This window comes from Patiria miniata, unplaced genomic scaffold (assembly GCF_015706575.1).
Source record: "Patiria miniata isolate m_02_andy unplaced genomic scaffold, ASM1570657v1 HiC_scaffold_24, whole genome shotgun sequence".
Taxonomy (NCBI): Eukaryota; Metazoa; Echinodermata; class Asteroidea; order Valvatida; family Asterinidae; genus Patiria; species Patiria miniata.
The window spans coordinates 11,818,303-11,890,391 of NW_024037063.1; the positions used below are offsets into that span (position 1 = coordinate 11,818,303).

Sequence of the window (72,089 nt, forward strand, 5' to 3'; positions counted from 1 at the left end):
TATTTGAAGACTAAGCGAAAGGCTTTTTTTTAAAGAACGACCAGTCTGTTAATGGTTTAATGAAATGTGTTTCCCCAGACTATATTGCAATAATTTAGGTATAGGAGAGTGACAGAGCAATAGAGTGTACGGAGAATTTTAGTTGGAAAATGTGTTTGAGTCTACGAATAATACCAATGGATTTTTAAATCTTACTAGCAATATCATTGATGTGATGGGTCCAAGTCAACTTACTGCCAAGTATCACACCAAGGAACGTAGCTTTTTTTAACACATCGAATGGGTACGTTTAACAACCGATTAGTAAAGATTGAAAATATTGCAGAGTTTTCTTTTTCTGTGGAAAATTTAACTTACATTTCTGAATATTCAGATAGAGTCCGTTGGCTTTTAGCCACTTACAAACATAAACGAAATTCTAATCGACATTAAAATAATAAATAGCTTAAGTAAAATTTTAGTAAAAAAAGAGCTTAGCCGTCGGCTTAGCTTGGCATGGTTTTGGCGGTTACAGCCCGATAGTCCGAAGGTTCGATAATCCGAAGGTTATTTAGTCTGAAGTGTCATTAGTCCGAAGGTTCAATAGTCCGAAGGTTCGATAATCCAAAGGTTCGATAGTCCGAATGGGCGATACGGTTCGTCAGCATGACACCTCGGACTATTGGACCTTATTGTCGATTCGGACTTTCGGACCTTATTGTCGTTTCAGTCTATCGAACCTTATTGTCAATTCGGATTAATGAACCTTCGGACTATTGCATCAAATGTTTGGGTTAACGAACCTTATTTCATTTTCGGACTAACGAGCCCCCTCTTATGGAAATTGTGTGCATTCTGACTATTGAACCTTCGGACTATTCACCTTCGGACTATAGGACCTTCGGACTATCGGGCGGCCCCGGGTTTTAGCTATGCCCATTGCAAGCGGTATTTGAAAGATTTTTGAAATTCGATTGCTAGTTTGGGATTGAAAAAATCGTTGGATGGATTAATTATCTGTGCACAACATGATGTGCCATGCTAATTAACCAACATCTCTAACATACCCCCTTTAACGGACTTGCCACAGTGACAGCACATTCCTCGTCGTACAGTTTAACTTATCCAACAAACTTGGAAAAAGAGGTTTTGACCTTTGTCTTGAATCCAACATTGCTTGGTCACCCGTAAATGAAGAGATGCAACATGATACGAGGAGCCACTTTGACGTTTTTTCAAGTTTCGTAAATTGTTACATATCAAGTTTGGATTACTTTTTTGATATACCTTGTATATTACCCTTCTTGTTGTTGTAAGTTTTGCACTTTCTGTCATTCATTGTAAGTACATGTACATTGCAATTAGTTTGTGTGACATTGGGAAACCTAAGCACCCAGAATAATATTTAAAAGTTGTTATAACTCTTTTGTTTTGTACATCCTTCTAATATTTTAAGACAAACTGGTAAGTTCCTTTCCAAAGGTCACTGTATTAGAAAAGAAGAATTTTTGTATGTAAGCTACGCTATCATTTGCTCTCAGTGACTTTAAGTATATAACAATATGAGAATCGCTGTGAACACGCGTTTCATTTTCGCTACTAGAGCATTCGATTCCATTTCAATTCAGTTTTAAGTGATTGAGCAGCACCTTTCGTTTATGTTCATTTAGAGTCGTTTACAAGACTTCTGTTTCGTATTTAGAGGGCGTTTTCAAACACTCGACTTTCTATTTCACTTTAAGTTTAACGCCATCGGCACCAGACACAATTAGAGGTTTCTCTTTCATTAACCGTCAATCAAATTAGATGTACCTGAAATCAATTTAGAAAAGATATTCTTGCGTAAATGAATGCACAGGTAACGTTATTGGCCGTCTATTTCTCAAAACCGAATGCACGGACAATGAAAACGATTGAACTTTCTTTAAATTGAAATGGGATTAAAGACGTGGATTCAAATTCAGACGCAAACGAATGACCGATATTCAGAAGTTAATAAACGTTAACGTTTATAAACGTTCCAGGAAATCGGCCTGGAAAACCTATAATACCGTGTTAGACAAGTCAGCTTGTATATACACGCTAACAATTCTCTGAATAATCAAACTGCAACTCAAAACTGTTATTGAAGTCTCATGATCGCCTTAGTTTTAAGACACAGTTTCAAACAAACACAAACGATTAATCCATTAGTCCTTCTCCTCATGAAATAAAATATACTCATCTTGCATAGGCGTAGCCAGCAGCGGGGGGGGGGGGGGGGGGGGGGGGGTAAGGGGGGTATTTCCCCCGCACTCAATAATTTGTAAAGACTGGCCTTTTCCATTCAAGTACCCCTTTTCACCAGCTTTTCCCCACCAATATTTGTTCACCAGGGCTCGTACAACTTTAACTCAAAAAACTGTTAAACATGAAGGCCCCAAGCTGTGGAATTCTCTCCATCCGTCTCTTAAAAAGGTGTCAAATGTGTCATTATTCAAACGCAAATACAAAACCCAATTAATTAACAAATATGTGGTAGAATAATCCCATTTTGTAAGACCAAATAACTCTAGTTTTATTTCGTGTTACTAGCTCTGTACCATTATGTTTTTGTCATTTAACTCCTATCGTTGTACTTGTACTTGTAATTAATTGTAACTATGATTGTAATTGTGATTGTTATTGTTCTTTATTAAAGTGGCGGTCTCCACTCGACAAGCTCATGCTTTTTGGAGACCTCCATCCATCCATACACAATAATTCAAATGTTAAGTAATATTATTATGTACTTGTATGCGTTGGGAAAAAATTAAAGATTTGATTTAAGGGCTTTATTGTGTGTTTGGGGATGAATTGTCGGTCCCCCTAGCAATCGACATGCAGTGAACTGGTTGGGGCTGATTGGGGGAGTTCCAGCTGGTCAGCGTCCAGATGTGGGATGGGGTAAAACCGAGAGTGCAATCTTTATACAGACCATGTGCGTGTGGGCATCTTATGAGGCGTCTTTTGTTATTCCAATTCAGTACCATTACAATGTTCAAAAGGTTCACTTAAAGGCATTTCACAGCAAAACAAAAGCAGCTGCTATACGCGTAAGGTCTATTCCCGATCCTAAAATGACACTAAAGCTATTGTGCTAGACTTGGGTCACAATGCGACATCAAGTCTTGACATAAAATACACTTGGGATGGTGCAACCGCAGAAGACATCAAACAAGAAACAAATCTTTTCAGCATGAAAATGAATCAAAGCGAATAGCAAATTTTGTAAGCGATCAGTCTTTTGTTCATGAAGGACCGTGTGAGGGATGGGTCTTTTTAATTCTACAAAAGAGTGCAACTTTTACTAAAAAGTGTACTATGAGTGCCGGAACTACTAGACCTACGTCTAAGCCATTGGTTTGACAATGGGCTTGTTAAGTTACTTGAAAATTGTGTTTCATATTAAGATGGAGTGGGACTCTTCGGTCAGGTCGACCCGTCCCAGGCTAGGGTGGTTCATGTTCAGGCGGTAGATTGGCCTAATCCTCTGGGCACGTCTCCTTTGTGCAGGTACCCTCTTGAGCGCCTTCATCCGCCGTCTCAGTCGTCGGTGACTCCTCCCCAGAGGCCTCTTTGCACTTTTTGGCTTCTTCTAAGATAAAATGAAAAAACAACAGAGTTTGAAAAACGCTGTCTGAAAAACTAGTGACATGGGTTCGACACAATAACTGCACATTAAGGACACAAAAGTTTTTCGCCCAAATTTAGATGATACAGGGTGAGTTTTAAAAAAAGCGGAACCCAAACCCCCAAAATTCTTTTTCATATTTAAAAAAATATGTAGCACCATTCCAATCCCGAAAGACAAAAAAAATAGCCAAGAGGGGCACAAGAGTCACTTGCCTCTTTTACCACAAAAAAAACACACTTTAATTAGCAGTGCTGATACAGTCATGAAAGTATGTAACAGATCGTGTTCAATGAATAACCACTTGGCCAGGAGTTGATCAGCACATATTTTGCAATTATGCTTTAACTATCCTATAACAAAAATGATACCTGAAGTTCTATTTCGGAGATTGGACCAAGAGGATAGTCTACACGTCTACGCCCAGTAGCATTTATACAGGACACAAGTGACTAACAATATTCTTTAGATAACAAGGCTGAAATTTTGAAAGTGGATGATGCACTCCGGAAGCAATACACTTACCTGCAGTTTGAACGAGTTTTGTTAGGAACTCATTCCACATGAGACACTCCTTAGCCTTGATGCCACGCCCATTCCGCATGGAGACTGACAGGTCTTTATAGCTCAGTTCTTCGAGGGTAAACAGCGGCCATTCCGGCAGCTTCTCCTCCTCCCTCTGCTCAGCATCCATGGAGGACAGGTTGGGATTGCTGGAGAGAAAACCAAGTGCATGTAACTGGTAACTGGCAACGTGCTTGTTGTGGATTCTGCTGCAAATTGGCAGACAAAGCTTCTTCAAGCTACTGTGCTTGCCCGCCAGAAAACAAATCTAGATGGTGATCACCACGGAAAGCAATCTATTCCGGTAGTTCACAATAAAGATAGCCCACACTTAAAAACTTAATCCATTCGTTTAAAATCTACTGAAAAATCGCGACTCTACCTACTTTCTATGCAGCATATCGTAGAATATAACATTAAATACATGTCAAAAAAGCGAATTAAGGTTAACACGATAATGCATGTATACAAATCGCTTTTTTTTCAAAGAAATTAATCTTGCTGTTTTGCAACATGCTGTAAATGATACTCACCCGGTCTTTGCAAGGTTGGCCCAGTAGTTGATAATCTGCCTGGACATACGAGCTTCATCTTCAGTGAAGGACCAATTGGCAGAAGGTACAAAAGGCAGACCAAAGACAAACGCAAGATCGTCACCATGTGTCGCCTTGGTCCACTTCTTGCCGATTACAGTAAAGGATGGGACATGAGTCATGTGATAGCGGTACACGTTACGCCCTGCTTTGGCGGTCGCCTTTGCAGTTTTCTCCCCTGAGCAGATAAACATGATGTCACCGATAGCTTGCGAGAGGCTTTCGAGATAGTCACAGTCTGGTAAACCATAGCACGAGGCATTGCCATACATCATCTTGACTGCTTCTGCCACGATCGGCTCCTGGCTAACTAACCACGATAAATAGACTTGCAAGTTTTGATCGTAAGCTTCGCTGTCGACAAACGGAGCCTCATCCGTGTTGTTGGGAAAAGCCTGCAACAACATGGCCATACCCTCATCAGCGAGCGCCCCTATGATTGTAACAGCGTCGTTGATGGCGCCCTTCGCGTAGAGCTCATCGGGTTGGGCAGGGATGACGTCATCGTCCACAATTGGTGTAAAGGTCATCATTTCGCCAATGTCCACTTCCGCCATTAACTGGATATTTTTTTAAAAGATACACATTGTAATATTGTGCTAAATGATTTGTTTTTGTATTTCATGACATCGTATAGCTCATACATTTTACACAAACGCACTCGTGCAACAAACACGAACCAATCAACGCTAACGTATATATTAACTTCAACAGAAAGTATATACGATATTTTTCATTGCATTTGTGACAAAATATAAACCGAGTAAATACCTGTTCCATTTGGACCTCAACGAACACATTGAAGTCTTCTACTTTCTGTAGACACTCCAGTAACTCCTGTGATGTTTCTCGTTCACAGCCCACGAGTTTGCCGATACCGAATGCTCGCTTAGGTGCTACAGAAGCCGGAATAGCAGCAAATGGTGCTTGGGCATCCCCACTCTGTGTATATTAAAATGTAAACAGTTTTTTTTTACCTTAAAGCACGATAATGCACACTGTCCATTTGTATGAATGTTATGTTTCTATGTTTACGGCAGTTATATGAACGCAAAGAGTGTATATGTACGTACATGTACAACCCCTGTCACCCAAATCCTATAGATAAAATGGGTTAGATGATTTTCTCATCTGCTTAATTAATGTGACTTTCCCGAATGTTTGTCAGGAGTTCAACGTTTAGAGCTGGAGGTCAATGTACGTTGTATCCAGTGGTCTAAATATGGCGGAGGCCGTGAAATTTGGTCTCAACACAGCCGCCGAAATCATCGTGTTTTCATATTTTAAGTTGGAGCCGGAGTATCTAAAGCTAAAAACCATATACACCTTTATACGGCGTTTTCTTCATACCTTAAACTGAACACTCCCGAGCATTTATTTCTTACCGATGGTTTATCAGGATAATAATGAACGATCGACACAGTGTCATATTTTGCACTTTTGAGCCTCGCTTTTAGCACAAGAACAAGAAACAATGCATCAAATGATAAACATGTATATTACAATAAATGTCCCACTGACATCTTATTGGTGTGCAAATTTCCCCAAGAACCGTTCTCAAGACCTGTTTACAATTACATCTGATAGTCGGACTTGATTGCCTCGAAAATATGGACATCGATCATTTATGATGTAGCCTGAACACTTCCTATTGTGAATTTGACCAACTTAATATAGAGTGGTGTGGCATCGTGGTCTGGTACTATGGAACTCAAGATCTTGTGGTTATTTCTGCAGATTGTGTGTTGGAGTCAAAGTAGGCTCGAGGCGCGTGTGTTCTTGGGCAAGACAGTTTGCCATTATTGAATTGTTTCTTCTGTCACTCACTAATTGCGCACTTCTATAAAATGAGTACCTTTTGGGGCGAAGAGTTTGAATCAGCCATTTGAGTTCAAATGGCTGATTCAAACATTTTGCCCCAAAAGTCTATAAACACATGCTAGATACTCGCCTTGGAGCTCAGATTGTCGAAGAAGTGTTTGGTGGGCGAGATGAGCTGGGGTAATTATGTTTGTAATTCTTACCTGCATAATGGCACCACGGAAGAGCCCTGCACTGCCTGGTGACACCATTTGCAAACCCACACTGCTAGCTCCAGCACTCTCACCGAAGATGGCAACTCGTTCAGGATCACCGCCGAAGGCTGATGTTGGAAAAGAATTACCGGTACGTAATTTCAGTTGAATGCCATAAACTGTGTTCAATGCAAAGTACACTTATTCTGAACTGCATAATTTCTCGATAATTTCGAGATTGACTCTTGTTGATCAGTAATGAGCAAGAACGTGTTAAGTGAATTGTTTTGGCTTTTGCGTGTGACCGATTTTAATTTTATCTTTACAGAGCATTTTGAGAAAATTAATAAAAAGCTGACGTAGAATACCCGCCACTTAGCCTAGGGCTACATCGGAAAGCTCACTGCTTTACAAAATGAATTTAAACGGATATTGATCCCACTCAAACATATTATCAACGTTTCTCGAATACCTTTGATGTTGTCTCGAACCCATTCCATAGCAAGGCGTTGATCCAACAGCCCCATGTTGCCCGGAAGTACCTCATCATCTACAAAAAAAGTTCGGCGTTTCCGAAATAAATTTCTGTTATTATTTGCAGTTTTTAGGTCGGAGTTAAATATTATTTCTTAAAATGTGGCGTGAAGCTTTTTCTGTTTTTAAAATTGTTGAAATTGGGAAGGGGTACACATTATACAATTGTTGCCTGCTGACAGGATCCTTGGTGTTCTGTACACCCGAGGTATATAAAACCAATATACCCCGTCACAGCAGGCAACAACTGTTTTGTTATACCACGCTTATAATTATATTTCTTCTGTCTGAAGCTGTGGGGTCTCTTCCTGTCATGCCTGTTGTGGGACAGTGTTAATTGGCGAACTTTTCGCACATAATTTTCTGGGTTTTTTTTCTTCATGCTGATATTGTCTGGCTGTTCAAACTTCTAATTTCTGATCTCGTCTTCAAGAGAGAGCAACCTCTTCTTTAATTGGAGGCGAACTGTTGTCATATGCCGACATTATTATGGTGAAATTGCGGCAATACTAGGAGACGAACAGTGACGAACGATATAAACAAAACTGGCAGCCATAGCGAAACTATTGCTTCATTGTTCGCTGTCTCCCAGGCACATATCTCGTAAAAACATACATCGATTTACATATATAGTTCCAGCGTGGCTACAACATCGTACCCAAGGTCACACAAATGTAAACAACGCGGTGGAAACGACATTTTCAGCAGAGGGAAAGAAAAAGGAAATATGTTCCCCGTGGGATACATCTCTCATCATTATGTATCACGCGCGAGCGGCGAACATCGCAGTACAGTGTATAAGCGTGTTTGCGGCATGACACGTGATAGATGAGGGACCAATCAAAGTTCACAATCTATTACCGTGGTATGACAAGACTAATTATTGGTGCTTGGTGCAATCGCTTCATGAAGTAAAATATAACAGTGTCCTGTCATCGAGTTAGTATTGCCTTTCAGTGAATTCATTCCCCACACTTCAGCACATCAACATGTACTTCCAATTATCTATAGGCTTACTTGTAGAAAGGAATCCAAGAGCCCCGAGCCGGTAATTCATGGCTACCACTATGACGTCCCACTATTGCTTCGAGTAAATATCAAGCATACTCCCAGCTCCTATCATGTAGCCGCCACCATGGATGAATACAAGCACTGCTGCATTTGGTGGCTAAAACAAAACAGGGAAGGAATTGACACAGTGGGAAAGTTAGCAGATTGTTTCAATTGAACAGGAACCATGACCTAAATTTTAAAACAATATTCTGATTTAAAAAAAAAATACAGCTCAGTCTCAGGCATACTCATAGCCTCAACACAATGAAGAGGAGAACTCTTAACCAAAAGAACATTGTAAAGTAAATTGTTTTCCGCATGCATCTTCGGTGCGCATTCCAACATCGTGAAAAAACGTACCCATGTAAATGTTACGGACCAATCACGAAACCAGGATTTTTCTAAGAATGCTACCGAGGCCCATGTCTATATAAAACTATTGCGAAAGCCAGCAGATTAATTATGCAAGACAACCGCATCTCGACCTCTAGATTTTGATTAATCATTGGGCGCTTTCTATATCGGGTCTTCGGTCATTCACCCGTTGTCACGTCATAGACATGGATACAAAAAAACTGTGTCACACGCTATGCATTATGTTGCGCGATATGCGCCCGGCTAGGCTGCGAATTTTGTCCCAAACGATCGAGATCAGACAATATCAAAAGAGGGCGCTCTGACGGTTCATGCATATTCATGATGTCCGGGTCTTTAGAGAATAAGTTATAATCACCGACGATTGGCAGCTGATGCGTGGACTGGTTGGAAGTAGTCCTGACTTTGAATCAGGTGACCCGAGTTGGAATCTCAGTGAGCGTTTTTCACTTCTAGTTTTATCTTTTAAATAACTAACGTGATCGAGGAAGGAAAAGTACAAGACATAAACCATGTCTTTAATAGCTTTGTGATGTGGACAACAAGGCATTAGATATGCATCAAATTGACCAATCAGAAGATGGGAAACAGATGTCGTTTGGGAACAAAGATTCGCCGCCCGGCTGTTGTTGTATACTTTACAAATCAAACCATAAGTCCCGATTTGCGGGGAATGAAATGACGTCACGATTTAGTAAAGTCGACTCCGATTGGCCGAGGCACGAGATCGCATAAATCTGATTGCATTAATCTGCATGCTTTGATATATTAGACGTTATATAAGAGACTGAATTGGCTCCGTGGATAATGGGTAATATTCAGACTAGCTGAGGCCTTATAGAGCAGTATTTTTCACAGTGTGGGGAGGGGGTAGTGGGGGAGAGGCGTATTCATGTATTTCGAGGTTGCTAAAATTAACTTATAAAATAGACCAAAGTCTTTGGGCAATATAAACTAAGATCATGTGACCCAATGGATGAATATGGAAGAATGAAGCCGCTACATTTCATGCCGTTGGTTCGTTTACAGGGGCGTGGGTTCGTATACAGGGTAATTGTAATTATAGTCCCACTAACTGGGGCGCTAGAACTCCTTTTTTTGACATTTGGGATGTTGGTCTGTTCTACCTCCATGGTCTGTCGTACTAGCGTCCCACAACGGAAATATTGTCAAAGTGACAATTTCCAAATTCACCACAAAAATCACGCAAAATACTTGACAAAAATACCTTTGAAAGCAGCTACTGGCATTTCCACATATCAAAGACGAAGTAATGGGGCTTCGATGATACTCACAAATATTTTTTGGGTTGAAAATCCGTGAAATTCAACCAATATTGAACAGACATCACACAGCGATCGTTCAAAAACGCTTATGGCTTTTATCTACCAACACATTGTATATGGTAGTCTGGACGTACATCATGTACACATACAAACACGTACGCGAAGCAGGGGCCGGGACACGACCGCGCGCGATCTACATATCATGCGGAGTAAACAAACTCCGCATGAGTATCATTGAATGTCGGACACTTCGCCCCATTTCCACGTCGCCCCATGTCACTTCGCCCCTAACCACTTCGCCCCATCCCCATATCGCCCCATCCCATTGATCTCCATATACACATATGGAGATCAATGCCCCATCCCCACTTCGCCCCATTCCCACTTCGCCCCATCCCCACTTCGCCCCATCCCCACTTCGCCCCATCCCCACTTCGCCCCAGCCGTTACATGTAAAAAGTATTAAAAAAAATTAAAAAATTAAAAAAAATAAAATCTCATCTATTTTATTGGCTTAAAAACAATTCCAACAGATTCACTAATTGCTAACCAACGGAAAGAATTTTTTTTTTTTTTTTTTTAACTTTGTTCCCAACCCGGCTATACCCGGCTATTGAAGCCCCATTACTTCGTCTTTGATAATTATGTGGAAATGCCAGTGGGTGCTTTCAAAGGTATTTTTGTCAAGTATTTCGCGTGATTTTTGGGGTGAACTTTGCAATGGTCACTTTGACAATATTTCCGTTGTGGGACGCTAGTACGACAGACCAACATCCCAAATGTCAAAAAAGGAGTTCTAGCGCCCAAGTTTGTGGGACTATTGTAATTATTACCCCTCTGCTGGCTAAGCCAATTGTAAAGGAAATATAATACTTACAACTGGCTGAGGAACGAACACATCCAAAAAGAGGCAATCTTCGTCGAAGGGACCTGACATAATGAAACTACCCATTGGAAGTACCGGCTGTGGGCAGCGATTGCCGAGCTTGGTAGCTTGCAACTCCCCGCTCCATGACTTGGCTACGGGAGGTTTGAAGCGCAGCGCACCCACGGGAGCTTCAGCGTACGGTACACCGAGGTAGGCGTCTACGCTACGGCGAAGCTCAGGGTCCGTGGGGCTGAACTCGAGCCTCGTACCGATGATGCGACCCTGGCTCGTTGTAACCACTGGTTGGTCCGTATCACTCATGGACGCTCGTGCAATAAAAACAAGAAACAAAACGAACAATACCGCCTGCATGTTGTATATCTGCTCAATTTTTAACTTCTTAAAACTGTACCTGCGGATGGCACGATGCAGACATCACGTACCATGAAAATTAACTAGTAAGCGAGCAAGCTTATTCTGGTATTTTATTGCTCTAGGCCTAATCCATAGACTAACATTAGCTGTAGCGCGCGTACAAGCAGGTATCGAAGTCCAAATAAGGGATTAATTGTCTTATACATCAGGTGGTTGAGCTTTACGAATATGAGTCAACTGGGCACATAGCTAATGCTTGTTCCGTGTGCTAATGCTTGTTCCGTGTGCAACTGCCACCTGCCGGTACCCAGCTACACTTCCAAATAAGGGAATGCATCGCCCGTAGTCCGCGTGCATAGTTAATAGAGATGACCCCATGCAGTTCAAGGTAATCGCTACCTGCCCATTGTGCACTCAGATTTCCGATCCACAGTGTCAATACAATACAGCTAAATACGCGTTCATACACGATGATGTAACATCGCTACACAATTGTATTAGAAAGCAAACAAAATAAATTAAATCCTACATGTACTTCACAAACATTGCTGGTGACGATTCCTTAAGTTATTTGTGATATTTTTTTAAATGGAGGCAAAGTATGTGCAGTAATGTTATAGTCACTTGGCATTTTGTGTATAGTGATGTGTACGCAAATTAATGGACGGAAATGTTACGAGAACACCATTTAAGAGAAAGTAAAGTACATTTTTTGTGCAATACGTATATATAGGCCTATATATGTTTTGCTGAAATAAATATATAGGCTATATACGCACTGGAATAATTTATTGATTTTTGTTCTGGGGGCCAGAATATGACCCCCCCCCCCCCCCTTTCCTCCATGATCCTAGCTCCCCGTTGCCCCTCGAGACCCCCTCCCATTCCCGGGGTGTCCGATATCTGTCCATAGAAAAATCGATTTTTGTTTCACATGTATATTCATTATAATTACATAATTTAAACGCAGCCCAGGCATGTTGGTCACACAGGTCCAACTAAACGACGTCTGACAGCTACAGAAATATTATAATATTGATTCCACAGTCCACAAAACGAAATAAGCAAAATGAATTCCAAATATGACATTTCTGTTGGTTTTGACTGAGAATAACGGATGACAAATCGTGGCAAAGTGGTTTGGCCCCACACACCGACGTCCCCCCATGGGTGTCGCCAGGATTTTTTTCTAGAGGGGGCGAAAAAAATGTTAGCCAAAAAATGCCTGTATTTCTCAACACATTCTTGATTTATCAGTTTTAGAGGGGGCAGGGACATTTTGCCCCCCCCCCCCCAACCCATTAAATTTACACCACTATGTCTTCGCGCCTCTCTTTCTTTTCTTTTTTTCGCTTTTTTAATTTTTCCTTTTTTTGTTTTTTGTTTTGTTTGCTTTTCCAGGGGGGGGGGGGGGACAAGTCCCTCTTGCCCCCTCCCCCTCGCGACGCCCATGCCTCGCCCTACGGCGGATTTGGGGGGGGGGGGCGAACGGTGGCCATGCCCCTCCCTTTTTTTTTAGTAACGACGCAAAAAAAGGCAGCCATTGCGTACACAACCCACACAACTCGATCATAGCAATACTCTTAATTGCTCTTGGCCTAATCCATAGACTAAAGCCCCTGTCACACTTTTGCGTATCCCAATTCCTTATGAGTTCCTTATCAAAATTTTTCAATACGCAGCCGTACGCTCAATTAACGTCAAAATGTTTTGATCACTTTGACTTATGTGCGACGCACATCTAGCGTACAAGTAACGAATTCAGCGCATCCATTGCGTATGAGATGCGTATGAGTTGCGTATGCAGTGCACAACATTATTTTTCGGGCTGCGAATAGGTCAGTATGCAGTGTGCATGCCGAGCGTATTCCGGACGCACCCGACTTATGCCGACCGCATGCTTGATGCACTTCTGAGCGTATTCCCGCCGCATTTCCGCCGCTTGCCGTCCAGCGTGCGTTGCATCTGCGCTGCAAGTACGCTATGTATACGTCCAATACAGGCGGCCAATATGCTGACGGGGTGCGTCACGAACACATAGCGTACTCGTAACGCACTCGACCGATGCGGGACCGATGCGCTGCGCATTTATAACTTATGACCTGCGTAACAGCGTACGCAGCGTAGTTTTTGCGCATGCCCAAAACAATTCTGCGTACTGGGCAATATCTGCGTACATATAACCTACACAAAACGATAGAGATGCATATGAGGTGCGTATTGTGCGCACAACTGCGTATGAAAAAAATGTCAATGCGCAACTCATGGAATTAGGATACGCAGAAGTGTGACAGGGCCCTAACATTAGCTGTAGCGAGCGTACAAGCAGGTATATCGAAGTCCAAATAAGGGATTGTATTATACATCAGGTGGTTGAGTCAACTGGGCACATAATAGCTAATGCTAGTTCCGTGCGGAAACTGCCGCCTGCCGGTGCCCAGCTACACTTCCAAATAAGGGAATGCATGCATCGCCCGTAGTCCGTATGCATAGTTAATAGAGATGACCCGAATCAGATGACCCCAGTTCAATGTAACCCTTATCGCGCGCTACCTGTCCATTGTGCACTCAACAATACAGATTTCCAATCCACAGATCAGGTCGGTTTCGGTATTGCGTTTGCATTCTTCGAATTGGGTTGAGTCAGTTAAGCCATTTGTGGATAAACCCGAAATAAACCCAAACAGTTTGGAAATTCACACGGAAAATAATGTTGCAACCTGACGCCACTTTTTTTTCATAAATTTCCAAATTTGTTAGGAAATACTTAGAAACACTCTACATAGACTTTGTACAATATTATCGTCAAGAAAATGGGAGACATTATGGCCAAAATAATGGTTTATTACATGAATCTTAAATCATAGCGGTCTAGAAATAGGATTGTCATACCTCTGTCTTTATACTGTTTTTTCATTGGCCCAGGACGATCACCTGACCGGGCGATACATATGCATGGCACACTCCCGTTGTATATCACATTGTGATATCACATGCATGTAGACTAGTCCCCGCCCCACAGTCCAAACCATTATGCGCGGACCGCGTTTAAACCAGACTATACTTGTACTCACTGTACCCCGCAGTACTTTCACGTTCCACAATATAATGTATAGCAGTGAGGGAGCAGTGCATTTGCAGACGATATTTACTTTAATTTGGCGGCCAGCGACGAGCGGCATTAAGATTATGTTTACGTTTTGACTGACTCTAGTAACGGTGCCTAGGCCTTCAGAACTTCGGAAATGCAGAGCTGACACAGTTAGTTTTTTCGTATACGATCCTCATCAGCCTCAACATGTCAGCTGAGCCCAGAGGCACAGATTCTCCGCCCCAAAAAAGGTTTTTGAGCCGCTCCAAACAACAAATAAAAGATTTAGCTTTTGAACAAGACTCATCGAACACCAAACGTTGTACCGACTACGCAGTCCGCGTTGTACGAGAATTCTGCGAAGAAACGGGCAGGGACACTCGTTTCGAGACACTTCCTATGAAAGAACTGGACAGTCTTCTTGAAGACTTTTTTGGAAACGTTAACAAGTTTGTTAAATTCTTTTTTTTTTCATTAAATGTGTGATAAACAAGTAAAACACATCACTGACAAAACAGTTAATTGTTGACTGATGTGATGTGGGATATGACGTTTTGAACACCCTCGGGGACGCATAGCACCCTCGGCTTCGCCTCGGGTGCCCACATCACATCAGTCAACAACTGTTAAATAGCATTGACAGTAATTTAATTATTTCTTTTTCTTGCACACCAAGTCGTTGAAACTGTATCGTTTTGAGAGAGGACACATCGCCAGTTTATTTTCTATAGTTTAGTCTGGTTCCCAGACCAAAAGATTCCGACTATTCCTGATGAATATTAGGTCCGGTAGCCTCCGGTAATACAATGTATTACAATTTACGTCACGTGACTAAAACGGGAGGAATTCCTCCTTTTTCCGAAAATTTCCGAAGTTTGCCGAAGTTGTTTCGTCAACAATCGGATAGCGCCCGAGTATTTCCGAGTATATAATATAGGTTTAATTAACTGTTAATTGCTTATTAATTTTAATATAAATGAGTTTATAATTAATATTCATTGTTTTCGTTTAGAAAACTTGAAATTCAACGACGATTTTGTGCATCAAATATACTCGGATCGTACGGGCGAACTTTTTGCTGCGTCATGTACAATTTTGAATTTGACGACCGTTACCGAGATTTTCCAAAACTCGGTCTTCATTCGGCTCCGCCTGCTAACACTGCTATTTGGTTCCGTAATTTTGAAGATTCCAGATCAACATTACTCAATGTTATCTTACAAAAACATCAAACTGTATTATCATAACTGTATGATATTACAAAGCAAGTGATTTATTTAAAGATTTGATCAAAACAATAAAAGCAGTGCAGTACGTGAAGGCCTATGTTTTGCTGAAATAAATATATAGGCTATAATTATACGCACTGGGATAATTTATTGATTTTTGTTCTGGGGGCCAGAATATGACACCCCCCCCCCCCCTTTCCTCCATGATCCTCCCCGTTGCCCCTCAAGACCCCCTCCCATTCCCGGGGTGTCCCGCTGTCCATAGAAAAATCGATTTTTGTTTCACATGTATATTCTTTAATTACATAAATTAAATGCAGCCCGGGCATGTTGGTCACACAGGTCCAACTAAACGACGTCTGACAGCTTCAGAAACTATATTGCTTCCACAGTCCACCAAACAAAATAAGCAAACTAAATAAAACCAATGAATTCGAAATATGACATTTCTGTTGGTTTTGAGAATAACGGATGACAAATCGTGGAAAAAGTGGTTAGCCCCCACACACTGACCTCCCCCTACGGCGGATTGGGGGGGGGGGGGGGGCGAACGGGAGCCATGCCCCTCTCTTTTTTAGTACTACGTCGCAAAAAAAGGCAGCCATTGCGTACACAACCCACAAAACTCGATCAGAACAATATTGGCACCCCCATCCCTTTGCTCGTTTATATTTAATTTGGGGCGGAAAAGTTTGGGCCCACTTGAACTAATCCCCCCCCCCCCCCCACAAAAAAACCAACTGTGTTCTTTATCCGGCCTTGACCTCCCCCTCCAAGAAAATGAGGTATAATTTCGGAGAAGTCAGCAAATTAAAAATGTGGGATCAGAAGAACAACACCCCCAGGTAGAGGGCACAGATGAAGCGGGTATACATAACAATAATTATAACATCTGCAGTGTCAGTTTTTAGTATTGCAAAACTTCTGATTATGGTAACAGAAAATCTACAGAAAAAAATACTAATAATAATTCACTCAGACCATTGTACTTCCCACCCTATTTGAATGTTTGCTGATACCATTTGTGCAAAATGCTTGGTTTCAGTCTCCCTTCTTGCGACTTTTCCCAAGTTAGTAATCTTTTCCACGTCTCAGGCACGGAAGCCCCCTTTCCCCAGCTCTGTCAATTGGGGTTTTTTTTTAGAGAACTATTTTTTGTTGTTTTTTTTATAGAATTTTTATTTTTTTATTAAATAATCCGACCCTCCCCCTGCTCCGACACCCCCAAAAATTATCCTGGTAATAAGGTCCGCCTGTGCACAAAATACGGACAGAGCCAGCTTGGTTAGGCCTATGGGTTTTTTTTTTACATTTATTCTGTAATAGTTATAATAATCGTCGGATTTGAACAGCGCCCCCACTGAAAGTATGGCACGATGTAGACAGCACGTACCATGAAAAACTAGTAAGCGAGCAAGCTTATTCTGGTCTTTTATTGCTCTAGGCCTCATCCATAGATATTAGCTGTAGCGCGCGTACAAGCAGGTATCGAAGTCCAAATAAGGGATTGTCTTATACATCAGGTGGTTGAGCTTTACGAATATGAGTCAACTGGGCACATAATAGCTACTGCAACTGCCGCCTGCCGGTACCCAGCTACACTTCCAAATAAGGGAATGCATCGCCCGTAGTCCACATACATAGTTAATATAGAGATGACCCCAGTTCGAGGTAACCCTTATCGCTAGTAACCTGCCCATTGTGCACTCGACAACAATACAGATTTCAATCCACAGTGTCAATACAGCTAAATACGCGTTCATACACCGATGATGTAATATCGCTACACAATGATTGTATTACATGTAGGCCTATACTTCACAAACGTTGCTGGTGACGATTCCTTAAGTTATGTATGATATGGAGGCAAAGTATGTGCAGTAATGTTATAGTCACTTGGCATTTTGTGTAGTGATGTGTACGCAAATGGGCGGAAATGTTACGAGAACACCATTTAAGGGAAAGTAAAGTACATTTTTTTTGTGCAGTACGTGTAGGCCTATGTTTTGTTGAAATAAAGGCTATTGAAATATAGGCTATATACGCACTGGGATAATTTATTGATTTTTGTTCTGGGGGCCAGAATATGACCCCCCCCCCCCCCCTCCATGATCCTCCCTGTTGCCCCACAAGACCCCCTCCCATTCCCGGGGTGTCCGATCTGTCCATAGACAAATCGATTTTTGTTTCACATGTATATTCTTATGATAATTTAAATGCAGCCCGGGCATGTTGGTCACACAGGTCCAACTAAACGACGTCTGACAGCTACAGAAATATTTTAAAATAATTGATTCCACAGTCCACAACACAAAATAAGCAAAATAAATAAAACCAATGAATTCGAAATATGAAATTTCTGTTGGTTTTGAGAATAACGGATGACAAATCGTGGCAAAGTGGTTAGCCCCCACACACTGACCTCCCCCTACGGCGGATGGGGGGGGGGGGGGCGAACGGGGGCCATGCCCCTCCCTTTTTTTTTAGTAACGTCGCAAAAAAAGGCAGCCATTGCGTACACAACCCACAAAACTCGATTAGAACAATACTGGCACCCCCATCCCCTTGCTCTTTTATATTTAATTTGGGGCGGACAAGTTTGGACCCACTTGAAATAATTTGTTCCCCCCCCCCAAAAAAAAAAAAACTGCGTCTTGATCCGGCCTTGACCTCCCCCTCCAAGAAAATGAGGTATAATAAACCTTTTCGGAGTTCCAACTGCGCATTCGTAACCTGTGACAACGCGCATTGTTTGTCTCAAATGGCCTTCGACAACATCGTGCCACTGACTTTACAAAAAGGCTGTTTGTGCTTTGTGGGTACTGTCAAAGGGCATTTGAGACAAACAATGTTCGTTGTCACAGGTTACGAATGCGCGCAGTTGGAACTCCGAAAAGGCTTTTTTTCGGAGAAGTCAACAAATTAAAAAGGTGGGATCAGAAGAACAACACCCCCAGGTAGAGGGCACAGATGAAGCGGGTACATAACAATAATTATAACATCTGCAGTGTCAGTTTTTAGTATTGCAAAACTTCTGATTATGGCAACAGAAAATCTACAGAAAAAAATACTTATAATAATTCACTCAGACCAATTTATGTACATTGTACTTCCCACCCTATTTGAATGTTCGCTGATACAATTTGTGCAAAATGCTTGCGTTTCAATCTCCCTTTTTGCGACTTTTCCCAAGTTAGTAATCTTTTCCACGTCTCGGGCGCGGAAACCCCCTTCCCCAGCTCTGTCAATTGTTTTTTTTTTAGAGAACTATTTTTTGTTGTTTTTTATAGTTTTTTCTTTTCCCCAGCTCTGTCAATTGTTTTGTTTTTTTTTAGAATAAAAAAAATATATATATATTATCCGACCCACCCCCTGCTCTGACACCCCAAAAAAATTATACTGGGCATGTGCACAAAATACGGACAGAGCCAGCTTGGTTAGGCTTATGTGTTTGTTTTTACATTTATTCTGTATAGTTATAATAATCGTCGGATTTGAACAGCGCCCCCACTGAAAGTATGGTTCGACCCCCCCCCCCCCCCCCCCCTTCAGCATTTTTGAAATGCAATTATGTTACCAGATTCGCTGGAACAAAACTTACTGCATGTATGATACTTTTGTAAACTTTAACCTAAAGGAAGCTGAATATAGGCATGCGGGCGCAATGGCGACTTCTTATTAACTTTTAACGTATTAAAGGAGCATTCCTCTTGCGTGTGCACTACTCGTGTTAGTGGATTCAATGCACGCACATCTTTGCAGGAGAACATGTACATACATAATGTTTAAATATACGTGTATAAACACTCAAAAACAATCGGGGTCCGCTCGTAAGTCCGACGTCTCATATGTCCGACATTTCGGACCTATGAGGAGTGGGACCTATGAGGCGTCGGACGTATGAGGTGCGGACGTATGAGGCATCGTATTTATTTATTCCGCCTCATAGGTCCAACATTTCATAAGTCTGACGCCTCATATAGCTCCGACGCCACATAAGTCCGAAACAGTGTTTGTCCATTGGCAGACTTATGAGGCGTCGGACCTATGAGGCGGATTTATTCCTCATATTAGTCCAAAATTTCGGACTGATGAGGAGTAGGACCTATGAGGCGTCGGACACTATGATACGGCCCCATACAATCGATGCTTAAGAACATTTCTAAACATATACATTGTAACAATGTCTCCACCGTATCTAGAAAACTATCGACCTGTTCTCATCGACATCAGCCTTGATCATAACCGAAGACTGTGACAATTGTGTTTCAGGGATTCCAATACATGTACATGTACATGTATATAGCAAGTCAAATGTAATTTTTGGGGGGCTGAACTGGTGAAAGACTGTTTTACTGAAACTGATTTAAAGGTAATGGACAAATTTGTAACATTCAAAACGAAACTGCCAAAGTATGAAGTAAATAAAGGATCAGGCATCCGGGCCAACTAAAATCGATGCACCCGCCAACTAGCATGGTGTCATTAGTTTCACGCAAAGAGGAATTACAGTCGACTCTCGTTAGTACAAACTCTGTTAATACAAAATTCTGGTTCTAACAAACATAAAGCCTTGGTCCCGACTGTGCATTGATGTGCACCATGAATGGGACTGATGTTCCTCTTAATACAAAATTCTGATATACATGTAACAAACAATTTGCGAACGAGTTTGTTATAACGGGAGTCGACTGTTTAATGATTTCCTCGCGATGGTAAGGACCAAACCATCGCCAGGTGTTTTTCAAATATTGCTCCCAACTGAGTGAATTTAGTTTAGTTAGATATATTTATTGGGATCATTCCATTAGAGAGTGCAATCAAACATGTAAATTAAATAACGTTTCGCACCGGGGGTGGGTTGGATTGGTCGCTTTCAACGGAAACCTTGCTTTACGTCGAGAACAAAATTTCATATTATCAAAAAGTATATCTACTGAGCTTCAGATCGGTTGTATTGTTCCTTGATTATGAATCGGCAAAAACACGTTTTCGAAAATGGTGTCCATTTATAACTTTAATGATTTGATGACACATTATGAAAAGAGAAAACTTAGACAATAGAGTGGAACATCGCTATACGGAACATTCGGCTATACCGAACATCATCCTCGGCTCCCGATTTTTGTGTACAAAACGTACTGAACATTGTTGTTGAAAAATGTCAACAGAGGAGTGACTAGCGGCTGCTATTTCCCCAAGGAATAGAAGGGCAGTAGTGTGGGTAGTAAGCTCACAAATTCTGTACTTGCACGATTCAATGGTCGGCACGTGTTCAAAGTCATCTTTCAGTAACTACCAGGGCATGCTGGGTGAAGTTCTGAAGGGTGCTATTTATTGAAAAGTGAGAACTGGAGCACCAGCAGCTTAAAATGGCTACCCCAAACGATTGCTGTTATGATAATTATTTATGTGGATCCCTCGATATTTGTTACAGCGGCGTTCCACTGTAGCTCTACACAAGAGATTCGGACACGGCCTACTCCACAGTGACCACTCTACCCAAGATGACACGGTCGCACCCCCTGCCTCCTTTTTGAAAATTGTCTTGTTATTGGCTAAACTTGCAGCACTGCTCCAGTCTGCCTTCTGGATCCGCCCATGCAGCCACGTGGGGTGCTTTGGTCCAATGGTTGCGGTGTTCGACTCCTGTGCCATGGTACATGGGTTCCAATCCTGACCGTGGGAACATGGTGCTTGTGCTCTTGAGCAAGGCACTTTACCATTGTTGCTTCGTCCTTCCGATGGGACGTAAAGTCGTAGGTCCCGTGTGTTGTGTAATGCACGTTAAAGAACCCAGTAACACTTATCGCTAAGAGAAGGGGTTTGCCCCAGTGTTTCTGGCAGTGGCTACAATATGCGCCACAGCACCTTGTAAAACCATTATAAGGTGCTACATAATGGGTCTCATATTTCTCATAAACTTTACATGCATTTACCTTTCTTTAATAATAGACATAATTTCCAGTGGCTTGAGTACCTAATTATTGGTAGATACATGTATGTGCGCTATATAAGACTCCGGTATTATTATGCAGCCAAACCTACTGACTCAGGTTTCTGTCTTAAAGTTTTAATTGTCTCTGTGCAGGATGCAGCAGTATTCAGAGCAAAGTATCTTCATTCCTGAGGTACTGTCCAATGTCCACTTGGTGGAAGACAACTATCGTCATGGGGTCTGCGTGCCTACACTCCTGGGTTGACTTGGCTGCTACACCAAAGCCCTGTAGGAAAACAGAAGAATGCCACATCACTTGAAATATACGAGATAGGGAATGCAATAGGTGAAGTAAGTTGATCAAAGGATCACCTGCATTTAAACCTAAAACTGACCTACCAAAATTGGGTATGTGTAAAGTATTAAGAAAATAACAATAATGTGTATTTAACCCTAACCGTCCTGAATCCTTCAAAATCCTCTTTGCCAAAGTGGAGGTATTTGGAGGATTGAGGTCACATGACAAATGTGCGATACTGATTTCATAGGATACACTTTGTCAAGGTCTTGGGCCAGACCTTGTTTTATTTTTGCTCAGCCATGCATAAATATAGGCGTGGATTAGGCTTGAATTCCTCTGTACTACATTGTACTCCAGAATGTCACTGGCCAAGCCTCAACATATTAACAGTCACTGCCACAGGATGTTGCAGGATTCAGGCTTTACCCTATTTTTTCAATTGGAGGATTTTGCAGGATTGAGGCTACATCCTAGCAAAAAGGCCTAGGGAGTTATTGAAGGGAATAAACAATATGTGTTTTTGCTGTAGTTGTGAGAAATGGATGGATTTGGGGTTTGGTTTTTATAGCCAAAATTGTTACACTGACTTGCTTGAAGTACTGTGTTCGTAGACGCTGTAAAAACCAAGAAAAACAATCTGTAATCTGGTTCCCTGACCAAACTTATATTGAAATGGAGCAATTTATAGACGTTGGGGAATTTTAAGGTCAGGGAACCAATCTAGCTCGCTTGTACCCATGCATGGCTGTGTATTTAATAGCAAACAAAATTCAGACTCACTACATAATGGTAAATTTGGGGCAATAATTCAAAAAAGACATTGAGCAATGGTGTATTATGCATGAAGTCTATCATACACAGAGTCTAGTTCTTACCAGTGGGATGTCACTCATAGAGTAGATGACCACTCCCTGATACCGGCCTGCATTCTCTGTGATACGACCCAAGCCAGACTTCAAGATGTGATTACCGTACAAGAAGGACTGCTCAGAGCCTGGCTTCACCCACACCTTGTACTGCAGAGAGAAATAACCATCACAGCACACAAATTATTATCACAGTTCAGCTGTTATTCTTCCTAGCATGCCTAGTGTGAAGTTCATATTCACCGCAATATGTAAAACCCTTAACCCTAACCCACCTCACTCCTCCAAAATCCTCCTGGCGGTTTTGGAGGATTCTAGAGGATTGAGGATGAATGGTGATTGAATCAAATGAGGATTCTGGAGGATTGAGGATGAATGGTGATTGAAGCACATGAGGATTTTGGAGGATTGAGGATGAATGGTGATTGAAGCACAAGAGAATTTTGGAGGATTGAGGATGAATGCATTTTGAGGCAGGACTGTCTGATGATTTTGAAGGATTTGGCGTTGGTTATCCTTCATTTAAACACGAGTGCAACGTTTTGGGATGAGGAGGATTTTGGAGGATTGAGGATGAATGCATTTTGAGGCAGGACTGTCTGACAATTTTGAAAAATTTAGGCGGAGTTGCAAAATTTTGGAAAATTTTGGAGGATTTTGGAGGATTGAGGATGGTTGTAAGCAACAAGGGCCTAGGGGGTTAGGGTTAAAGAAGATACAACATTTGAAAGCATCAAAAAAACGAAATGATCAAATTATCACGAAATACCTTACTGGATTGTTAGGGAATGACAGTCTGTAAAATCGTGGCTCCTGGTGTGCTGACATTTTCAAGAAAAATTGTATTTTTCCAACGCTGGTCGGCCGACCAGCGTTGGAGAAAACTGGCTCATTTTCAAAAACTGCTCCTAATTTTTCATAATTAGTTATTCCACATTTCCTTTGCAATTGATTACACACCTGTGAAGAGGTACAAGCCTGCTAGACTGATTCTCTGACCTAATATAATTCCCCAAAGTCTACAAATTGCTCCGTTTCATCTTAAGTTGGGTCAGGGAACCAGACTACAAAAACATGATTGGTTTTCTTGGTATTTCCAGCATCCACAAGCCGAAAACGTGAAACAAGTCATTTAACAATATTTGCTATACCATTCCAATCCTCCAAATCCATTTATTTCTGAAAATTGCAGCAAATGTTGTACATTCCCTTTAAACCCTGCAGGTCAGTTTTGAGTGAAGGGTTATGAAGTGTGTACCTGTTTTACACAGTGTCACTGCACAAAAACAGCACTGTGGAGAGCGGCGGACCGGGCAAAGCGCGACTGAATCTGCCTGCTTGCCCTGAGCTTAGCCACATAAAAGAATTGTGCAGGATTATCCATTCCCCACAGATTACCTCAAATGAATTTGAAATGTGGTCACTACAGCCTGTTCTACACGCTGTGCTACTGCCGTGACAAAATCAATTAATTTGACTTTTTTTGATACGGCGTGCTGATAGCGCGCCATTTAGAACCATTTGGCTAGACAAGTTGAGTTCTGCATGGCACCATCCTTTTGCTTGACAGGGCTGCCGCGCGATCATCATTCCGGACGGCAGTGGCACTGTTCTGAATGCTACATGTACACCATTGCCATGCCAAACTCAACTCAATACAAAGTTGGGGCAAAAAGTTTAGAAATGCACATGCTCACAATACCCTCTCTTGTGTTCACACCACGGAAAGTGAAATTGGCAGAACATTTTGACCGCGCTGAAACTTTTATATGAACTGCTTTAACCTGGCCAGTTTATTTCCAGATGCAAGAACCCTAACCGAACTCAACCCATCAAAGTTCAACAGCAGGTTTTGTTCAAATCTGTTGGGATAGGTAAAGTACCCCTAAACTGATGGTCTTTTACACTGAGGTTGGCATACCTCCAGAAACTAAGTCCAGCAGTGTGTGTGTACAATTTCCCATGTGGGTGTTGGAATTTTCCAGAATGGGTATGGTTCGTTGTAAATAAGGCTGGGGAGTTAGGGTTAAGGTTTGACGTTTAGCACAACATTTAAGTTCGACGTTTAAAGCAACTGCAGTGCTGCAGACAAGCTATTGCCAGACTAATTTCAATTAAGTGTGGTGTGGCAGTAGCATAGCGTCTAGAACAGGCCTAACTCTATTGGCAAAAGTGGCTTTGCAAAACTTGCAGGGTTGTGAAATGTGAAGCGCAGAAGACTAGGAGGGTAAATACATTGAAAAGTTATGTCCATGAGGTGTTTCAAGGCTTTGGTTTCCCAAACTGCACATTAATTAATTTAGCAAAGAGTGAAATTACAGTAGGAGATATTATCCAACTTTGTCTGATCGTAACAGATGTGCTAAGTCAAGTTGAATGTTAGTGCACATATAGCACTTGCATAATGCCTCAGAATTTATCGTGTGATTTCATTTTATCCAATCACATTTGTGTATAATTTCACTCTCTGCAAATGAAAATCCATGACGCATATTCCTGAATAAAAATGTACAGTGGCCATGTACACGGAGCATTCATCCAAAGTTTATGGGGCTTGAATAGCAGAAAAAAAGTGATTCAAGATATACATGCAGCAGCATGAGCTACATGTACAGGGTGAGTAAAAAGAAGCGGAACCCAAACCCCATCAAATAGGCCTATATTTCATATTTAAAAAATATGTAAAGTTAGCACCAAATTAATAATGACTGGAGAGCCAATTTCATAAGCTACTTTTGGATGAAAAAATTACTGAAATTGCTCAATCCGTTCAAAGAACATCACCATTTAAACGCAATGACCCTGAAACTTGTCTCATCCGAAAAAAAAAAAGGAATTTATTGTGCGTTTTGACTGTTTGGAACAACAAACAAAATGACACAGAATACTTGTTTCAACACCTGTCACCAACAGTAGTACACAATAAACAACCTTGATTAGGCAAACAATATGATTTATAAAATCTACTTTTTTTTAAAGGATGGGCCTTCAAAGGGATTCTGTTGAATACTTTTAACGTTTAGGCCAAAAAAAAAATACTCGGTCTCTGGTCAGCGCGAGCGTCAATTTTAATCATGCGCGTCAACCCTTTTTTTTTTCTTCAAATTAACATGGAAGCTACAACAGCGCCCTCTATTGCCGTGCCTCCTCAAATTTTTGTACCAAGGAGCACCAAGGAATGGGGAAATTGCACCAAGGCAAATGATAAAGGGCACCAAGGCAAATGATGGAGGACACCAATGTATGATGAGGACACAAACAAGCAAAATAGTACCCACCTTGTCTGTACAATACAAGCTTGAAAAAAAAAAAGCCACTAAAAAAAAAAAAAAAAAACACGTCGCCGCATCAATTCCGGAACTTCAGTCTGACCAGAGACCGACTATTTTTTTTTTTTGGCCTTAAACTGTTGAAATCGCTGGTGATGTTTGGAAAACATTGCGACAACGATTCTTGAAATCGCATTCTTTTGGATGAGATAGGTTTGAGGGTCATTGTGTTTAAATGGTGATATTTTTTTAACGGATTGACCAATTTCAGTCATTTTTTTTTCCATTTAAATGTACCTTATGAAATTGGCTTTCCAGTCATTATTTTTGGTGCTACATATTCTTTTAAATATGTAATATAAGTTTTGGAGTTTGGGTTCAGTTGGGTATGATACTCTTCTCAAAATATCATGCACATGGGTCATTCTATAAATTTGGGGTCCAAAGTGTGACATTTTTCCCGTCCCTGTTACCTTTGTAATTTGCCATTCAAGCATCATTAAAAGTGACTTCAAATGATTGTTTATTTGTTGTGTAGGTAGTTTGCTATTCATAAGCACTCTTGGAGGATGACTGCATTAAGGAGTGCATCAGAATTATACAATCATAGATGTCAGATGTAACAGGGACGGGGAAAAAAGTGGACCCCAAATTTATAGAACGACCCACATACCTTTGCATAGGGAGCCAGGAAATCCAATGCTGTAATGTTGAGGTGAAATTTCATCGACTTTGTAAGCTTTCCAAAACAGGTGCCCATGCTGACTAGCTGCTTTCTACTCACGCTGGCTGCTCGCTTCATGATATCTTGGCTGCAGAGACATGGAAGAAAGAAAGAAAATTGAAAATTAGAAATAATTCAGTATTCCGAAAGGAAATTTGATGGTGAATGTTGTGGCATCCGTAGACCTGGCCCCTATGGGCTCCGTGCACAAGTACCCAATCAACGGCCAGAAAAGGAAAGTTGGGGTGACCCAGACTGGTTCCCGAGCCATCCACTGAGTTATGGGAGGCGGGCATTAGACGCCTGACGCTCTCGGGAAGACGCGGTGGCTATAGCTTTTGCACATTCAGGAAGTCGTGCGTACTTTGCGCGCAAACCAGTACATACAGTACAGTACGCACACGCTGTGTGTCCCATCCACGGAGCTCTCAAAAGAGGTACATGTAAAAGCACGCCCTCTTTTGTTGGCGCACGGAGCCCATAGTGTACTACTAGTTGACGCTACTGTTGTGACTAATGGGTTTTTCCAATGCTTGCGATTCGTCTCAGCCACCCTGACCGATCCTGGGTAGCAAAAACAGCCTGATCATGCTTGAGGCTGATGGTGTCATCTATGATCTGTGAGAAGTAGGTGTGACGCAGGCCTCTTTCCTGTTGAGAGGGCTCTGATGGTTGGTTTTTGGGGTCCAGGAGGCAGCGAGAGGCACCTGAGGTCTTCGCAGTGCATGACCAATTAAGCGAAGGCGACTTCTCAGCAGTACGGTTGTGGCAGGTGCTACGCATGCTCCTATAGCATAGGGGAGGGGTGTGGGCTAAATGAGGAGCAGGGGAGGGGACGTGTGGCTGGGGAGGGGTTTGGGAAAGGGTACTGATTACAACTGAATGAACGAAAAGGAGGAGTGGAAATAAACAAACCTGACATAGTAGATTCGTTCTCTATGTAATCTGAAGCAGTATGCACCATCCGGTCTGTCAATCAGTAGTCGGATGTTCTCCCCAATACTAAAACAAGAACATACAAAAACCATACCATCTAGTTCAAGTAACACTGACCCTAGCTACTGCACAGGTCTTTCATTTGGTGTTATGTTTAACACAGGTCTTTCATTTGGTGTTATTTTTAAATATTCACTTTGAAAATCCCAACTAAGAACTAAAAACATCATACATGTAGTAGTTTTGCATAGGCCATGTTAAGTATTTGAGCAATAAATGTACACAAATATGAAGAAATCTTACACGCCTTTTGCCTTATTTCATACGCTCCCTAGTGTAGACTGATTTCAACGAACCTCCACATCTTTCATGTGATAATTATTATGCAAGATGTACAGTACCACCATTGGGCTAACTTTGCCAGTTCATGTTTGGTGCCCTGAACATCGGCAAAGTGTGTTTCGTGACGCCCATATGCATATGGATGAAACCTGACTATTGCGTCCATGTAGCTCTGATAACAAGGCACTCTCCCTAACTGCCCCAAATCCTTAAAAAATCTTCTTTGCTAAAGTGGAGAAATTTGGAAGATTGAGGTTACTTGGCAAAAGTGCATTACTAATTTCGTAGGATGCACTTTGTCAAGGTCTTGGGCCAGACCTTGTCTTGTTTTTGCTCAGCCATGCATAAATATAGGCCTGTATTATGCTTGAAATCCTAACAGTAACAGCTCCAGGATGTCACTGGCCAGGCCTCAACATATTAACAGTCACTGCCGCAAGAATTTGCAGGATTCAGGCAGTGGTCAGGTTCGTAAAAACCTTACGGATTGCAGTCAACTCGATCGTTTTCCAACTCCACTCGAACCAACTTGACAGTTTACCATTTCGACCATCGTACCAACTCGACCGTTGAACCAACTCAACCATTGAACAAACTCGTCCGTTGACCAACTCGACTTAACTTTCGAGTCAACTTGATCATGTTGATCGTTTGCCAACTCAACCGTTTGCAAAACTCGACCGTTTGCCGACTCGACCGTTTGCCAATTCGACCATTTGCCAACTCGTCCGCTGTATGTACAACTCGACTAAAACCTTGGGTTGCGTGATTTGATTGTAGTGTGCATATGCTACTCTTCTACATACATGAATCTGGGACTGAGAAATATTTCCAATTTTGTTAGGAAATACTTTTCTTGGCTCTCCATATAGCCCCATGGATGTGGCCAATTTACTGGACTACCTCTGTAAATAAAGGCCACACCTCCACCATGTGGCTCCATGTGGGTACTCCATGTGGGTATGTACAGCAAAAACATGTCGAACTTTGTCAAATTTTGATGTTCACATTTAGCTAAATGTGAACATCAAAATTTGACAAAGTTCGACATGTTTTTGTACATGGTGGAAGTGTGGCCTTTGTTTACGGAGGAAGTCCAGTAAATTGGCCACATTTATGGGCAGGAATGCAAGTCAACTCGTACCCGAGACAAGTCGTACCCGAGACAAGTCGTGCCCGAGTCAACTCGTACCCGAGACAACCCGTACCCGAGACAAGTCGTACCCGAGACAACTCGTACCCGAGACAACTCGTACCCGAGACAACTCGTACCCGGCTCTGAAACGATACGATGATACGATGCTTTCCAAGTCAAAGTTAATTTCTATCCCCACAGAACCACATACAATGGGCTTTGCCCGGTAAGCGTGATTTTCCGCGTTGGCCCTGCCGTCTGGGCAATGAAATTCGCTGCCGGGCCGGCAAGCAGCGGTCGACCGCGGTCGGTCGTGGTGCCGGTGAAACAGCGCGCGCGGCAATGCCATTCTGTTTTAATGGCATTACTTGTACATTCCTTGTTTGATATTCACCGTTTGATAAGTAAGATAATTTATTATTATTTATCAAATATATTTATATATTGCTTTCTTTTCTTTTTAGGTTCTGAATTTGGCAAGGACCACGAACCAAGGAGATTGACTGTGCAAGATGATTCAGTTTCAGAGCGAAAGTTACTGGCATCAATTGAAGACTAGTTGGCATCGATTGAAGACGAGTGAATTGGCACTCTATGTTTTGTTATTGCTGCCAAGACGTTTTAGTGATCATTTTAAAAGTATTTTGAAAGTTTTACTTTATTTTCTTTTAAAACCCTTTTTTTTTTGCTCACTGTGCATGTCGCAAGTAGGCATAATGCCGTTGAAAATGGTACTTGTGCACCAGCAAAACGTGGTCCGATGTCAGTATTGTCCCCGTGCACGGTACGCCACGCTGACCGGCAATGGCGCGCACAGGCCTGGCAGAAACGATGTCACCGTGCACGGTATAGGGCCGGGCACGGCACGTCGACTGGCACGTGGGCTCATAGGCAAAAACGATGTCACAGTGCGCGGTACTGCCGCGACATAACAAAAATGTGTCGGAAAATCACGCTGTATCAACGTAGCCGTACCATGCACCATGCTCTGTGCTCTGTGTATGCACTAGTAATCGGTGGGTACGAGTTGTCTCGGGTACGAGTTGTCTCGGGTACGAGTTGTCTCGGGTACGAGTTGTCCTGTTTCGATGGGCAGTAGGAGTGCCACTGAGTACGAGTGTAGCCCGACTGCATGATCTGGCATGTCTGGCCCAGACCCGGACCGTGAGTGCATAAAAATGTGCAAAATTACTACTGACGTTTTTTTACTCACCATTCGGCTAATTAATGCCCACACAACACATACATCAAAATGCTTAAATTGCAAGCATGTCACCTGCAAAATTTGAGACCTTAAATCCAATTTTAAGGCAAGTTTTTGACAGTTCAAAAACCACCCACGTCATTCTCCATGCTTTAGAAATGGTGGTGTGATTCCCAAGGTATTCTGGGTAGGTGTAGGAAAAGCCTTGCAGCTTACTTGTTTTTTAATCGGTGGCCAAATGAACATAGCGCCCTCTGTTAAAAAATGAATCATTCTGCATTCACTCAGATCAACAAGAGGGCGCTGTTTTACCTACACGATGAAAATGTTTTAGCTGAGGAGTCTTTTTGCACAATGCATTGCAGTACACACTAACGTGATGTTTCGCGTTTGGATTTCGATAACTCCCTGCAAAATTAGAATTAAACGTTGAATTTTTGGTGATGCAATGCTCACAACAGCAACTTTGCAGGGCAGAAGTTTCGGGGATTTTTAATTTGAAGAAACGCAGTGGCTATTGTTACGGCAGCCGGAACGCATTTCCCATTTTCTATCGTTACGGTAGACTGCAACCTGGCAACTTTTATAAAAAAAACATGACAAGAAAATATAAAATTAGAAGGAAAAAAGTGAATTTGAACTTTATGAAATTCGGACTTTATTTCCCTTTTAAAAAAAATCCTCCAAAGCCTCATATTAGAAAAGGAAAAAAATTCGAGTGCAAAACTGAGATTCGAACCCGTAACCTCGCGGTGCAAAATCCTACCCTCTATCGGCTGAGCTGGCGCACTGCTCGAAAAAACGTGGGGAAACAAATAATTATATACCTGCGTGCGTATCAAACAAATATCGTAGAGGGCGCTAAACAACTAGTGCCGTAACGATAGCCACTTCGTTGAAGAAACTGTAGTGAGTAAGAAGCTTGCACATTTGATTCACACTGGTTTTATTATGCAGCACAAACTTTTGCACAATATGGATACCTTAAGTTTTGGGACTCTCATACACAGTATTGAGAGTCCCAAATTTCGGACTAGATCTGGCCGTACAAGTACTATCGCAAGCAAGCAGACGCTTGCGATAGTACTGTACGGCTAAATGCAGTCGGGCTACACCGAGTGCAAACGATTTTGGGTCAACTCGTACTCGAGTCAACTCGTACCCGAGTCAACTCGTACCTAAGTTAACTCGTACCCGAGTTAACTCGTACCCAGGTTAACTCGTACCCGAGTCAACTCGTACCCGGGTCAACTCGCACCCAGGTCAACTCGTACTCCCCTCCTGTTTTAGTTTGGAAGTACGGATGGATGGTTAACAAAAACGTCCGATTTTACCCTCAAAAACGGCGACTGAGAAATAGTAGTTACGCCGCCAGAAATACAAATAAAGTTCAAGGATTTGTTGAAGGCGGTGGTATCAAATGTTGCTCACAATCTGGGTGAAAAGGGGAAATGTACCGTTCATCGGCAAGGGCTTCATCGCGACGGGTACGGCGTGGAAAACATTTTCAAAACGGCATCAGTGTGGTACTCGCGAGTCGACGGAGCCCTCGCTGATAAACGGTAAATTTCACTTTTCATCCAGATCATCAGATGTGTTATTTTAACATTTGTGTAGTATTTTCTCTTAGTAATACTAATGATGTAATTTTTTTCTTTTTTTTCAGAGACCCTGGATCACTGAGATTGCGGAGTGACTGTGCGAACTTCTACGACTTTTTTTTGTTCGTTTTGTTCAGTCGAACGTGTTTTAAGGGCGTAGTTTTCTTTTTACGAATGTAGTATTTTTTTTTAAAGAAAGTCGCTATTAAAAAATGAATTTTGTAATGTAAAAGTAATATTTTTCAACGTTCACTCACTCCATTTTTGGCATCATTTATTGAATAATAACTGCACATGGCACGAATCTCTTTGGGAAGATTGGGGGCCCTGAAAGTACAAATCTGAAGAGAAAATATATTACAGGAAACTTAAAAGAGTCACACTGACATCGTTATTTAATTTATAATGATTCTTTAATATGTTGGTCATTTTTTGTACAATTGGTTCGGAAAATGTCGTAAAAAAAATATTGTGCAGCTCAAATAAAGTTTCTGCGATAAGTTCAACTAGAATATTATTTTGGTAACAGAAATGCAGGATTTTTAATTATTTGTTTACATTTGAGGCATCAAGGAATTATAGTAAAAACGATAAAGGAAAATGGGGGCTCGTTTCATTCAGAGACGCTCTTTCTATAAGTTTTAGGGGACCAACTTGTTAGCTGATCCTTGGGTGTGAAAGATTGTTTGACATTAGCAAATTGTAATCCAAGTGCAAGAGAAAGTTTTATCTTAAACAAAACTGAGCTAATCGGGTTTCGTCCTCAAAACTTGACATCCGATTTGATTCATCATGAACTGTGTGACAGACAATCCGATCGATCGGTTTGAGCAGCAGAAAATGGTTCATCGGAAAACCACAGGATCATCTGTAATAGAAAAATAGGGAAAAGTTCCATACTCGGATGTCAATTTATCTGCTGCCAAACATATTTATTGTCACCTCACCTTGTCATTTGAACCAAAAGAAATCCAGGAAGCTGTGTAAAGGTGAAAAAAATGTACTCAAAATGTGTTTTTAGAGCACATTTTGGATGCATACGTCGTGCAGAACTAACTTGAAGCAGCCGGTCAAAACTGATTGTAGTGGCTGAAAAGACAGCGGAACGTTATACACGTGACATCAACAACCATGACGTCGCATGAGCCTGCCAATGATAGTGCAATACGTCATTATGAATATTTATTTTCTCATGAATATTTAGTTTATTTCAATGGATACTTCAAATGCGTCCAAAGATTGATGATTGCAACAGCGATCGTGCGCGGCCTAGCGGTTAAGAGTCTCGTGTATCAAGCAAGCGTCAGAGGTTCGAATCCCGATGAAGTAAGTGACTGATTAATAAATAGAAATTAAGGAAAGGAGAGGGTGAGAGTAGAGGAGGGAAAGTGGAGGAATAACCATAAAAGATGTAACTTTTGGCGCTAGAAAATTAATTGAAAAAAGTGACGTCCGAGTATGGAAATTTTTCCGAAAAATAAAATAAAGTGATAAAAGCATGCTACTTTGGGTAGAACATTTATTTGAAGTATGAAAATTAGCCCCGTATTAAATATGTACAACTACAACTTACACCAAGGCCTAATGCCGTTGAAAAACGGCGAAGGTTCCGACACTAACTACGCGACGGCAAAAACACTGTGCACGCCCAATCACTTTGACCGGCGAGTGAGCGCACAGGCTCGGCAAAAACGATATCACCGTGCACGGTACGACCACGTTGGCCGATGAGAGCGCGCACAGGCCCGGCAAAAACGATGTCACTGTGCACGGTACGACCACGTTGACCGGCGAGTGCGCGCACTGGCTCGGCACAAACGATGTCACCGTGCACGGACAACCGGCCATATCCCTCCGATCTTCCGTTCGTTTCACTGATTTTCTTTTCGAAAATAGGCAACTATTTTGAGCTGCGGGTACGAATTGACTCGGGTACGAGTCAACTCGGGTACGACTTGACTCGGGTACGAGTTGACTGGGGTACGACTTGACTCGGGTACGACCTAACTCGGGTACGACTTGACTGGGGCGTCAATTTTGGGGTACGAGTTGACTCGGGTACGAGTTAACTCGGGTACGAGTTGACCCATTTCCGTGCAAACGTGCCACGTGCAGGGCACGCAGGTTGGACATGTTGGAGGCGTATATTTCCGACACCTAAAATGAAAAAGGAGCATAATAAATCTTTTACTCACTACTTGGACAGCTTTTCAAACACAAGTTTCGTTTCGTCTTCTGTTAATGGTCTCATTTTGAAGTTTGTAAAAATGTGGTCCGTGTAGCTGTAGGCCCTAATTTGTTTCTGTTTCTGTCCGTCGTTATAAATTAAATATTATTTCAATATTTGCTCACTCGGCTCCAAATTTCACATGTTCACACGTAGTGACGTACGTACATGTACGTGTACACATGCGCATGCACAGCTACAGCAGCTAGCCTTCTGCTTGCGCAATTAAAGGATTGCGCTGTATTGCGATACAGGCCGTTTTCCAAACGCCGGTTCCGACGGGACTTTCCAAGGGTCCGTTACCCACTTAATACTCCGACTCTGGGATAGGGCCATTTTATCGCAATATGTGTTGATTAATCTTAATATTATTTTTTTGTTGTAGGGTATCTCGGGACATCCGAAAATGGTGCTCTTAAGTTGCACAGCCGGTATTTTTGCCTTCCAGCTCCAAAAATCTGATATTTTGGGAGCTTATTTTGTGAGAAACGGCTAAAATAATATTTTGGGCCTCTGCTCCCACTCCTTCAGACTGATGGGTCTCCTACCCTAGGTCCTCAGCTTCCACCTTAGACTGATGGGTCTCCTATACCCTAGGTCCTCCCTCTACTGACACTTTATAGTGTTCCACTTCAGTGGGCACCAAGCTTGCTCCAGGATCCCAGCTAATTGGCATCCACACAGGATGCAACTTCACACTTCATCGATTTCGCTTTTGCTAATTAAGTTTTTACTTTCTTCGGAGTTTAGGCACTCTCCTGAAAACGGTCAGAGCTAGCATACTGACCGGTGAACGTCGAGTTTATACCTCTGGTTCTTTTCAGAACCATGCATTCTCTTAGTTGAGAAATTATTCGCACATGGTGTTTTCTTTAAACCTTTCATTAAGAGTATTTAGGCATATATTGTCTGCAATGTGGTTCAAAAAGCGGCGGCTAACAGGGCGGGCACATATATACATGGAGCGTTTGGCAGGAAGTATTGCGCAGCAAAATTATGTAAGTTCTACCCTTCCACGTCTATACACATCAATGCCCGCACGCGCGATCGCCCGAGCTTGCGCGAACAATGCATTGCGTGATGATACAGTTCGATCCTAGAATCGCGCAGACCACCAATCGCGTTCACACGTGCTCCGCATCCTTGTGCTCACAATCATATTACAAAAATTAAAGATTTAAACGATATTATTTTGTTTTACGTTTTTACTGTATTATAATTTGTAAAAAGCGTTACATATATTTTTATTTATCATCAATCGCTCTTTTAATGATAGCACAGAAAGGACTTTTCTATAATTGCATGATTATTATTGAATGAGAGCAAGTAAACTTTGACCTTTGTAGGACCGTCTCTAAGCAACAACACTATTGTTGACACACGACCGGCCGATCGGGTTTAGCTAGTCGGCGGAATGCCTCCGTATCTATGTCATGGATTAGGTTTCTAAATCGCTTTGTATACATTACACCTTGATACCTGTCATATCTTATTAATGCAGCTTTTGGTTACCACAAATGGACACGGTAAGGGAAATACTATCCGATAATTATCATGTAGATAGGTAATTTCAAAGTTGATTTGATAGTTTAGTTGTAGTTGTACCGATACTTGTACTAAGTTGTAGAGCTGCTTTATCTTAAACTAAGAGAGAGCTTTCATTTTCAAAATGCAATTAAACAAATGGTTTAGGCTACTAACTTCATAATCATCAGACATAGGGCAAGCAGTTCTGACATTATTGCAATTTTAAAGTTGTTTTTTTGCATAAATTGTAGCTGGAGTTACCCAGCCCTGAGTTTTATCATTGGGTTGTCTATAAGGGCTGGAGCGAATTTTTCTCGTAACTTGTAGTATTTGCAAAAAAATTTGGAAAATGTTCAATTTTGTCCCCGTTACACACTAATTGCAACTGCAACTCACCCCAAACTTGCCTGGAATAACCATTACACAGGTCCTTGAAGTAAAAAACGATCCACGATGAAGATTCAGCCTACAATTGCAGTGAAAACCGGTCATACTAAACAGCGTCAACACAGCGTCAACACACTCCAAAGCGTCAACACAGCGTCAACACAGCGTCAACACATCCAAAATGCATTAAAATTGACAAAAGCAGTATGTAACCCATACAGTATGGACAGAAACAAGATTTGTGCTTAAAATCAATAGGTTAAACGTCTGAAAATCGCGATTTTTAGTTCAAGAAAATTGGCTCTCCGTGCCGCTCCGAAATCGGCTGCCGAACACCCGCCATGTTGCCTCAGTGGCAGCGCGGACCATACCATTATTCTAAAGGGTGATAGCGTTGTACAATAAACCAACAGAGAGGGACGCGGCCGGGGTCGCCAGTGTTAAAAATATCTGCAAAGACCAAAACATAAACACAACTCACAAAATAATGATATACCACTCCTCCGATCCTTAGTCCTCACACAGATCTGGTATCCCTCTGTCTAGTCTGCAGCAAGGCGCCCTCTGTTGTTTATGACAAGATAATGTCATTACCTACACACCCCTACTTGAAATGGTGTAGTCCAAGCTTTGTGCGAAGTCAAGATGGCGGACAACGGCCGTGCAAGTTAAGGTCATTTTTTTCGCGTGAAAATACGATATTTTTAACAACGAAATGGAAACTCAATCCAATGGAAATTCTCTTTTATTGTATGTTTCACAATTATATGCCCTTTTTGTCAATTCAGAATGTGTTTTGGATGTGTTGACGGTGTGTTGACGCTTCTGTCATGTGTTGACGCTGTGTTGACGCTGTTTAGTGCGACCCGTGAAAACAGGAGGAATAACCGCTAACCTGACAACCTTTCAGGCATGGCCAGGACTGCTATTGGTTTGTGCACAAAAAAAATTGTGTACAATGAATGGCGGTCGATTAACAGGCACAGAGAGCGATCGCTGTCAACTACTCGTTTTTGCCGGCTGCGCTGGCGTTGGCGCGTGACGTCACGCGGAAGCGTAACACCCGATGACTGTTTCATGCACTAGTATAAGGTTTACCACTCGCATCACAGCTTTGGTACTGGAACCGCAACCAATAGTGCATGAAACAGTCATCGGGTGTTACGCTTCCGCGTGACGTCACGCGCCAACGCCAGCGCAGCCGGCAAAACGAGTAGTTGACAGCGATCGCTCTCTGTGCCTGTTAATCGACCGCCATTCATTGTACACAATTTTTTTTGTGCACAAACCAATAGCAGTCCTGGCCATGCCTGAAAGGTTGTCAGGTTAGCGGTTATTCCTCCTGTTTTCACTGCAATTGTAGGCTGAATCTTCATCGTGGATCGTTTTTTACTTCAAGGACCTGTGTAATGGTTATTCCAGGCAAGTTTGGGGTGAGTTGCAGTTGCAATTAGTGTGTAACGGGGACAAAATTGAACATTTTCCAATTTTTTTTGCAAATACTACAAGTTACGAGAAAAATTCGCTCCAGCCCTTATAGACAACCCAATGATAAAACTCAGGGCTGGGTAACTCCAGCTACATAAATTGATGCTCGATTTGGCTGAAATAAATGTGACCTCGTCGGTTACTCCTAGTACTAGAACTAGCCTCATTTCTAGGACTGTAGCCTAGTAAAGTAGTAGTACTCGTCAGTTGATATAAATGTGTACAAAGGTATGGGAAATTCACACACAAATAACCACGTCGCTGTTTGGGGAATCCACAACTTTTTTTGGCAATGTGATTAATAACAAACCAAACTTTCTAAGGTCAACTAGGCCTACACCCTGCAATTCTCTTTTATTGATGTTTGGAGCTAAGCGAAAGTATCCCTGTATTGTATACTCCATGTCAAACCTTTTCAAAAAAGGTGGTCACAAAAAATTAGGTCATTTTTGGCATGAAAATAGTGCCACCAATGTCCGTGGCGGTGGTTCAACCTAACGTGTAGAATTGTAAGACTTACTGGAATATATTTGCCTTTTAAATTTAATAACTTAAATTAAGTCTCAACTATACTCGTACTAGTCGTAGTTCGTACGTACGTTGGTTCAATCATCCATCCATGTCATCATGCCCATGGCCATGCAGAGAGTGCAGAAAAAAAATAATACAAAACAAAATCAGGCCAACTCTTCTTCTTCTTGCAAGTGTTCCCTGCCTTGGTTAAAGATAAACGCACTGCCAGAAACACTGGGGCAATTAAACCCCTTCTTTTATTTTGGCAGTACTGGGTTCTTTTACGTGCATTACACAATGCACAAGACAAGCGGCTTTACGGCCCTGTCTTGCTTAAACCTAAAGACACAGTACGAGTGTCGAGACCAGGACTCGAACCCACACTCTACTCACTCTTTAATGGACAAAATTCTCCAAAAGTTTTATGATCAAGGAAAAGACAAGGCCCTCCTCATGTATTTCACCAGCCAAGTTTGAGGTCACAATTACATTTTTAAAGGAAAACTTTCTTTAATATTTTACACCTGAGGGTGAAACAAAGTGACTTCAATTTGAAGCCAAAGCGAATTAATATGGCAATGTAGGTAACATTGTTTATTTCACACTAAACTGGCATGTTAATGTTCATGCATTTTTCAAAATTAAACCCACAAGCGTAGTTTTTTTTCCATACTGTATTGAGCTAAAATGATGAGATTTATGCTGTGTACATTTTGTCTTGACAGCAACTTGATGGCACCTGTTGGACAACATTGAGTCAGCCCTGATAAGATGTCTGTCAGGGTTTGTGTGTATCCGGTTCCATTGAGAGACCCTGGGAGCCTATCGCGCTATGGCAGTGCATCCAGCTCGATTGTCAGTGGACCAGTGTCGCCCTCACCGCTTATCTCTGCCTCAACGATGGCTGCCCTATCCCGACAAGCTGTGGATATGTCAGCCTCAACCAACCAAAGGCCAGATGCAGTGGTCTCCACACCAACACAGAGCCGGATCTGTTCTCTACCTGAGATACCAAACAGCCCAAGTGCACGGTCAGTCACGTCCTCCGACTCCCCATTCCTCATTCAAGTCAGGAACATCACTGAGAAGCAGAATCAGCAAACCTCTGTTAAGTCTTCACAGCACTGTACTGCACGGAACAGTACATTTCCAAACTTTCGAGCTCTTCAAAGACTTTCGCTTAGTGCAAAGACAAAAGCAGCAAGTCCTAATAAAAACCCCAGAAGAAGTAGCACTACGTATGATTATTTCAACCCAGACCTCAACCAGAACAGTACCTCTTCTAAATCAAGCAGCTCAAGAACACCATTGTTGTACAGGGCAGATGACCAAACCCAACGTTCAGGTCAAGATTTAAGGAAGGACCAGAGCCTTGATGATAGAGGAACGCCAGCTGCTTTTAGTGCACTTGAAAGTTTACCAGGAAACAGGCACAGTGATACGGAGAGACGACAATGCTTGTCGTCTGAGGAGACGATACAAGGTTATGTTGCAGGTAAATGAGCACTACTATTATCCAATTAAACATGTGATTTTCCTTTTGTCACTTTTCCATCTTCTGACCCATCATTTTCCCCTTCATAATCCCCTGATTTTGATCCATGTGATCACAATTGCCTTTGTGAACAGCTCAATTATTTCTTCTGTTCTTTCATGTCTTTATAGCTCGTCCATTTTAAAACTCCGTTATCTTCTCACGTGATACAGCTGCACGTCGTTTTAATTTTGATATTACATTTGTACATGTACTGCACAGTTTTTTTTTATAATTTTGTTCAAGTAATCCAAAATAAAGTAACGTTATGCTCATTGTCTTTTAGGCCTAAATGTGAGATATACTACATAATTTCAATGTTGACTGATTTCATGCACATCGTTTCAACCATGAATATGTAATCCTTAGATTTTTGCCCTTATCATTCTAGATCTTAACGCATTATTCAGCTGCGTATTGTTTGTTAACATTTTGTATTTTTTTTTTATGAACTGTGATAAAAGTGGTCAAACTTTATTCTTTATTTTGTTTGTCTTCCATAGATCATTCAGTGTCACCCAAATTCCACAAAAAGAAATCAGCCAAGAAAAAGAAGAGGAAGACCAAAAGGACAAAATCCAGGGCCCACCATTTACAGAAGCATCCCCAGGATAGCAGGCGATCCAGTTCCGATAAAACAGCTCCATTACAAGATAACTCTCTGGGTGCCATACTCCGGGCCATGCCTGTTATGGTGGAAACAAAAAAGATAGAAGTGTACAGCTCACGCTACAGCAAATGTGACACAGAGAGGATTGTGTCTCATCAGAATGAGAAAAAGTCATTGGGTGATGAGAGAGGAGACATTCCTAAGTATACAAACTCTCCATACAGGGATTCACCGCAGGGGGCTCTCCTCATGAGCAAAGTTTCCCTTGAGGGCCCCGACCCAGTCATCTATGCCAGCAGGGTGTCACCTCGAATCCCTGGCCCGTCTGGACCTGGGGGCGGCTCCAGAGACCAAGGCAACATGTCAAGGGTGACAAGGGTGTACCTGTCAGAGAAACAGTCTGGCAACCTCAGGGAGTGTGGCTTGATTCTTCCCTGTGCACCGCCTGGTACCCCGACCCCTCAGATGTTGCAGAGGTACCAGTACATCCCATCTATGATGGACTTAAGGGTAAGGAAAGTGCTTCTTTAAAGTTAACCTCTGGCACTCTGAAGGCCCCAACCCCCTTTAAAAGCACAAATTAACTAAAAAGAGCTTGCAAATACATGTACATGTAGCTATTTTAAAAGCATACATGTATTGTGTAAAGCATTGACATTCATATGTTAAAAATAGAAACAACAACTGAACAAACTGGAAATGTAGAGAACAGTTAATCAAACTCTAGCAAAGTTAATAAATCTTCATGTACATTTTTGTACTTCATCTTTTAACGAAGGATGTGGTTTTCAAATAGTGATGAGGCATTTAACATGAACAAAAAAAAGGCAAGACAAATCTGTTCTTAAAAAGCTTGCTCGTGGGGCTATCCATAAGGTCTTTGCCTGTCTCTAAAACATGCCCATAATGATAATAAGTTTCAAGTGTCCTCCCAAGAATACAGACACTAATACTCCAAGTTGTATAATAAACTGGACAGTGTTGAACTTTATCACAGTGATGCTTTCCTAATACCCGCCCTCTCTTTGAATTGGGTTCGAATCCCACCAAAGGCTAAACTGTGAATTGCGTGTGTGTTTTTTACTACATGTATTGTCAACGTCTGTGGGTTTTCCCCTGGAATATCACTTGGTTTATTACATAAAGTTACAATTGAAAATACATAGATTGAACTTCCCCTTTTAACAAATAATTTTTTATCCACCCTCTCATTTGGCATCAGAGCCAGCGAGCTGTCCGAGATCGCCTGTCCGGGATGGAGCAGAAAGCAAAGAAGAAGCAACAGCAGCAGAGGGAGGAGGCCCGGAAGACAGAACAGCAGCTCCAGCGTGACCAGGCCGTTGCCTGGAAACAGCGGCAGAGGCGGGAGATCTATGCCCTCAACAAAATCATGACCGAGTTTGAGGCGAAAAACTTCCAAGAGTTCATGAAGAGGATGAGTGAAAAGACTCCTTGATGATGAGAACCACTGGTGTGTTTCAGACATCCGGCCATTTTTGAAATCAGTTGGCAGTAAGGCATGTACAGACACTATGTTTCTCGATATTTAACATTGAAAGTGTGAAAAACAACTCAAACACAGAAGTGTGCACGGCAGTATAAGATAGACAACTTAAAACCGACGGGTGCCTTTTTATTGTTAGTATTTTTCACTATGCATGATTATGTACATGTACATTTGTGCACATGTACAGCCTATTTCATTTTTACATCCGTGGACATTTGTACGTGTCAAGTGTACGTCCTATAATCGGCAATTGGACTTGAACTGTGTGTAGTGTGGTGTACGTTTTGATGGCAATGCTTGTTTTGTAATTTTACAATCGTGTTTTATTTTGTAAAGCCCAGTGCATGAATTCCAAATAGGGCTGACCTAGCTACATTTATACCACTCACTTTGCTTTTTTCATGGGTTGAGTAAAAGGGAATAAAACCTCTTACAAAGGTCTAAATCTTCCAACTGTCCAATTTGAAAAAAAAAAATGTAACATTGTCCTGCAAAATGTTTGAAAGCAATTGCAGTGTCAGCCTCCGTGTTTTTTTTTTTTTTGGGGGGGGGGGAGGTTGTAGTCTATGGAGTATGCCCTTGCACAGCAAGGAGCTAAGATATAAGTGCAGATTCGGTGATAAATTATGCAAAGCAAGACTGCGTCTTGACCTCCAGATTCTGACCATTCAGCGGGGGCCTTGGTCTTTGGTAACCCGTTGTTGTATTACAACAACATGGCATCCAAAATGACCAATCAACCGCTCCACATTTCGGAAAATAATGTTGCATCCTTACGCCACTTTTTCTCATTACAGTCGACTCTCGTTATAACAAGGTCGATGGGACTAGCCAAATTACCTCTTTATAACAGGAATGTTGTTATAAAAGGACAGCGAAACAAAGAAACACAAAGAGAACCTGAAATTTGAGACCTCAGAATTTGCTCTTTATAAAGCAGAACTCTTTATAAAAGTGCTCTTTATAATGAGAGTCGAATGCATACAATGTATATCATCTCGATGAAGGTCAGTCATTGCAAACATGTTGAAAAGACATGAATCTGGGACTAACAAACACTTTCAATTTTGATAGGAAATACTGTGAACATGTACTTGACTCTTGATAGACTTAGAACACAGCCACTGAAGTAGCGTATGGATACTAAATTCTTTCCCAAATAGATGTCTGATAGAAATGGCGTCACAGTTTCTGAAGTTGACTCCGATTGGCTGGCGCGTCGTTTGAAGATAACTTGAGGGAGAGTGGGACATAATTGTACACTCCTTCCCGCCACCCGGGGAGGCGAAGCCAATTTTTTTTGTTTTACATATACATGTACAAGTAGATATACACTGTATGTACATACAGGAGGCCCACTGTTTATAATTTCCATACGGTCTGAATTCTTTGACGTGGTGTTTTGTTTCGGTAAAATAAATATTAGATTATTTTCACACAGTTTGATAATATTTTTTGTTGTTGCTCTTATCGCATTAGTTCATATTCATTGCCGTGGAATTTTCGTGGATCCATTTCGTTGACTAAATGGTGCGACGGATATTAATAAAGCGTGTAATTAGGTTGACGTACATGTACGTATTACGTGTGTCTAGTGGTAATTACCCCACATCGTGGCTAAATTTTATCAGATTGAAATAAAATGAGTTATTTTTCTACCCATACCCTTTTTGTGAACGTGTAAGTATGTGAACGTGTACATTTGGTATATGTGTGCCAGTTCATTTTAATCCCTTTCTGCAGTGGGTAAATATATTTCATTAATTTCCGAATCAGTCTAATTATTAAAATGAAATTGCTCTCATTACTTCCGCCCAACACGTTTGGTGGTTGGATCGAAGCTTCCCTGGCTATACATGTACATGTACACCGATATTGGGATTTGGTGTTTTTTCCCGCTGCATTATTTTGCCTCGAATGTATATTTGTTTATTTTTCCAAAGGCCCCGCAGGCTAAATTGCACGGTAGATTACAAAAATAGCATAAGACTTGCTTGTTGTGATAAAGAAATGGTAGAGAAAATACATCAAGTTAATTAGTTTAATTTAAAAGTACTTACATGTATTTGGAAAACCCACATTACAAGTTCAGATACACAACACACGGACACGCAACCACTGTAGCACAAATAAAACCTCTGTACTTGGAGCAGAGTTGTAACGAGTCACTGATTTTTGTGACTTCGAGTCGAGTCGAGTCATTTTAAAGAAGTGACTCGAGTCGAGTCGAGTCATTTTAAAGAAGTGACTCGAGTCGAAGGTCGAGTCGAGTCAAATATTTAGCTCGAGTCAATTCGAGTCACGAATATTTTAACACTATTTACCCAAATGTATAAAAGGAGGGCATAAATTTAGCCGGCGTTCGAATCCAAGAGGCTTTATAAGAAATCGCCCAAAGCCAATGATGAAACAACGAATTGGAAAATGTGTTTAAAATCCGGTGCCTGAATAGTATTTTGTGCGTTCCAGAACCATAAGGTGGGAGTCTGTGACACGTTGTATGTTTGTAAACGAACGTAAAATTCGCACCGTAAGTCATTGCAAATACTTTTCGCAAAATTTTGCTTTTATTTTTGGGACTCGAGTCTTATTAGCATTCGCTCGAGTTGATGAGTCGAATCTTTTGATGAGGGACTCGAGTCGAGTCGAGTCATTTGCTTGCAGTGACTCGAGTCGAGTCGAGTCATTTACCCATAGAGACTCGAGTCGAGTCGAGTCACCAAAAATTTTGACTGGAGTCGGACTCGAGTCGAGTCATTACAACTCTGACATGGAGTACAATCTCGGCAATCTAGGCTAAGCAAACAGTTGTGTCAAAAGTTAGTCTTCTGAACTTAATGGCAGACGATAACCTATTCACTTCGGGAAAATCTTGACATTAAAAATCTTGACATTAAAATTGAGAACAGCTTTCTTCGTTTTTAGTACACCAGCTTACAAGTTGGCCCGAGGAGTGATAAAACACAAAACACATTATTTTCTTGCTATTATTATTACTTTGTAGATGTTAATGTATCTTAGTACAGAAATGAAATAACTAATGCGAAACAGATAAAAAAAAAAAACTATGAAACTCCTAATTAGCGAAAGAAATAAACCTTTAATTAAGTATAGAAATTACATTCTGGGTTCGTACCTTGCAACAAATTTTGCAGCAAATTATTGCAATCAATTAGGTCTTCCGTAATTGCATGCTTCTAACTTTACTTTGTATTTCACTTACCGTCTGTCATCTGTTTCCGTCAGAAAATTATCGGTGCAATTTTTCATAACATTAATTATCGTATCTATCATAAACTATTAAGACTGTCAGTGTTCTTTATTCAAAAACCGTTAACCGTTATCTTGTTGGGCATGCCTTTCCAAAAAGCAAAATCACATTGGTAATATTTTCGCTATATAGCCATTCCGATGAAGGCGGTCGCGTTTTTTCAATGATCAAAGAAATGTGTTGTTAATTGGTGGTCAACGCGCAATCCCATTAATAAATTGTCAGTTCGGTATAGAGCCTGAAAGTTGACCCCTGGTGGCCCGCGGTTAAAACGGTCATGTGGGTGAGCAGATAATGTGTGACCTTTCGAGTGTGGAGGGGTCCAACCAAGATCAATGTGAACATGTTCGAAACGATGGTCTGGTGTTGCGGAGGACTGGTAGACAACGGTGTGGTAGTAGCTGCACTTTCGCGCATTGACACAATTTGCAGCACGAGTCAACTTACAAGTGTCACGGTTGATCCCCGCCTATACATATCGTCACTGATACCACGACGTAACACTCATGTACATAGCATTAAAAAAAAACCTTGCAATTTGCGTCAAAACACTCTGCGTCAAAAGTAAACTGCAGAGTATTTTCAGTTGTGTTTCTCGTTGTGGACACTTGATGTATTGGTGTTATTAAATTTGCTGTTTTGACCCATTTGCTATTAAGATCAACACTAAATAAGAGAAAAAAGTGAGTGTCAGTTCGTGAAACCAAAAAGCTGCGAAACTATACATTTTTGTTTTCACAAAGTAGCACGCTTCAATGTATTACAACACTAGGTAAATGCTACTTTGTGGAAACGGAGGTCGGCGCGCGCGCTCAATCAAGGAGTGTGTTACTTCGTGAAAACGTTTTTGCTGGCATTTGAGCAGAGTGCGCGCCATGTATTGCAACGGTAAATGAAACTTGAGTGCTACTTCGTGAAAACACAATTTATCACTTTCGCGCAAAAGTTGCCAAGGATAATTAGCGTAATTATTAAAGTAAAGCTAGTGAAGCTTTGAAACTTCGTACAATGGTAGACCTTGATGAATATTGTTTAATAATGTAAACAAATAAAAACTGAAAACCGAAAAAAAGGTTTAACAGGCGGAGTGTTACTTGTGTCGGTGACGATATCTTCAAGTAATGAGTCAATAAAAATGAAATCAAAAGGAGATTTTGGTTGGAACTGAACAATCACAAAGCTATTTTCATCATGATGTTGATTTTTGATCGAATGGTAAGATATGGTGTAATGATTTTCCGAGAAACTATAACTCTTAAAATAGAAATTAAAATCCTCGAACATGGCACTTTTAGTAACACCACAATTATGGGTGACGTGACCTTTTACATTTCAGCAGGCACACGTTCAGTACACTGTAGTGCAATATGATTAGGTATCATATCTTATCTTAATCCTGAGATATGGTGGCCACAAAATTGCCTTATTGAATATTCTTGACGCAATAACATTATAACAATAGGTTGTGCGGTAATGCTAATGCAATATTCTTATCTTGAAATGTCACTTCATGCTAATATAAGGTATCAACCCCATGGGATTGATAATTAGTGTGATCTAAAATTTGAGTCTAAAATTCACACTTCTCTTAACACCGTGAAGTAAGGGTCACATGACCTTGACATTCCAGGAGGGACATCAATTCAGGCCAATATAATGAAATGTGCAATAAACTGGAATCATATCCTATCTTATTGCTGAGATATGGTGGCCACAATGTTACCTCATTAAATATTCATGATGTCATAACAGGAGAGTTCGGTATTTCATTTTCACATTATGTTACAAATAAATACAATTTTGGACTGTTTTTACATATGTTACATTTGACAGATCTCATTTAGAAAACACCAAACCGCTTATTCACAGTTAGTTAGTTAGTGCAAGTGTAAGGTCTTTGCAGTCAACATTTTTTAACGTCAATCTGTTTTATGTCCCTGTTTGTTCTACTTTTACCCATGCCTCTTATAACTTATTATGTTTTCTTGGTCCCCCTTCGTCAAAAGATACCAATTTAGTTTCTTAGTGCTCACTTTCTTTTTGCTTACGACATTCAAAGATTAATCTATATATATGCATCACAAATATGCACAACTTTGAACACAACAATATTGTATTCTAAATAAGCAATCTTGTGTCACACTATTTACATAACAGTTAAGTTACAAGGTTTGCTTAGCCCAATTCAAAAGGGAGGCAGTTTTGACGCCGTGCTTGCTTCCCAGGAGAACCACTCCCACTTTGTAAGCGAATGCCCGCATCACAGTAGGGACATGACATTCAAGCAGATTCGGCAATCACTTATGCAAAACAAGACTGCGTCTTGACCTCGAAATTCTGACCATTCAACGGGCACCTTTTATCCGGTGTTCCGTAAGGGTGCAACCCTGCAATACAATCCCCACACTTCAAAATCCCTTTAAACATACTCAGAACTCTCACAGCTATTTAAGCTGCACAGTAAAAGAATGATCAATATGTCACCTTTTATTTTATTTTCATTTTTTTGTTAGTTGACCCTTGACTTTTCGAGGAATTTTCACTCAAAGAAGATAACCCTTATTTTTCCCAAAGCGGAAGATTTGCCATCTTGAAAAACGATCCCTCCACAACATGGCAAAATAGTGCCAGCTTCGAGCCCAATTGCATCAAAAATGCTCAGAATTAGAAGACCCAAGTCCGGTCCAGAGGTTCATTGCCATATCTCTTCATTTTTTCCAATTTTATGGCTCTCAGATTTCTCTAATATAGAATATTTTTAGGGTGTAACTTTAATGGGTTTAAGCCTATTTACCGGTGTGCACCCACAATGGCCATATTTTCCGGGCTACATGTCAGTGTTGTTCATGTCCACACCCGAAGCAGTACTTTCTAGCAGGCCGGTAAGGTGGTGATTTTAACCTACACCACACAGGATGTAAAGGGATATTCTGTTCGTCACCTGCGTTTACTTATTTCGGGTACAATGTTTCGTTGCCTGCCTTTGTATATGGAGTTGGAAAATCCTTCAGATATTGACTGGTGCAACAGAGCCCTTAAAGCAAGGAAATCTCTCCGCGAGGATTTTCTTCGCTGTTTCACGATAAACCCGATGGAATAGACAGTAGATGAACACATTGAAGGCACTATTGGACACAGGCAACCAGGCAAAGGCGAACTCCAGCCAATGTGGGATAGCGTTCCCTGTGATACCCTCCACCGTCTTCCAGACGAAAAATGGCGTGTGGCAACCAGCGAACGTCAAGGTGACTAGAAGAAAGACCTTCAGAGCTTTGTTGTCCTGGATGTTGTTTGCTCCATAAGGGTCGTTTGCTCGGGCGCGTCTCTCATGCCGTCGGCTGATTTGAATCAGACGCGAGTAGAGGCATATCATCACGGCAGTCGGACCAATGTCGGTGATAAAAAGATGCAGAATACTCATTTCAGTCCAACCCGACCTTATATAGCATGTGGACGAAATTGGGAAATATTCGGCAGAAGCTTTTGGTCCGATTTGAATAGTTATAAAATTAACGAGCGACAGGGTCAAAGATGCAATTATTAGTATGATGGTGCGTCGCCGGGAGCACCAGATGGGGAATTTGTAGGGCCGGGTGACGGCTATGAAGCGCTCAATGTTCAGGTAAAAAAGCGAGAGAATTGACATGCCGAAACACACGTCGGTCACAACGGTGACTATTAAGCAAATTGCATAGCCAAAAGGCCATCGGTCCAGCGCTGAAGGGATGATGTCAAAGAGCACTATCACACCTACTAAGAGGTCCCATACAGCCAGTGACGATAGCAAAACTTTTGTGCTGTCAGCCAAGATGGGCACGCGGCGCGTCACGGCGATGCAGAGTACATTTCCTCCCACAATCAGCAATCCAAGGATCGTGATGAAGCAAGTACGCACGGCAATAAGAGGCGGGGAAAACCCTGAAACTTCCTCTGCCATAGATTCGTTGAACATTTTCAGCTTCTTTAGGAGTATACCAAATATAACAATGCCAGTTGCACAAAGCTTGTTCTTCGTCAATTGTCTATTCCTGTCTCAGATCCGAGGTTGGACAACTAAGAGAACAAAATCACTTTCCCAAGAAAATGTACGCCTGCTTACATGGAGTTAATCATCTTCAAAATCCTCAGCTTATCGTAGTCGCAGAAAATAACAGAAACAAACTTGCCCAAGCTGGTTGTTTCAATGTACGATGCGGTTCATCCTTTCTTGTACCGCTTAAGAACCTCAGTTGTGTTAACAAACTCCCCAGCCAAAATTGTTCTTCGGAAGAAACCATCAGTTGAGCAAACACACACACGCGTACGACTTCATCAGACTTCTTAGACAATTCGTCGTCTTTTCAGCAATTGAAAGTTTGATGTTCGTTCCAAAGTTGAAATAGACCGGCTTGAAACACGGGTATTAAAAATAGCCTGCAGGATGTCCAAACGATGCCAGATATACATGAAACATGTCTGTCACAACAGTTCGTCATTTGCCAAGTGAAGAACAAATCCAACAATGCACAACAGATACATCCAGTGCCCAAATATTGAATTGTAATTATGGTACAGTATAGCAAGCTGTGCTTCGATACAAAACGCAGTAGGGTTTGAATAAGAAGCCTATCTAGCAATCGCATACCCTAGTCATGTAAGCTTATAAGAATAATCTGCTCTACACCTGATTGACACAAGCAATAAATACCTCGTTTTGCCTTTATATGACTATAGGTAATGGACAATGGACTTGTCCACATTGACGCAGTTTTCAATAAAACTGTCCTGTCTTTGATGAGAGTTTGATGAGTTTTAGTCTTTGTGCCAAGTCGCCTGATGCTGTTGTAATGACTGAGAAAAATTGAGATTTAATGAAAGAGACTTCGATTCACTATAGAGGATTCTGGTGATCAATTCTCCGCGTCAAAGTGTCAAAAAAAGAGATTTGTTTTAAGTTTGAGTTGGTGCGTGTCAAAAACTAGATTTGTTTCAGGTTTGAGTTTGTACATATCCCCAGTTGTAGCAGTGTCAGTACCGACTCGGATACAACACTTATGTTAAGACTCTTTCATTAAATCTCAATTTTGGTTGATCAATCCACCAGCATCAGGTGACTTGGCAGAAGAGACCAAAGCGTATTAAACTCTCGTCAAGACGGGACAGTTTTATTTAAAACTGCATCAATTTACTCGAATCCATCATCTTGTCCTTCAAGACATGAATTAGGTCCTTATTGCCCGTGTCAATCATGCATTGAGTACCGGACAAGACAGTTCTTATTCGAAGTTCGTTACCTAGTCACTTTAAGACAAAACAAGGTCTTTACTGCCTGTGTCAATCATGCATTGATTAGATTATTCGTATGAGATATAGCTATGCAGTTGCCAGACAACAGTTCATATTTAAACGCTGACGCATTTTGCATCGACGCACAGCTTGTTATTGTGCCACAATTACCAGACAACATTTCAGACACTCGATGCATCTATTGCGCAATGTATGATTGGTTCTTCGTTTTTACAATATTTTGTGACAGGCATATTCCAGGTATGACTGGCATCGTTTCGACACCATGCAGGCTATTTTAATACACGTTCTGTGATGCAGATTTATTACGGCAAACTGGTTGCTTTCTTCCTCAAATGTATATAAACAGGGTAAAATGGACATCAAACCCTCATTATTGCTGACTTGACCAAGACAAGCAATTTTGACAGTGGTCAATTTTTGGCATGGGAGTTCGTTTAATACAACTGAGGTTTCAAAGCTGTATGAGAAAGGATAAATTACATTGTCAGCAAGCGGCTTCTGCAACTTTGTGTTGTTTTCTGTAAGCGCTAGAGAAGTATACAACTTCCAAGATGAACAACTCCGGAGCAATAGTCGGTTCAGGACTTTCCCCGCCTCTCATTGCCGCTCGTACTTGCTTCATCGCTGTCCTCGGAATGCTAATTGTGGGTGGAAATGTACTGTGTATTGCCGTGACGCGCCGCGTGCCACTGGCCGACAGCACACAAGTTTTGATGACTTCACTGGCCGTGTGCGACATCTTAGTCGGCGTTTTAGCACTCTTTTGCATCATCCCTTCAGCGCTGGACCGTTGGCCGTATGGCGAGGTTGTTTGTAGAACTGTCACCGGTGTTGCCACCGTGTATATCGGCATGTCATTTCTCTCGCTTTTTTACCTAAACGTTGAGCGCTTCATAGCCGTCACCTGGCCCTACAAATTGCCTATAATGGTGTACCCGGCGACGCATCATCATACTGATAATTGCATCCTTGACCCTTTTACTCTCAATGCCAATACCTACCCTAATCTTGGCTCTGTTTTCTGCAAACTATTTTCCGGTTCCGGCCCTTTGATTCATTATGAGAGGTTGGACTTGGGTGAACATTCTGTTGCTTGTTTTTACCGACATTGGTCCGACCGTCGTGATGGCATGCCTCTACTCGCGTCTGACTCAAATCAGCCGACGGCATGAGAGACGTGCCAGAGCGAACGACCCCAACGGAGCAAACAACATCCAGGACAACAAAGCCCTTGGGGTTCGCTGGTTGCTACACGCCGTATTTAGTCTGGAAGACGGTGGAGGGTTTCACGGGGAACGCCATTCCGCGTTGGCTGGAGTTCATCCTAACTTGGTTGCCAACGTCCAATAGTGCCTTCAATTTATTCATCTATTGTCTATTCCATCGGGTTTATTAGAAAACGGCGAAAAAAATCCTAGCGGAGAGATGTCCCTGCTTTAGGGGCTCTGTTGCACCGGTCAATATGTAATGGGTTATCAAAGTTACTACAAAGGCAGTGAATAACAGAAAAGTAATGAACGCAGCCAACGCAGTCATTATAGTAAATGACTTTTCCAACCAACAGAACAAAAACAACTGCCTGCTGTTGCGGTCTGATAATTTAGGACGTGATAACCATGGGTTAGCTACAAAGGCTATCATATCAAAATATAAACTAGAGATGGTTAGCAAATAACAAAATAGCAACAAGATTTTGCCAGTTGGGATGGTAACAATAGCTGAATTTTGGGGTCTATAACATTAATATTGCCCTCTAAAAAATGTTAACATTTGCCGGCACTAGTATTACATCTTTTAAGCCTTCGATTCGAAACACTCAATGGACGGCTGAAAGTTATCAGAAACATTTGTTGGTAGACTAAGAGACTTGGAAAACTTTAACCTAAAATCCTGGTGTACAAAATTATATTCAGCAAATTAACAAAAAAAATGAAGGGCCAGGGATCAATTAATCTGAAGAAATAACGCCTGTCTTTACTAAATGGAATTCACGAGATCGTCCATGATAATGGGATAACTGATTATTGAACAGTAACTCATGGATACATATTTTCAAATGTCACTTATTATTCCAGATATATTATATTCATTATAAATGTACATAGGTGCACGATAACAAAGTACATATATCTGAAGGGTTGTTTTAGGTTATATTGCTTTTGTGGTCAACCCCCCCCCCCCGTGCAGTATTTTTGTGTTTCAATGGAAAAGGGAAAATTTTCAACCCTGCAGCTCCGACGCTTATCCGAACCAAACAGAGCGAAATGAAACGAGAATGTAAATACGAAGATAAATATTAACTGTGTCTTTTTTTACTTTCTATTGGGGCCAGACTGTGTTTTATGGACAGGAAGTCAGTTGTATTTGCAATGAAATATTTTTGAACTCGACTCAAAAAAGCATATACATCTGTTACCGTTTTGTTCGAACTGCTGATAATGCAACTTTTTGTCTGACATATAGAAAGCCTGCTCAGCGAGCAAATAAGGTGAAGTTAAACTTCAACTTGGTTGCTGAACTTACTTAAAGCATAATGTTAAGACTAGCGAAAAGCGGAATAAGTCAAAAAGAAAGTGATTGGGTTAGATACAATATATTAAAAGAAATGCTGCTCGCTCCATTCAATAAAAATAACATCCGAAAAATAGTCCGGTACATAATGTATTTTCTTTGTTTGATCCTTTTTTGGATTAGCAAAACTATACATTTTAAAAAACGTTAGGATCTGCATAATCCAAAAAACAATGTCCATATTTTTTCAACTTTATTATGTCGGCCATCTTGAGGGGATGGGGTAACGGGGAGCTGATCTGACGCCCTACCCCAAGATCTTGGCCGTGCAAAGAGAGATTGTGTTGAAATGTGGTATACTTGCGAAGATAGCACTGCTGAGCACATCTGAGTCTCAGCATTTTGTAGTTACCTTTATTTATAATTCAAACGACAAATGAGCTGTTTAATAATAAAGTACTGGTACATGTTATTTTATGTAATTTGCATACTCTATTTAAAACTTGTTTCAAAGTAGAAGTACATGTACTTCAAAATTCGCTTGCCCACTACTGATTATAAATGGATACGCATTCACGAATACCCTTTAAATATAACTAACGAAAGTGTGCAAGGAAGCAGTCGTCGTTTAGCAAATGTTAAATCTACTCACGAAAGCCAAGTATCATGTATAGTTGCATTTTTTGTTCGTGCGTATAAAATGCACTGAAAAGCACACACCCTATATAGAATATTATATTATATTAGGGTATTGCCAACTACAATCCCGGCCAAAATGGTTGGGACACTTCCCGAGCCTGCCACGGTCACCCACTCCCCCGCTCCCCGGTCAATGTTGTTCTCTCCAGCTGATAGAGCACACGCCGCGCAATGAGAGACAACATTGAACGGTTACCCAGCGAGACTTGGCCAGGATTGTAGGGTTGCAGCAAAGACAATTATGTACAACTGGAAGTGAGAGCCAATGTTTTTTTCCCCCAACACTTTACCGGCCGGCAATGGGAATTTTGTGGTGGAACATTTGGAGTTAAAGGGCACAGTTTAAAGATACACACATATGCGGACATCGATATAGCCGCTTGTACAGAGGGAGTTCCCTTTGTCAATTTAATTTACTGATGATAGAGGCAGGATTCGACCACAGCATCCGTCAATGGGTCAATTTTTACAAGTGAAAATAGATGTGTGCCTGAAAGTACAGATATCTGAGGATGTTTTACAACTACAGTTGTAATGTTGGGATGTCACAAAAAGCGAAAGTTGTTCCAATCCGAAACCAACTGAACGAAATGAAAAGAGAATGTAAATACGACGGGAAATATTAACCGTTTATTCATTTAATTTCAATTGCGGCCGAACTGTTTTTATATGGATAGAACGGCTGTTATGTTTGTAAGGAAATGTTTGCAATGAAATATTGTTTAAATCGGCTTAAAAGCAGATGCAGCTGTCAGCGCTCAATTCGAATTGCTGATGATGCAACTTTGTCACCAGAGAAAATGTACCTAGCAAGGAAGTACTGCACAAAAGTAAAATATTAACTTGGTTGCTTAGCTTACTTATCGCATAATATTAAGAATACAGGATGAGTCAAAAAAGATGTGATCTAGTTAGAAAACATAAAGAAAGATATGTGGCTCACTCCATTTAATTCATTTAATTTAATAAAAAATATCATAAGAACAAAGTACATGGACTAGTAACTGTGAAAATTTCACGTAATTTTCGAACTCTATTCACATCTGTTTTCTGTTTTAATAAAAAAAGTTGCTGCCCACCATCGATCAATAACCGATACACGTTCATGAATACAATGAGCGGACACGTGCAAAGGAAAACTGCCAACAATTACCATTCTCATTTCATAAAATTACCTGATTTTTCTCTCAATTGAAAAACAAAACCTGACAGTGAAAGTAATGTTTCAGTCTTGACTCATATTAAATCTCATTTGAATTGGAATGCCTGTGCGATGCTATTTCTCCGACATTTTACCGGTTTGTCCTGGAAAATGTGTTGTGTAAAATTTGACATTTTGGGCCACTTCAAGAAATGTAAAGGTGTGGACATGAATATAACCGCGTGTAGGCTATATAAGCAGTTTCCTTCATGAGGCTTGTATAGAGGCAGTTTCCTTCATGAGGCTTGTATGGGCTCCGTGCGCTAAGAAGAGGGCGCCCTTTTACCTAGCAACGACGTCCCATGGGCGGGACATTTAGCTGGTTGACGCGCACCGTTCCTTGTGTGTGACGCACGTACACCAGGGGATTTGTACTATGTACATGCAGTGGTACATGATACGGCAAAATTGCAGTCAGGCAAGATGGCGTCGGTCGGTCCCCCAACTGTGCTTTCTTTGCCGGTAAGGGGGTACTTGTGAACGGAGCGGATAGAGGCAGTTTCTTTATTGTTATTTGTTTCGTGATGGCAGCGGGATTCGACTGCAGCACCCCTCCGTTGTAGCGTAACGGGTCAGTTTGTGTGGGGACATTAGGGGGCCTCTTCTTCTCGATGTGACACTAAATTCGATAAAAAGAAAATCAATTTTGCCTTCCCCTAATGAGTGGGGCACGAGGGTAGGGGGCACAGGCCTTAAACAGGGTGAAGGGGGTGTACTCCGAATCCCAAATTTCGGGTAAAGACTACAGCTTGCACAGACAACCGAAATCACTTGTAGTAAAATCTAATATCCTTGCTTGTTTTGATGCTGAGGGCTGCGGCTGTATTGAACCTTTGCCAACATAACCAAACAGGCAGCCCTAGACAAGTGACGGATATGTGGAAGCTAATGGCTCACCGATGAACCACGTCAACAGACAAAATGAAAAGTTGTCGGCATCTAGCAAATATTGGAACAACCTACAAGTCCTCTCACGCGATGCGGGCCAGGAGCCATCTGTCGCTCGGAGGGAAATTCTATAATAAAACAAGTGGAGTCTCTGCTGGAAATCAAACCGTTTTTCGTCGGACGCCATGGGTAAGATGGATCGCCTCTTGATTCTGCTTCTAGCGGTGTTCATCACTGGTAAGTCAGATATCTTTCAGTATAGATAGTCCTTGATCAGTCAGTACATTTTCATTAAAAGAAATTGTCTCGCGATAGCCTTGAATTTTTTTCGCGACCCGAGCTGTTCTAACTTTTTAACCTCGAGGCTTGCGCTACGGATCTAATGATACGAAAAACATAACAATCGGACCACGGGTTGCCGCACAGCGAAAATTTTTCCGGCGCTATGCGCCATGAAAACTGAATTTCCCCGTATAGAAAGTGTACACAGAGCAGAATTACCATTCATGCATATGAATAATTATTTAGCCATAATTCCAAAACGCTTTAACCTATAAGCATGACATTTCTTGAGTATGTCTATGACAAGATGTTCTATATATGCATGTACCGAGGTTCAACATTTTAGTTGCTCGATGGCCGAAATCTTAGGCCCCACCCCCGCCCCTGCTGAGAGATAAAATAATAACCCGGCCTTTTTAGGGTTAAGTGCATTGGAATTTACAGAATTTTAGCGTAGCGGGAAAATAAAGCAAAATTTGATGCGACCCTTGTGTGTCGATTTTATATGAAGGGGTTGATATTAAAAGTCTGCAAAAGAGGTAAACGAAAAAGAAATTATCAACTCACTACAAAATCCTGCTCGGTGTTCTATCCACAGTTCTAGACACAACTTGTTTACCATGTTTTACCTTCCATTATTCTGGGGAGGGGGGGGGAGTTCGGTGTTACGCTGACGTTTGGGGTGACTATCCCATAAATTAGTCCTGAAGCTCTAGCTCCTTGCAATTGAAAAAAAAGATGTTTCCACTTCATTGAAAAATACATTCATATCAGATCGAAGTTCATCCCAAACACATCTGATATTTTATGTCCAGCCTTCTAGACCTACGATCCTTTATAGCAACATACCGGTAAATGCTAGGGACACACAAATCTCGATTGAGAGAAACCTGAGGGCACACGAATCGTGTGTGTGTGTTTTTTATTTGATATAACTTCTCTAATTAAAAACTCTTAAGACAATAAATGTAACTGTTTCTTACGGGCTATTGAACATTCACAAACTTGTACATAATAGAACATTTTAGTTTGATTTTTTTTAGGTTGACATTATTCAGCAAGGAAGTAACAAGTGTTTTAATTTGTCAATAGAGTTAATGAAAAATTGTGAGTTTTGACTTTGACATTAGATATGAGAAATTTACAAGTGGGTCTACGTTTTTACAGTGAATATGGCTATATTACTTCGATATGATATTCGACATTCACACACAATTATGCAGCACATGTTAGCAATTCAGTTTGCCCAAAGACTTTGCACAAGAGCGTGTGCGTTTTCAAAGTTCCATAGCCGTTGCAAAGCGCAAATGGGTGTTTCAGTTACATTTTCAATGTTCGGTATTCACATTGATTTGTAGAGCGAGAGGTCCCCAATTTACGATCGTGTACAAAACATATAGGAGGTTTTCCTAAAAAGTTGAGGTACAAACAAAATAGTGACAATAGGGGGAACCCGATTGCTGGCAATTACATACTGGTATGTCTGTGTTTGTTTTTTTTGTGTAAATCGAGGACACACATGTGTAACATCATTGGAGAATCAAGGTCAGAAACAGAATCGAGGACTCATCGGTTAGAAAACGTGTACAATGCCAATGAGAGCTGTTGCGAAAAAGTGAATACAAACAAAGGAAGAGGAAGAGGAACAAAATAACACCCTTGATTTACACCATGAACAAACGTGCTAGGTTGGATGGGTGTGTGAGTTTGTTTCTGCATTCAATAGGGGACGTTGAACAATATAGGACAATATGTCCCCAATTTACGATCGTGTACAAAACATACGGGAGGTCTTCCTAAAAAAAATCAAAAGAGGAACAATAGAGGGTCCGCGATTGCACGCAAAAACACGCTTGGGTGAACGTATAAACACTGCCTTATGGGGTACCGGAACATTGGGAGGTACCCCACAAGGAATGCCCACCGACTTGCGGGGTACCGTTTTGGTACCCCACAAGTTTTTTACGAAATAGATACATAGATTTTACTCAAAAACTAGGAATTTCCAAAGTGGGTTGATCAGTCGCAATTGAAAGAGTTTTAGAAAAGGGATATTAAGTCCGATTACACTCAGACACGAATACAATCAAAACATCAATAACCATAAAATTGGATTTGCCGCAGCCTGAATGTGTTTATTAATTCTTCATGCCAAATCAAAGCATGATTTGTTAGGCCAACAAAAAAAGTCTCCGGTTTCTGGTATGGAGCTTGTCCAAAAAGTGGTGCGGCGACGCGGCTTTTTTTTTTTACCTGACTTTTTTGCTTCAAATGTCGGCTGATGACTGCAAATGGTGCCCGACTAAACTAAGTGCAAATATATGGGAGGCCAGAGAGGCCACATAAAGCTTATTCTCGATCATAACCCCATCTAAAAACACGTTAAAATTGTGAGGCAGCAGGATTCCAGTCAAGCCAGTGAGTTTGGCGGTTTTGAGACATCATCTTTCATTGAAAAAAAAACCAACACTTTTTCGTTATGCCGACGCGCATGGCTACGGCGACGCGTGCGCATACCAGAAACCAGAGACTTTTTTTTTTGCCTTTTCCGTTCACCATACGCACCACCAACATAAATAGACGACCAGATACCAGTCTTTCATTCCTGAAATCCTTTGGGCAAAATGTCTCTTACACACCATTGGGTTGATCAGGCCCACCGAACCTGGGGTGCATGACCGGGCCCCCACTCCGGATCCACTTTAAATCTTACCTAGGGTAATAACGGTCCCCCAGTCCGAAAACCACCTGTGGTATATCCACGCCCCTTCTAAATTGCTCCGAAATTGATAGGACACTTGTAAAAAATTTTTAAAGTAATTTCCTTAATTGAAACACAAAGTTCGCTGGCACAAATAACTGGAATGCTTCGCGGTCGGAACACGGCAGAATTGTTGTATATGTGTTAACCGCATCCGAACGCCAACGACCGATATTTTGGAGTTGCAGTTTGAGAATACTTAGACTAATAGAAGTTGTCGCTGCACCTATGCGATAGGAATGGGCGCGATACTTATTTTCGCCCAGTCCGAGAAATGACATGCGCTTAAAGCCATAATGAACCGAAACTCAACGGACTGTCGTCGAAATGGCCGCGCAAAATAGGGGCCCTGAAAGTTGCTGTCGTAATGTAATAAACTTGTACAATGCCTGTACGGGACATATACAAGCAATTCTTTATGTGGGTCTGGAAAACTATTTAATTTGTGAAAATAGCCCACAACTGATTTATAAGTTGCTATACAGGGTGTCCCAACAAAAATGCTCCACTCTCCTTTTTTACCAAATTCAAGCAAACCTGAATGCATAAATTTTCATATTATGCACGGTAAGAATGCTATGTGGCTTGGTTGTTATCTACCAAAAAAAATAGATCATTCTATAGATCCACTAGGGACAGAAATGCTTAAATATGAACTCGCCTCCATTTGCCAACTGCGCTGGGGACTCAAATCACCAATTTTAAAATGTCGATTTTTGTCAAGTGTGCTTTTCAAAAATTCTACTTGGTATCTATTATGAAAGACCAGTCATCAGTTGTCAAGCAAACAAGAGAAAACCAACCAACCATGGCATTGCCCATTTATTGGACTTTGACTAAAAATACCTATTTGTAAATCAACCACACGTAACAATTGTTCACCTTTGGCTGTGTGCTACAATTCAGGGTGGGTTTCCCTCAAATCAGGTGACAAAAGGTTCTGGTCTGAAAAAAAAAACACGGTCAAGCAAATCGGCACTGACCACTGACCCACGTGTGGTTGATTTACAAATAGGTTTTTTTAGTCAAAGTCCAATAAATGGACAATGCCATGGTTGGTTGGTTTTCTCTTGTATGCTTGATAATGACTGATAACTGGTCTTTCATAATAGATACCAAGTAGAATTTTTTAAAGCACACTTGACAAAAATCGACATTTTAAAATTGGTGATTTGAGTCCCCAGCGCAGTTGGCAAATGGAGGCGAGTTCATATTTAAGCATTTCTGTCCCTAGTGGATTGATAGTATGATCCAATTTTTTTGGTAGGTAACAACCAAGACACAAAGCATTCTTACCATGCAATGTAATAAGAAAATGTATGCATTCAGGTTTGCTTGAATTTGGGAAAAAAGGAGAGTGGAGCATTTCTTTGGGGACACCCTGTAGTAGAAGAGACCTGACCCAGTATTAGGCTACAAATTCACAAATGACTCCAGACGTCTCTGGTAAAACATTGGTAGATCGGTGTGTAGAAAATGTTAGAAATCTGTTCAATCCGACCGATACGTCTAATGAGACTGGTCTGATAAGGCCCGATGAAGTAAGCGCGATAGTTGTCGGTTACTGACTGAGATGGAATACGGGCCGAGGCGTCATGGACGATTCCACACTCGGCGCGGCCTGTCGAAAACGATCCATCTGGAAATGTGATAGAGAGTCAGCAATAACATTGAATCGACCGGGAACTTGGACCGGCTTGAAAGAAATATTATGGCATAGACACTGACAGACGAATTAACGGACTAGCTGCATAAGTTTGTCACATCGCGACGATTGCTTGTTAATAATATGAAATACAGCGCTGTTGTCAGTGCGGAATATGACTTTGCGATTTGCGCGAAATGACCCCCAGCAATAAACAGCTACGGCCAATGCATACAATTCTAGGTATGCTATAGACAGAGGTGACTGACCTATCGATTCGGGCCATTTCCCTTGAAACCATTTCCCTTTGAAGTACGCCCCGTATCCTATACTACCAGCGGCATCTGTATAAAGCTCAAGTGTGTCGTTTGACTCCCAACCATTAGTCAGAAATGGAGAAACCCCATTAAAATGGTCAAGGAAATGAAGCCACATCATGAGGTTCATTTTAACCCCATGATTAAGGCGCACCTTGTGATGCAGCTGAGATAAACCCCGGGTCAAAGCGATGAGACGTCGAAGAAATGCACGTCCCGGAGCGACCGCTTTACGCACAAAGTTAAGGGAGCCTACCAGGGATTGTACTTCAACCAATGTTAGCTTAGATTGACGCAGTGCCTTGGAAAGTTGTTGGCGAAGAGCCTGCACTTTTAACACAGGAACTCTAACCTGTTGTTGTTGAGAGTCTATATCTAAGCCTAGATAAGTCATTGTTTGCGATGGGCCCGCAATTCAGCAATTGGTACCCCCAAACGCGCACATACCACTTTAAAAGCTTAGAGTGAATCATGACATGCATTTAGAGAATGGCCAACAAAAAGAAAGTCGTCCAAATAGTGGGTTATTAGCGATGTGGTATTGTGGTTGCCATCTGTTTGGTCATGAATTCAAGGAAAGTACTAAATGTTTCGAACAGAGAGCAAAATATGGAACAGCCCATCGGTAAACATCTATCATAGTAATGCAACCCTTGAAACGTAAACCCAAGTAGTTTATAGTCAGATGGGGCTACTGGGAGTAAACGGAATGCAGACTTTATGTCCGATTTTGCCAGCCAGGTATTGGGTCCTGCCTCCATGACTAATTCTACTGCCCTATCAAAAGTCGCATAATGTACGACACATTTGTCTTTGTCGATGTAATCATTGATAGATGTTCCTTCAGGATAGGATAAGTGGTGAATAAGTCGAAAGGAGTTGGGCTGTTGTTTAGGCACCAAGCCAATGGGGGAACACTGCAGATTGGGAAGTGGGGACTTGTCAAAGAGACCCGCTACACGACCTATGCTAATTTCTTTATTGATCTTTTCACTGACTATTTTTGGCTGTTGTGTGGCGGAGGAAAGGCATTTCGCCTCACGCGACACACGGGGACCTTGGTAATGTAAGGTAAACCCTTCAGAAAATCGTACACGTAGTAATTCCGCCGCTCTAGCATCGGGATAAACGGAAAGCCATTCGGTTAAAATGTCGAATTTAATTGGGGCTGGAAGAACGAAAATTGTCCCCAGCACGCGATTCTCTGGCTCTAGCCCCCTGCAAAGCCGTCTTAGGGGGGTTCCTAGTAGCTACGCCAGCAGTTTTGTGCTGCGCAGAAGTCATCCCTGAAGAGGACTGCCGTTTCGGCTCGAAAATACTTACACGGCAAGTTAACGCCCCATGTCCAAAACGGTTACAACTCGTGCACTTATGAGCGAATTTACAATTCGCCCAATGACAACCCTTCGCCTGGTTAAAGGCGAAGCAGAAGCCACCGCCTTTGGAGGTACGATGCGCAAAAGTGGCACCAGAACTAGGTGGTGCAGATGGAGTGGAATTGGCGAGTACGGCAGCGGCTGCTACCGTAACCCACAACTCCATGTCGATGCCCCCCAGGAATGGCTCGGATTAGCTTCTTGGCGCAGACGAAACTGTTCGTCATACGCACGCCATTCTAAGCCGCTAAACTGGGAGGCAGCCATCCTCACCGTCTCCGCGTATATGAGTAATTCACCTACCCGGAGAGGGTGGCGCACCGCATAAATGGGGGACGTCTCTATAGTCCGAAGTACCATTGGTCCGAAGTCCTATTGGTCCGAAGTACCATTGGTCCGAAGTCCCATTCCAATTGGACTTTGGACCAATAGGACTTCGGACCAATGGGACGTTTATACCAATGGAACGTATAGAGCAATGCGACGTTTATACCAATGGAACGTATAGACCAATGGGACTTCGGACCAATGGGACTTCGGACCAATGGGACTTCGGACCAATGGGACTTCGGACCAATGGGACATCGGACCAATGGGACTTCGGACCAATGGGACTCCGGACCAATGGGACTTCGGACCAATGGGACATCGGACCAATGGGACTTCGGACTATCGAGACGTAACCCATAAATGGCAATCAAGGTTTGAAAGGCAGTTAGCCATTTATCAATGGTATCGAGTTTCCTTTTGGGAGACTCTGGCTTGCAGACAATAGCCCCATTTTCAAGCGCTAACTTCAAGGTTTCATCAGTTGGTTGCACCAGAGAAGTCGCGGCCGGATCATGAAAAAGTAAGGAAAGATCTATGTACTTCCCACTCCATATTTTCTCTTTAACCCCAATGGGTACTTAAAACCCTAACGGAGCCTCGCCCTGGCCTGAAAAGACCGGGTCGGGCCTAGACAAATTCTGGTCAATTGTTGGGGCTGGTACAGGCCTAGTATCGCCAAGCTGGGAAACGGAACCGTCAACCCGTGCAAATTACTAGATTACTGTATTACTACTACCATTACTAACTAGTGAGCCAGTCGTGGCTGGCTCGCAAAAAGAAGCGCGATCAATGTTCATTGCAGGCAATGATGACACCCCAGACTCACCCCGCCTTGCTCGTTGGCTCTCAGCTCCACTCGGTCCTGGTGCAGGTTCGATCGGCAGCTCCGGTTGTTCAAACGCCGGCTGCTGACTTCTGACCATCGGCGTCGGCACATCGACAATCCGAACACGACATACCCTCACCCCAGACTGCGTGGCCCGTGTACGGGGTCTCCCACGCGGCCTCTTGGCAATGCCGGCATCCATCCTGCTCGCAGCTGGAGTTGATGACCGGGTGGATTTAGGCATTCTTGGAAAGTTACTCGATGAGATTCAACTTCAACCAGACAACGAAACTACTTGAAGAAATTGGAAGATAACTTCGGATGAAATTCGAAGTATATACTTGAAGCTGCACTGGAGAATAGCGATAACGATGTTTCCACATTCAGTTACTGCAACGAAGTGGTATTCTCCACGTGACAACAGCCCACAGACAACAGCCTCTGTCTTACCACGTTGCTGCTGGGCTAGCCAATCCGCTCATTAATGCATTATTCATGATCTCCAATCCATCCCTTAAACATAAAACCCATTCGTGCTGCGTGAGAAATATATTATCGTTCAGTTGATAAAACTGAATTTCATCCCAGGAAATTAATTCTGTTTAAAAAAGAGCATTTCGAGATTAGTGTGCGACATTGCAACATTTTAGTACACGAGATCAAAGGAAGTACCCCGCTTCTATGCCTGTGTAAGTGCGTGTACGTGTATGGGTGGTTTGACGGTTGGCTGGTCGGTCAGTGGATTTGTGGGTCGGTAGGTTGGTCGTTCATTAGGTTGTTGATTGGTCAGTGGATTTTTGGTTGGTCAGTCGGTCAGTTAGTCGGTCGGTTGGTCAGATTTTCGGTCGGCTGCTGTGTCAGTCTATCGGTCAGTCGGTCAGCCAGAGGAGACAGGTGGGCCCCTTCGGGTCTAGCTTAAACACTCATTCCAATATATCATCTGAAATAATTTCATGGGGGCTCACTTAACTTGCCAAACGAGATGTGTAGCCCACCAATAAATAACTTTTAAATTACAATAAATTCGTCACCGTTTTCACGAAAAGCCACACATGTGTATTTTGAAGAGATAATCGCAAAAGAAGTTTTCCACATATTAAAACTGCAAAAAGAATACCAGTTTGCAACAATGTTGTGCAGCAAGGAAACCATTACGCGATTTTATGAGAGCTGAATTTTTACATGAACCCAGTAATTAGACTTAATACAGCAGTAAATTGGTGAAAATTTGATATGAGACTCTTCACGAAAACGAAAATTCAGGTTTCCAACATTCTGGCCCTTTCTGTTTAACGTGTATTTCAAATCTGAAAATGTAACAAACAGATATATATGTGGCTCTTCGTGAAGACGGATTTTTCAATTGACCCACTTTTACGTATTTCCGTGCAATGGGTTTTGTACGCGTTGAAAGGGCCAAAATGTATGTGGCTCTTCGTGAAAACATTTATCGAGATTTCTGCCCCTTGCAATATTATTGAAACTTGGAAGTTAATGATGTTTTACTTACATGTCAAAATTGGTTAAGTACATTGTTTTAAAGCAAAAACTCGAAATTGCCTCGGGTAATTATCACCCATCCAGACTCTCACCGGTCATGAGTGTTATAATACCTCCCGAACACACATTTATTCCCTGAATAAATGGTGTCTATTACCTTTGAAAAAGACGAACAAATCGTGTGAATGACACAAGAGTCCAAGCAACCTAAATAAAGGACCTTTTCTATAATTAGAAAGGGATGGAGTGGATTGGAAGTCTTAACAATTTTTCGCTCCTCGCCCCCATCGAACGAGCCTCGTGCATAACATACCACCCTAAGAACCAATCCGAACAATCATCAAAACACAATTCTTGGACAAAGTCTATGAAAGAAGGGAAACGTTCGTAATCGCTGTAAAATCCTTTATCAAATACAAAGAATATGAATCTCGCTTATCAAATAAAAACAGACTTATCGCTGTATATAGTCTATGAACTATAAAATAGCTCATAGTCGTCACCAAAGTCTACGAAGAAATGAAAACACCCGTAATCAATGCAGGGGCGCATCCGGGGGTGGGGGTGGTGCCCCAGCTCTTTTTTTTTTCTTTTCATAGAAATTCCTTAAAAATAATGCGAACCCCTCCCCCCTGCTCTGACACCCAATCAAATTATACGGGTAATAATATCCGCCTGTGCACAAATTACAGACGGAACCTACGAAAGCCCGTTAGTGCCATCGAATGTATACATTGCTTTTTTGCAAGTATATGTTTGGTAAATCTTGTTTTTCGGATGTATTTGTTTGGTGAATCTTGTTTTTCGGATGTATATTTTTGGTGAATCTTGTTTTTCGGATGTATATGTTTCGCAAGTCTTGTTTTTCGGATTTATATGTCTAGCAATTCTTGTTTTTTTGGATGAATATGTTTAGCAAATCTTGTTTTTTGCACGTATATGTTTCCCGAGTCTTGTTTTTTGCAAGTATATGTTTGGCAAGTCTTGTTTTTTGCAAGTATAAATTTGGCAAATCTTGCTTTTGCAAGTATGTTTCGCAAGTCTTGTTTCTGTGAAGCCTATTTTTAGTAACAGTCTTGTTTTTTGGAAGTATATGTTTCCCGAGTCTTGTTTTTTGCAAGTATATTTCGCGAGTCTTGTTTTTGTGAAGTCTATTTTTAGTAACAGTCTTGTTTTTTGGAAGTATATGTTTCCCGAGTCTTGTTTTTTGCAAGTATATGTTTCTTTAGTCTTGTTTTTTGCAAGTATATGTTTCCCAAGTCTTGTTTCTGTGAAGCCTATTTTTAGTAACAGTCTTGTTTTTTGGAAGTATATGTTTCCCGAGTCTTGTTTTTTGCAAGTATATTTCGCGAGTCTTGTTTTTGTGAAGTCTATTTTTAGTAACAGTCTTGTTTTTTGGAAGTATATGTTTCCCGAGTCTTGTTTTTTGCAAGTATATGTTTCCCGAGTCTTGTTTTTTGCAAGTATGTTTCGCAAGTCTTGTTTTTGTGAAGTCTATTTTTAGTAACAGTCTTGTTTTTTGCAAGTATATGTTTCCCGAGTCTTGTTTTTTGCAAATTTGTTTCGCAAGTCTTGTTTTTGTGCAGTCTATTTTTAGTAACAGTCTTGTTTTTGGAAGTATATGTTGGCGAGTCTTGGTTTTTTTTAAGTATATATGTAGGGACCCGATCTGCTACACCCCACACAAAATTGTTGCACCCCTATTTTTATTTTTGGAACAGTCCTACTAGCTTGTACATGTACTTGTAGCTGCATAACATGTGGTCCATGTAATAATGGTACGGTATTCGGTCACTTCGGCACCTTGGCAACTCGGCACCTGCCAACTCGGCACCTTGGCAACTCGGCACCCACCAACTCGGCACCCACCAACTCGACAGCTGTACAAAAACCAGTTTGGCACCTAGCTGACTCGGCACCTGACCAACTCGGCACCTCCCCATGTGCAAAATTCGAAATGTTTCTCAGTAATCAGTCCGCACATTACCGATTTTCATTGAGCTGGTAAATACGCTGTTACTAATAGCCTAATTGTTTTTATAATGGAACTGGCGATGTCAGATTGCAACGTTCAGTGACAGTTCCTCCGATATTTTGAGTACGGGTAGCAAGCACTGTACGCTGGCCGTCACCGGTCAACGCTTGTCCTTCCAAGTCCACGGCAACGGTGCACTGCGCCTGCCCTGGCCACACATCCACACCGGCCATCGCCACGGTGCACGGCCGGTGACAGTGCCGTGCTTGACCGCACATGCCCTCCGGCCATCGCCACCGCGCACGGCCGGTGACAAGTGCCACGCCTGGCCGCACAGCGCCAACATTTCCAGCCCCCCCCCAAAAAAAAATCGAGATGGGGTATTGGTTGTGAATAACGGCAAAACAAAATTTTGCTTTCGGGATGACAGGTGCCGAGTTGGTCAGGTGCTGAGTCGGAAGTTGTGAGAAAGAAGCAAAATTTGGTTGCCGAGTTGGCCAGGTGCCGAGTTGGCTGTGTGCCGACTAAATGCCGAGTTGGCGAGGTGCCGAGTTGGCAAGGTGCCGAGTTGGTGGGTGCCGAGTTCCCAAGGTGCCAAAGTGACCGGATACCGTACCATTATTACATGGACCACATGTTATGCAGCTACAAGTACATGTACAAGCTAGTAGGACTATTCCAAAAATAAAAATAGGGGTGCAACAATTTTGTGTGGGGAGTAGCAGATCGGGTACGTACATACATACATGTATATACTTTAAAAAAAAAAAAAAACTTGCGAAACATACTTGCAAAAAACAAGACTCGGGAAACATATACTTGCAAAAAACAAAGACTGTTACTAAAAATAGACTTCACAAAAACAAGACGTGCGAAACATACTTCCAAAAAAACAAGACTCGGGAAACATATACTTCCAAAAAACAAGACTGTTACTAAAAATAGACTTCACAAAAACAAGACTCGCGAAATATACTTGCAAAAAACAAGACTCGGGGAAACATATACTTGCAAAAAACAAGACTGTTACTAAAAATAGACTTCACAGAAACAAGACTTGCCAAACATATACTTGCAAAAAACAAGACTCGGGAAACATATACATGCAAAAAACAAGATTCGCCAAACAGATACTTGCAAAAAACAAAATTTGCTAAACATTTACATCCAAAAAACAAGACTTGCTAGACATGTTCATCCGAAAAACAAGACTTGCTTAACATATACATCCGAAAAACAAGATTCACCAAACATATACATCCGAAAAACAAGATTCACCAAACTTATACATCCAAAAAACAAGATTTACCAAACATATACTTGCAAAGAGCAATGTATACATTCGATGGCACTAACGGGCTTTCGTAGGAACCAGCTCGGTTAGGGGGCATTTGTACACTGTTGTGTTACTGATCGTCGGATTTGAACAACGCCCCCATTGAAAGTATGGTACGAGCCGCCCCGCCCCCCCCCCCCCCGAACCTATGGAGGCCAAGTGTCCGGACAAAAAAACCCGTCTACATTTCAGCAAAGATTTGCTGATTAAGCCCCCTCCCCTTGGCAAAAAGTCCTGGATCCTCCCCTCGAATGTGGAATATTTACTATCGAACTAGTGACACTCATGTTTGATGCACACAAATGTCCTACTACTGCTGCAGATCATATGAGTGGAGATTCTACAACGGCTAATGTTTTCAGGACTACCAATATGCAATGGATACTCTGATTGTTACTATGGCGAAGATGCATACAAACTCGCATCTGCAGCTATTTACTGTAACACTAAACGGACTTTCCTTAGACATTCACACCCATTTCTTTTTTTATAGGTACCATCGCTGCTCCTACTGTAGAGGTGGTAAATCCACCCTCTCCTGTGGTACGATTAGTCAATGGCAGCACCATTTATGAAGGACGAGTGGAGATGTTTGCCTACGATGCTTGGGGAACGGTATGCGGTCTTTCCTGGGACATGAACGAGGCTCGTGTTATCTGCAGACAGCTTGGCTATGGACCAGCCATTAGTGCCTCGGGTGCTGCTACATATGGTCAGGGTGTTGGTTTTTTGCACCGTAGAAGTTTTTACTGCAACGGTCAGGAAAGCTCGATTCTTGATTGTCAATCTTATTTCTCTGGCCACTGCTCCCACAGAAATGATGCTGGTGTGATATGCTCAGGTAATATGAACTTGATCGTCCAATCACAGTAAAAGTTTATATAAAATATTGCGGAAGAAAAAGTTCTTTTGTATGTGTGCCCTTGACATGATTTATTAAGGCAGCTCCATATTATCTACAATCTGAACACAGCCGTAATATTTCTGATGATGGTAGAGGCGATTGAGATATCGTGCGTCATGACGCTAGGGTCAACTGAGTTTTTAAACTCACCACGAAATGGGCGCTGCGTACCTTGACGTGAAAGGTGCTGAAGAATTACGTAGATAGATAATAGATCAGTCACACCACTTCAAAAGTGGCATCGTTATGGTGCAAAGCAGCCAATAATCTCTGAGGGTAGTGTCTATCCACGTAACACGTGTGAAATGATGTCAGGTCCCCCTGTTTCGGTCTTCTCTTGCGATCCAAGGGGGGCAACTTGATTTCTAACGCGTACTGACCCTTTTTTAACCACATGGTTGCCTTTGAAATCAGACGAGTAAAATTCAATCCTCTCCTTTTATTCTTACATAAAAGTTCCTGAGCCTACTAACGCCAGCCCGACTGAACCACCCTACTACGACTGCAGTTCATATGAGTGGCAATGCTACTACAACGGTGAATGCATTCAAGACTACCAAAGATGCAACGGATACTCAGATTGCTACTATAACGAAGATGAATACAATTGTTTCGGTAATTACTCACATCTGCAGCCATTGTAGTTTTACACATAAAAAAGGCTTTGTCAAACATTTACAACCACATCATATGTTTTTTTCAGGTCAGTTTTTCCATTCACTTTATTTTATAGGAAACGCGGTTGCTCCCACTGTAGACGTCAATTCACCCTGTTCCGTGGTACGATTAGTGAATGGTGACACCATCTATGAAGGCAGGGTGGAGGTTTTTGTCAACGGTTCTTGGGGAACGGTGTGCGATCATGGTTGGGCCATGAGGGAGGCCCAGGTCGTCTGCAGACAGCTTGGTTATGGACCGGCAATTCGTGCCCTGGATGACGCTGCATATGGTCAGGGTGTTGGTCCTATTAACCTTGTCCATGCCTACTGCAGCGGTTGGGAAAGCTCGATTCTCGATTGCCAATCTTACTTCACTGATCACTGCTTTCACAGTGAAGATGCTGGTGTGAAATGCTCAGGTAATACAAACTTGTTCATCCAATCACAGCACAGCAGTATACGAAAATTGTTAAAGAAAAAAAAACTGTTGTCAACACCTCTCACCTGTGAAAGGTGTTTTAAAGATGCACTGAATTTAGGACTATCAGTATATTCACATGATGTATTTGGAGATAATTCGTTGACAACCTGGCGTTTCATAGATTTACCGTCTGATTTTGTATTCTCATTACAATTTTTCAACTTCTTTTCATTTTCTTTTTGCTACTTTGTGTGTATGCAACCCTCATAAAAGAGCTTTTTGCTGTTTCTTTATTGTTTGTTTTGAAGGCTGCTTACACATCCGCCATGGAAGTACACTGGTTCCCGGTCTCACGGTATATACCGATACTGATAGGGAGGGGGCTAGTCTACCCCACGTCAACTGAATTGTCGGGCCGAAAATAAATCGAAAATAAATTGATATTCATTAAAATTGAAACATATAGCTTTTTATCTGCCAGGTTTCATGGCAAAGCTGTGTCCTCATCAGCTCCCCTAGCGCATGCACAGAGGGGTCGTGGGTCCATCAATTTCCTAAAACTTTTAAGATGATTATAGATAAACTGATAATAATTTCCCTCGTGTTTGAATTGATAGTGTTACTAGTGATGGAACTTAAGTCTGCGTGTTTCAAATCAGACAGGTACTACTCTTTGATACCCATAGGCCCCGCTACGGTACGCCTCGTTAATGGAGGCGCTTCTAACGAGGGCCGAGTTGAGGTTTACCACCAAGGCGAGTGGGGTACGGTCTGTGATGATGGATGGGGCCTTGATGATGCTAATGTCATCTGTCGCATGCTTGGCTTCCCTGCTGCATTCAATGCTTGGCACGGTGCTCATTTTGGTCAAGGATCAGGTGGGATCATACTTGACGATGTTAACTGCCAAGGATATGAATCCAGCATCGCTGAATGTCAACATAATGGCTGGTTTAGTCATGACTGTGGGCATTATCAGGACGCCGGAGTTACCTGTGGTAAGTTGCATGATACGTCTTGGAAACAAAACCTTCGTTGTCTTGCCACATTATTTATGCATAAATTCAAACAATAATGTTGATATTTACCAACTTATAACCGTTTAATACAATAAATATGTTGTTTTAATTAAGAATGATTATGAACAAATACAACTTAAACCTAAAAATAAAGGCATGTGATTTTTTGTCTAATGAAACACACTTTGTGGCTTGAGCATCGCGATTGATAGGGGGTGGGCTTGCTCCTCCCCCTTTGGAAAAGCACCCCCCCCCCCAATGAAAAAGAGGGTTGAAGGCTACGTTGTACTCAATTTAACGTTTATTTAATTTAACACTCGAAACTGTGATGTCCAGCAGCCTCTTCCCTTTCGATTTTTCCACGGCCGGTGATTTCTCCCTTTGCTACTCAAGTACGCCTGCTAGGAAAACAATCCTGGCGACGCCCATGCTTCTTAAAATGAGGTTAACAAAAAAGTATGAGTAAAGAAAACATTTTCGTTTTGGGGTGCACATTTCAACAGGAAATGTACGTCTTTTCCTGCCTAAAATTGCTACAGTCAATAGGAGTAAAATTTGACACAACCTCTGTTGTGTGGGCCGAAAGGTTCCTCTTAACGAGCACGTTCCCTTCCTAGTGTCCCAAGTCTAAACTTTGACCCAATGTTGATTCTTTTCCCTTTTTTTCCCCTTAGAGAGTGGAGTACGATTAGTAAATGGCAGCAGCTTATATGAAGGAAGAGTGGAGCTGATCGTCAACGGTGTCTGGAGAACGCCTTGCAGTAATACCTGGAGCATAGGCGATGCAAGTGTAACCTGTAAACAGCTTGGATTTGGATCGGCAATCAGTGCCCTGCGTTACGCTCCATATGGCCCGGGCATTGGTCTTATTGTAAATTTACACTGCTACGGGTGGGAGAACTCAATTTTGGATTGTCAATCTTCCACCTCTACACGCTGCGACAGCGGAGAAGTTGGTGGTGTGGTATGCTCAGGTAATGCAGGGTGCCCCCCCCCCCCCCCAAAAAAAAAATAAAAAAAAATATAAGACCCTTTTTTAAAAGTTGTTTTTATATCGCAAATATTGATACATAGCTCTTCAAGTTTCTGAACTCATATTACGTATCATTTTTTTTCTGTTTTAAACAATACTAAAGCTTCCAGTCCTTCTACTGAC

At 41.7% G+C, this 72,089-nt stretch overlaps 4 protein-coding genes and 1 pseudogene across 4 annotated transcripts in view; 2 read left to right on the forward strand and 3 right to left on the reverse strand.

The window, feature by feature from the left end:
* Window positions 1-2,114: 2,114 nt before the first annotated feature.
* LOC119732004 lies at window positions 2,115-11,570 on the reverse strand (annotated as a pseudogene).
* An 8,819-nt stretch (window positions 11,571-20,389) lies between these two features.
* LOC119732192 (60S ribosome subunit biogenesis protein NIP7 homolog) lies at window positions 20,390-34,301 on the reverse strand. Its single transcript, XM_038205616.1, has 5 exons — window positions 34,126-34,301; window positions 27,628-27,714; window positions 26,662-26,800; window positions 22,729-22,869; window positions 20,390-21,838 (listed from the first exon to the last, which is right to left on the reverse strand). The coding sequence occupies exons 1-5, from the start codon at window positions 34,179-34,181 to the stop codon at window positions 21,719-21,721; spliced, it is 543 nt and encodes a 180-aa protein (XP_038061544.1). The 5' UTR covers window positions 34,182-34,301; the 3' UTR covers window positions 20,390-21,718.
* A 1,223-nt stretch (window positions 34,302-35,524) lies between these two features.
* LOC119732246 lies at window positions 35,525-42,168 on the forward strand. The gene is made up of 4 exons (XM_038205685.1): window positions 35,525-35,683; window positions 38,798-39,567; window positions 40,110-40,726; window positions 41,439-42,168. Exons 2-4 carry the CDS (start codon window positions 38,844-38,846, stop codon window positions 41,670-41,672), a joined length of 1,575 nt encoding a protein of 524 aa, XP_038061613.1. The 5' UTR covers window positions 35,525-35,683; window positions 38,798-38,843; the 3' UTR covers window positions 41,673-42,168.
* A 5,833-nt stretch (window positions 42,169-48,001) lies between these two features.
* On the reverse strand, window positions 48,002-48,367 carry LOC119731962 (trace amine-associated receptor 13c-like). The gene has a single exon (XM_038205286.1). The coding sequence runs from the start codon at window positions 48,365-48,367 to the stop codon at window positions 48,002-48,004; it is 366 nt and encodes a 121-aa protein (XP_038061214.1).
* Window positions 48,368-55,767: 7,400 nt separating this feature from the next.
* The window catches only part of LOC119731968 (deleted in malignant brain tumors 1 protein-like), a 16,858-nt gene continuing 536 nt past the window's right edge, over window positions 55,768-72,089 (forward strand). Inside the window, exons 1-6 of the mRNA XM_038205308.1 lie at window positions 55,768-55,819; window positions 68,424-68,642; window positions 69,291-69,449; window positions 69,568-69,912; window positions 70,601-70,912; window positions 71,608-71,907. Of these exons, the coding sequence (XP_038061236.1) occupies window positions 55,768-55,819; window positions 68,424-68,642; window positions 69,291-69,449; window positions 69,568-69,912; window positions 70,601-70,912; window positions 71,608-71,907 (1,387 nt within the window). The remainder of the gene's footprint in view (window positions 55,820-68,423; window positions 68,643-69,290; window positions 69,450-69,567; window positions 69,913-70,600; window positions 70,913-71,607; window positions 71,908-72,089) is intronic.

Bases quoted from the DNA above. Each gene is read 5' to 3' on its own strand.
- LOC119731962 (XM_038205286.1), bottom strand. From the start codon at position 48,367: ATGATATGCCTCTACTCGCGTCTGATTCAAATCAGCCGACGGCATGAG.
- LOC119732246 (XM_038205685.1), top strand. From the start codon at position 38,844: ATGTCTGTCAGGGTTTGTGTGTATCCGGTTCCATTGAGAGACCCTGGG. The intron at 39,568-40,109 runs GTAAATGAGCAC...TGTCTTCCATAG, and splicing joins GATACAAGGTTATGTTGCAG to ATCATTCAGTGTCACCCAAA. The intron at 40,727-41,438 runs GTAAGGAAAGTG...ATTTGGCATCAG, and splicing joins CATCTATGATGGACTTAAGG to AGCCAGCGAGCTGTCCGAGA.
- LOC119732192 (XM_038205616.1), bottom strand. From the start codon at position 34,181: ATGAGACCATTAACAGAAGACGAAACGAAACTTGTGTTTGAAAAGCTG. The intron at 26,801-27,627 runs GTTTGTTTATTT...ATGTCTCTGCAG, and splicing joins GAACGAATCTACTATGTCAG to CCAAGATATCATGAAGCGAG. The intron at 21,839-22,728 runs GTAAGAACTAGA...GTTTTCCTACAG, and splicing joins CTATGAGTGACATCCCACTG to GGCTTTGGTGTAGCAGCCAA.